Below are 72,089 nucleotides of genomic sequence, written 5' to 3'. Positions count from 1 at the left end.
CATTACTGCAGAGGCTTCCTGCTGGCAATCCACCCCTCAAACTGGGATCTGGTGGGGAATCAACCAGAAGCAGCTGTATCCTCATCCTGGAAGTAAACTCTATGTGGCAAATAATGGTCGCTACTGTCTGTGAAGGCAATTTTAAGGGCTTTGAAGAGGCATATCTCACTTGTTCATCAGAGTTTGTCTCTGTTCAGCCTTCTGGTAGGCCTTCCAGCAGAGAGGATGGAACTTTCGAACTCTGGCATATTTGAGTCCCATCAGTTCATGACACTTCATGACATATAAAGTTCAGCTGGATGTCCCTTCTTTACCTCAAGCCAAATTATCCTCCACTAGAAATAGAGCCATCTCTATCATCGGCCCAAAACTATGGAACGCACTACCTCAACACCTCAATTCGCAAGAAAACTTTAAATCTTTTAAAAAAGATCTTAAAGATTGGCTACTCTCACAATTGTACAATGGCTGCTCACCCAATGACAACTGAACATAATCTTTTTCACATCCACCTTCACATTCCTTTTTTATGCCAGTAATCCCCTCCTTCTGTCTTTCGTCCTGTCTTGCAGAAACCTCTCTTCTCTCTAACGGTTTCAACCGTCTACTTCAAGTGTTGCTTACACTCATAACTTTTGTTCTATGAATGGTTCAATGTATTTATTGACTTTAAGTTAATGTTCTGATTCATTCTCTGTCACACTGTTATGAAGTTAAATGTAACTGGTTTGTTATAATGTAAACCGGAGTGAAGGCTATGTCAGCTGTACCTCGGTATATAAACAAATGCTAAATAAATAAATAAAACTTCTGAGCTAGCCATCCAAACAAACTGACATTGGTTCCAATAATGAGGGGAATAATATCCCACTCTCTGAATTCAGGGCACACTAGAGCCATCACAGGAACAGTCTCATTAATCCCAGTTTCATCCTCTGGGAATTCCACATTCACAATAATGTAGCCTCAGTAAGGGTAGCTTGTGTCACCCAGATACCATATTGCGAACCCCTTCACAGATTGTAAAGGCAGATGTCATAGACAAGCTTCATATCAGTGGTAAAAAAAAAATGGTGATCTGGGGCTGTTACGATGTGGACCCTTGGACCATGGCGGGGCAGACTCTACCTACAGGGAGCGGAGCCTGATGTAGGTCCCCACTGTTGGCAGGTGGCCCGGGGTGATGCGGAGACCCTACCGGACCTTCACAACTACCAGCCTTTGTTCCCCGTGGGTTGAGCCCTTGGGTGCCGGGGCCAGCTGGATTTAGGCGCGGGTCTCCGTGTGAAGGTTCCAGGTGAACGCTGGATGAAAGCAGAGTCGGATAGGCCAGAGCCAGGGCAGGCAGTGAGCAGAGGAATCCAGGAGACTAGCCGAGGCTGAGGCTGGCAGAAAGCAGGGGAATCCAGGAGACAAGCCGAAGCTGGGTCAGGTAGCAGTCAGGAGGATCCAGGAGACAAGCCAAAGTCAGGTCAGGTGAGCAGTCTGAGGAGCAGAGGAGGAGCTGGAGCAGGAGATGAATCAAGAATTGAAGCAGGAGCAGAATCAGGAACTGAAGCGGGAGCAGGAATAGGAACCGAAGCGGAGATGAAGCGGAGCCGAACTGAAGCAGAGCCGGATCAGGAACTGAAGCAGGAGCAACACACTACCCAGGTGGAGCTGAGCCATTGCTGAGGCGATTCTGGGAGGGCTGAGCTGCTCTTATATAGGGCATTTCTCTGATGTCATCAGATGGGGCCACAGGTGAGTTTCCCGTCTCGGCCCCTTTAAAGGTTGGGGCGAGCGCACACGCGCGCACCTAAGGGATCCCATGGGGGAAGGCGCGTCAGCATCGGTGTCAGATTGCTATGGAGAAGGGCAGCAGCGGCGGCCTCGTTGTGTGAGTTTCCTCACTCTGAAGGACATCAAATCTTTACAAGAATGTACTGTTCTGTCCGTACATCTCACTCTGCATGTAAAAGTGGCCCCTAACCCCAACACTACTACCTAAACCTCACCTCGAGTTACTAGGTGGGCATCCTATAGTAGCATAAATAGTTAACTACAACACAGGCCCTATGGATAGTCTCTCTCTATCTCTTTCTCCTTCTCCCTCACCCTCACCCAAAACACAAATTGCAATGCAAAAAAAATCACAATTTGTGTTATGGGCACATCGTACAGCTTAACACCAATGAAAAAGGTGAAGTTGATGGATCAAGCTAAGTTGACAGAACATTGTACAAATCTCATCATTGTGTGAGTTTCCTCACTCTGAAGGACATCAAATCTTCACAACGGTGTACTGTTCTGTCCATACATCTCACTCTGCATGTAAAAGTGACCCCTATCCCTTACACTACTACCTAAACCTCTCCTCGAGTTACTAGGTGGGCCTCCTATAGTAGCATAAATAGCTAACTACTACAAGGGCCTTATGGATAGGTGCTTTCTCTCTCCTGTCCCCCCCCCCCCCCCCCCCCCCCCGAGGTCAGGTAGGAAATGCAATAATTGTTATATTACCACAAAGTGTGAAAAGTTAATGCACTTTGTGGTAATACCTATGTGAAGCACTAAGATAATACACATTGTGATAAATAGGCTATTACCATAAAACCTGCCCCTCTTCCTATTGTATGTGATAGTTTGATGAATCTAGCCCAAAGAAAGAAATGGGATCTCACAAGGCTTTCTGTCCCCACCATTCATCCCTCTGACCCCAAAAATTGCAAGGGCCCTAATTTACCCAATCCAGGGTGGATCCCATGGTTAGGTCTAGGACGAAGTGGAAGCCTCAGCCTGCAATAGGCCTAGGCTGCAGTAGGTCACAGCAACATCAGTCAAGGTCCAGGCTTGAAAGCTTGGTCTCGATACTGGGGCCCAGCCCTAGGTTGGAGACTGGTCTGAAGGCTGGGTCCTGATGCTAGGGCCTTGGCCTGGACACATGCCTGACGTTGGGTCACCAAATGAATACCGGGTCTGGAGTCAAGGGTTTGAAACTGGGGCCTCACCCTGTACCCAGACCCAACACTGGGGCTTAGTCCAGAGGCAGGTCCTTAGCCTGGACTCAGGTCTAAAAACAGGGCCCAGCCCAGAGCCTGGGTCCCAATGCCTAGACCTAGGCCAGGGCCCAGGCCCAGTCCCAATATCAGAGCCTGGTCTAGAGGCCAGGATCCAACGCTGGGGCCTCAGCCCGGAGGCTGTGTCACAATGGCAGGGCTTGATCTGGACCCATAACCTCATGCAGGAAAGCAAGGTCCTTGACTGTAATACTTTGTTAACCTGAAAACTTCTATGATCTATACTATCCCATGTGTAGGTGATATTTGCATTTTATTATAGTAGGGGCTTCTTGAAATTTCCTACATTATGGAGTCTAAGCAAAAAATCTTAGCATGCATGCAAAATTATGTGTAATTCTCTAAATCCTTAGCATGCATGCTAAATACAGTTGCAATGCATTAGCATGTGTATACTGAACGTAGCATGCACTTGCATGCAAATTGAAAAAATGTCATGCAAATTCATTGTTACTGATGCTCATTGTCACTCTAAGCACTAAGCCTTATGGAAATTAGCAGCTTCATACATGGGAAGTGCCCCCAAGTGATATCATTCAGTCGTGTGCTGTAGGGCTAGCAGGAAGGCTCTCACATTCCTCCTTCTAGTGATTTATTTTTATTTATTTATTTATTTATTTAACTCTTTTCTATACCGACATTCATGAACAATATCATATCATATCGGTTTACACGGAACGAGGGGGAATAACTTAAAAAAACCATTTAACTAAAGGCAAAGTTACAATAAACAAGGTGAGATGAACTTGGGGGCTAAGGCAGCCGGAGCGAAAGACAGAGGAGATAAATAAAGCATAACAATCTGTAGTTAGGCAGGGCGCTTGGCTGAGTAAAGCGAAGTCTGACTAGGTGGCATTTGCATGGTTTAGAAGTTAAGGGAAGGCTTGAATGAATAGCCAAGTCTTGAGGTTTTTTTTTCGATGATGGACACTGTCAGCATTGTGGAGTGTTGGGAGGGTGGCTGTAGAATTGTTAGGGGACCTGCTTTTGATTAGGCGTTGGGGGAGTTCTCTCAATGAAAGGGGGATGGGGAGGGATTGAAATCCCCTGGGCTAACTGACCCTTCCTCTTTGGGTTTGTTACTTATTATAGGGGATTTTGGGATGCGACCTTTTGGGTTAGCTTGTACATTATTTGCATTTGCATGCTATTGCATTTACATGCTGTAGAGACGTGGTGTGCAAACTTGATCCAGGGCTGCATCCCAGTGGGGTTTTCAGGATTTCCACAATGAATTTGCATGTGATATATTTGTACATATTGGCAGCAGTCAATGCAAATAGATCTCATGCATTTTCATTGTGGAAATCCTGAGAAGCTGATCGGGTGGCGGCCTTTGAGGACTGAATTGGTATACCCTTGCTATAGAGGTTACATATTAATGAGTGTACTGAAAAGTCTGTGCATCAACCATTAAAAGCCATTTTAGCACATGAACACTAAAAATCTTTAAGCACAGGTTTATAGTACCTAGGCCTCTATGCATTCAGCTATGTTCTTTTTTTATTTTTTTAATTCCAGTTAAAGCGACTGTTCTAGAATATTATCTTGTTAAAATAGAAGTGTCCAAAATATTTTATATTCTTAGTCATTGCATCAACTAAACTTTTATTGTCATACATTTAGTTGGCATAATACTGGATTTTCATCTCTCTGTTTTAATTGACCTTGTCCAATATTCAGATGATAGAGGACTGAGCACTAGGCACCAGAGGGAAGGTTAATAGATAGCTTGGAAGCTGATTTCCACAGAGTCTTTACTTAGTAAGGGACATAATTGTTCTGCCTCTGAAGTGCAAGTGATACACTTGGCTGGTTAAAAACTATTATAGACTTTGACAGTTACTATATTAACATGTGCATAGCCAGCAGGTTTCCCATGTGGGCAGGTTAAAATAAAACTCTGATCCATCTTTGTTATCGCCACAAAACCACCCTTCTTAGAAAGTTGATTTATCTATATTCACGCATAAGCAAAGTTATATATAGCAAAGTAAAGTTGAAACAGCATCTTCTTTAGGAACTGATTCCTTTCTAATTGTCTGTGGTTGATCCCTGAGAACTCATGATTACTTTTAAGGTAGCAAAAAAAAAAAAAAAGGGTGAATCAGTAAATGTTGTCAAAAGTTCAAAAAAATGTGTACATATACATTATCTCATATATCAGACACTATGATCATCCATTACTCGATGTGATCTTTGGCTTTTTTTTTCTTTGTGTATTTTAAAAGAATTATAGAGTATTGGTGAAACATTCTTTAATTTTTAATTTAGTAACTGCCAATCCAGGATAAATATGGTGGGACCCACAAGTTAGACACTGAGTACAAAGTCTGAAGTGTGTTCAGATTGCTTAATATTGCCTTTGAATGCATAAGATCTTTTAAACAGACATAATGCATCTGACAAAAATGTGATGGAAAACCATATAGCTGTATAAGAAAATTAGTTAATAGGAATAGGAATACATCTGAATAGACAACTTACCCAATGATGTTCCTGATTTCCAATAATGTGGAATCATTAGCTTATTCTTGTTACCATATTTAATCCGAGTTTTCAATTGGGAGATTAGCATCATAAAATCACCATATTTGTGTGCCTTTCAATTCCATCCTAAGAGACAGTGAACTCCCTCTCCATCCCACTCCCAAATTACTTTTGAACCTCTTATCTAATTCATCTTGCAAATTTCTGCAACAGATACCAGCGCACCCAGTGATCCATGGCTCATGCATTTCATTGCCTCTGACACCCCAAATACTTAGAATCCCTTTTTCTTAATAATTTAGTTTCCCATAGGGAATCAGGCCAGTTCTGATCAATTGAATTCTCAGGAAGGTCAGCGCATACTATGAAGAAGTTGCCCTCTTTTGGTTGACATTGAATATTTTTAATGTTTCCCTGTCATTAGTGCCTGGGCAGGACCAGTTTTGGGAGGCCCGGGGGAATGACCTAGCTGGACAATTGCCCAGGGCACAGCACCATAAGGGACCTCCTTGTTGAAGCTGAGTGATGCTGCTGAGACAAAGTTTCAAGTTTCAGGGTGCCTGGCACTGGCCAGGCCCATTCATTAGTTTTTGCCTAGGTTCCAGTGGGATACATTTTAAAAGAGAGCGCGCGTACGTACTTTTGTTCGCGCATCAGGCGCGAACAAAAGTACGCTGGATTTTATAAGATACGCGCGCAACGTGCAACTTGCACGCACCGAGCCCTGCGTGCGCTGCCTGTTCCCTCCGAGGCCGCTCCGAAATCGGAGCGGCCTCGGAGGGAACTTTCCTTCCACCCCCCCCCCCCCCCCCCCGCACCTTCCCCTCCCTTCCCCTCCCTAACCCACCCTCCCGGCCCTATCTAACCCTTCCCCCTACCTTTATCAGAAAAGTTACTACTGCCTCCGGGCAGTAGTAACTTATGCGCACCGGCGCGGCAGGGCCCGACACAGGCCGCTGTGTCGGGGCTCTCGGCCATGCCCCCGGACTGCCCACACACCCCGAACATGCCCCTGATCAAAAACCACGCCCCCTGGCCATGCCCCCGACCGCTCCTTTTTGCAAGCCCCGGGACTTACGCGCGTCCCGGGGCGCGCACCGCCGAGCCTATGCAAAATAGGCTCGGCGCGTGCAGGGGGGTTTTAAAAGGGTTACGCACGTACCTTATGCGCGTAACCCTTTTAAAATCCGGCCCAGTGTGTCTAACACCAACACTGTGCTTATCGCTCCATAATGAGACTGCACCTTGAGTACTGTGTGCATTTCTGGTCACTGCGTCTCATAAAAGATATAGTTGCACTAGATAAGGTACAGAGAAGGGCAACCAAAATGATAAAGGGGATGGAATGGCTCCCTTATGAGGAAGGACTAAAGAGGTTAGGGCTGTTCAGCTTGGAGAAGAGATGGCTGAGGGGATATGATAGAGGTATATAAAATCATGAGATGACTAAAAAGAGTAAATATGATTTGGTTATTTATTCTTTCAGATAATACAAAGACTATGGAGCAATCCATGAAGTTAGCAAGTAGCACATTTAAAACAATTCAGAGAAAATTATTTTTCACCCAGTGCACAAACAATTAAGCTCTGGAATTCATTGCCAAAGGATGTGGTAAAGGAAGTTAGCATAGATGAGTTTAAAAAAGGTTTGGACAAGTTCCTGGAAGAGAAGTCCATAGACTGCTATTAATCAAGTTGATTTAGGTAATACTGCTTATTACAGGTCTTAGTAGCATGGGATTTATTTAATGTTTGGGTACTTGTATCCTGGATTGGTCATTGTTGAAACAGGATGCTAGGCTTGATGGACCCTCGGTCTGACCCAGTATGGTAATTTCATATGTTCTTATGATCAACAGTTGTCTCTATTTTTAACCTAGTTTATTTAAGGTTTCTGTAAACAGTAATCAATGAACATGTCATAATAACTATGTGCAAATTTCTGTACCAAGGAAGGAAGGAAGGAAACTAAGAATCATAAAATGCTCACACATCTCCTTAAGTCATTCAATTACAAAATAAATTTGTTGCTGTACTTCATTTCTTTATAAATGTTCTTTTCACTAAGGTATTATGATAATATATAGTAATTGCTGTATTAAAAGGGTTCTTGAATATCATGCATTTCGGATTAATTTATCATAACATATTTTTTTTCTGGTTGGTATCTTTTAAATAAGAATGATTAAAATGCCAAACAGGTAGGTAATGCTTGTTTATATAGATTCACTACAATATGCAATCTCATCCACACCAAAAGCAGAAAATTGTTGAGCATCAGTCATGCCAGTAAAATGCTCTTATTATTTAACAGTTCTATAAGAAGGCCTTTCCAACTTTAAAGCAGTTTATTGAATTATTGAATTGACCTGAAAATGAATTTGCAATCCTAAATGTTATTTTGTAATTCTAAATGATCACAAACACACAAATGTATAACCATACAACAAAATAGTACCATCACAATGGAAGAATGCGCCATATAGTTACACCACTTCAAAGTCATCCTCCAGGCAGATGGCACCATTTTTAAAGTTCAGTACAAGGGTCAGGAGCGAGTGGGCTTTGCTCCTGCCCTAGGCATTTTAAAGGTCCCAGGAAGGGGGTAAGGGGGGCTGAGGTGAAAGATCCCCTGCCTTGGCAAATGTGCACATGGAGTGGGAGGGGGCCCGGGGAGGCCAAGCCAGTTAGGCCCGGGCCCAAGGCTGGTTTTAAATTGTGCTGGTAATGGGGATCAGAGAGGGCCAGGCCCCAGGTTAAATTGTGAAAGGCGGGAGAGTGGTTGAGGGCCACGAGATGTCTGATTGGTTTGGTTTTTGTTTGATTCATTTTTTAATTTATTTTTTTTTTAAGCTTTTTTTGGTTTGGGAAATGAATCAAATTGAAAAATAAACAAACCTAAACAAGGAATTCCTCCCCCCCCCCAAAAAAAAATGTCCTGAACCAAGCATTTTGGGGCTGCACATCCCTAGTTCTCTGAATTTGGAAAACAAATTGACTTGGTATTTGCCAAGTCATGATTTACAATCAAGTCAGGATGCCTTACTAAAATCACCATCTGTAAGGGAAATTGGCTTGCTCGATAATAGGGCTGAGGCCATTTCTTTGGTTGCGCCTGAACTTTCAGATGATCACTGATTATTTGATTTTCAAAAGAAGACAAAAGCATGCTTTATTTCTGGTGGCTCTAGTTTATTTCCTTATGGAGGTGGGGTGGGGGGGGGGGGAGAGGGGGTTCAGTTTTTTAGCATTTTAATGTTTTAGTTGTTTTTTTGCTTAGTTTGGATCCAGTAAATCTGGAGGCTTTATGTTACTATAGTTAAAATTCTGGTTGTTTAGTACTGTTGTTGTCATCTTTGTACTGATGCTTTGACTTAAGTGGGTGGGTGACAATGTGGTCTAATGAAATGTGTTTGATTAGGGTAATTTTAGCTTTTTATTTGGGTATTGTTCTATTCTGTTTTATGATTTTTTTTCCTTGTCAATAGTGTGCACCACTTTGAATGAATTTATCTAGGAAGTCAGTAGATACAACTGTTTCAAATAAATACATATTTAGGGAGGGACCTATGGGCTAAAAAGGTATACTTCCCTACCGAAACCACAGCTGACATCTCAGCAGCAGATCCTCCAGTGGCATCAACTCGGGAGAGGTCAGTGGGCCTCCTTTGGTCTGTTGCTTGGATTTAGCAATTTTTGCAATCTTTGCTTTCACCTGTATTGTATACCAGTAATGCCAAAGCAACTGGATGTAGGATGCACCGAGATCACCTTCAGGCAGCAAAATTTTATTCCTGCTCGTTCTCTCACTAGGCAGGAAAGGAATCGTAGAAGATGGAGCCAAGGATTCAGCTGATGGTCTGCAGGGCATGCAAAAACCGGAAGCCGGTCTGAACACTTTTCTGCCTGAAGGTGATCTCGGTGCATCCTACATCCAGTTGCTTTGGCATTACTGGTATACAATTATTGTTTACTGGATGAGACTACACCATCATATTTTAATCAATACTTTGGAGTGTCTGAGCCCCTGAAGCAGCAGCTGTTATGCTGCGAAACTCGGCCTGAGTCGGGCAGTTTTACGAATATGTCTCTGCTTCAACAAAAGGTTTGAAAAAGATCAAGGCATCTATTCCTTTGTGTCTACCTGACGGCTATCATAGATCGCCTACCTCTTTGTTTTCTAGAGACTGAGACTGGATACAGACTGACACATGACAAGGCAACAGCAAGGTAGTGAATAGATACTAGGAACTGGACTGGGCAGGGAAGGGCTAAACAAGATAGACCAGACCAGGATCGGAAAAAGACTAGACAAATTAACACAGAACAAATAACACTGAGGCCTGAAGGTAGCAATACAGAAGGCCCATAGGCAGCCAAGCATAAGGCCTGGAGGCCACAAGGCAAGGTAAGGCCTAGATAGGCTGCAAGACAAGGAACAAGATACAAGAAGGCCCGGATGCTGCAAGGCATGGAACAAGGAAAGAGAGGTCAGGTTAGAGAGCCAAGGGTGACTCAGTCAAGAGGCATCTAGGTTCTGGCAAGGCAGGGTTAAATGGGAGCTGAAGCTTGGGTATGGTGCAAGCAGCAAATCAGAGCTTGGCAAGGCTGGAGGTGAAGCTTGCTGAAGACGCCTGGTAGAAAGGATGATACACCACAGGCTTAGTGAGATGACCAATGAGGAGATGGCTCTAGTAACTAGGAACAGAGCTCATTGGAAGCCTCTGCTGGTGGGGAGGTATCATAGCGAATAGCATCAGGGCACAGTGAGGCTGCACAACAGGCAAAATCATGACACCCTGTAGGAAGCAATCCAGGTATAGACAGTAGAACTGAGTTTGCAAAAACCTGTTCACATACACACACACACACACACACACACACACACATACTGAACTGGTATTCATTACTACTACTATTATTTATCAATATAGGGATAAGGAACTGATCTCAGCAATATGATATGGTTGCAAGTTTAATTAATCCAGTGATAGCAGAATGTCCTATATACCATATTTTGTGAAAATGGTTGTGTTTATCCATGCATATTTATATTAATATGAAGATTGTTTTTCTTATCTGATTGCCTCAGTGAAAACTCATTTGTTGCAATTTCTTTGCTGTGTTGAACTTTTGTTCAACACAGCAAATTTCGGGAAAATTCATTTTTCAGGGTTAGTGTGCACGAACAGGGTTAGTGCACGCTAACTCCCATTAGTACTAACCCCGAAATTCGGGGCGGCCGAAAAAAATTGGCCTGAACCGCGGGAAAACGAAATTTCCTGCAGCGGGCTGATAACGAAGGCCGAACCAAACGGTTTGGCCGAATCACATCTCTTAGTAACTACCTCTTTTCCCTCTAGAGAGCATGAACAGAGAATCAAGAGAAGATTACACCAACAAGACTTAAATGCTTTTGTTTTCTGAGGAAAGCAAATAGCTCTAGCACAGTGTATCTTCTGACTTTCTGAGAAATAGCATTTTCAATTTTTTTTCCAGCTTGAATTGTTGTTTTGTCATGGATTGGTGTAACAGAGGTGGCATGTAAATTACACACCGCATCATGAGGATCTGGAAATAAATGCAAGCCACCACTATATCACCCTCATTGCACTAATTACTACAGAAATTATAGAACCTCTTTAGAAGCAAATGCATGTTGTTTAAGCATATAATTTATTGACTAATCCCACATAGGAAAAGAGGCTATGCAGCCCTAGGCTATCATTCCTAATAGCAAATGAAGATAATTATCAAGTTGCTATTTTTAAACTTTATGTGGCAGTAAGGCCTGTCTTTATTTCTCTATTGATTGTTGGATGTGCTGAGGTATTCTTTTTTTTTTTTTTTTCCTCTGTAGGATGGTGTCTCACTTAAAAATATGTCCTCAGTCGTGATTGATTATCTTTTGCACTTTTCTTTCCGGTCTCATGATGATCAGAGGTTGGGGGCTGGGTAGAGGCAGCCAAATACACAGTTTTAACCTTGCAGAAAACAACAGGGAAAAAAAAATGTGGAAAAGCAGAGCAGCAGACTAGATCTTTGTGATTGAGGGCAAGGGGCAATATACATCCATAGTCTTTAACAGGGCCAGCATCTAATGGTAATTCAGTTAATGCTGCTGAATTGATTGGAATAAAACAAAACAAGACTTAATGCTGTCCAGATTCAAATAGGATTTTTAATTTGGCAGTTTCTTGCCGCCTTATCATTTATTTTTCTATACTACTGTTCACTGTGATTGCATATTTATGATGTAAAGAACTCACTTTCAAAAGTAACTTTCTCACTAAAGCAGAGCTAAACCAACATGTAGCAGCCCTGTGATGATAAGGGATATTCTGATGGCCTCTAGAATTCTGGCACTGGAATGGAAATGATCTGTAATTTTGTGGGCATGGGGAGGGCAATTTTCAATGGCATGGGTCCGAGTAGACTGACCTGGCTGAAAGTTTCCCTCATTTGCCCAGCTAAAAGTAGTCACCGCTTCCACAGTAAATGTACTTTTAATTACAACGAGGGGAGGCATTCGCATAGGTGGGAAGAGGGCATACTAGGCAAGCAGCACATGCAAATTAGTTTTCAAAGTCATGCACAGAGCTTCACATGCCATTTTTGCCATGCAAAAAAAGCAGGTGCAAAGTCCACCAGTCTTTTAATTAATGTACTTATTAAAACCACCCATCCAATTAGAAGCTCAGAATGTGGATACCCATACTTTAACTTTGAAAATTAGCTACAAGATGCAGGGGTAAAAAATGCCCACAAGCTTTGCAGCTACATGAGCTATTCAGATGTGCCCCCAAAACTCTCATACAGAATGTTATTCACTTTGACGTACTGCAGCTGCATTAGCACAGTACTGTGTTCATGTTTATTCACATTCTTATCCTCTCAGAATCTGGTCTCTGTTCCATCTTCTACCTGGGTATCATCAAGCTAGGTTGAGAGAACATTGCACAAATCTCATCTTTGAGTGAGTTTCCTTACTCCAAGGGTCATCAAATCTTCACAACAGAGCACTGTTCTGTTCGTATGTCTCAATTTAAATGTCAAAGTGGCCCCTAACCCCTACACTAATACTTAATCCTCACCTCGAGTTACTAGGTGGGCCTCCCACAGAGATATAAATACCTATCTAGTATTGGGGGACATTACAGCTAGGCTCTCTCTCTGGTTCTCTCTCGCTCTCTCTTCCCTTCTCCCTTCCCCCCCATTTCTAATAGTAAACATGGTCCCCCCAGTGGTTGTATGTAAGAAATACCACACTTCACCTATTACCATAAAATATGCCCTTTTTTCTGTCGCATGCGGTTATTTAGTGGATTTTGATAAATCCAGACCATAGTTTCCTTTTTGTCTTTAAAATATTTTTATTTCAAAAGTTTGTATATATTTTGGTGGTAAAATAAAGGCTTATATCAAAAACTCAGCTGACTCATTTCATTAAGTCTAGAATGCATTGTGATGTTATAAAGGATTCAAAAGATTCTTGAATTGGATAGTGCCTATGAAGTTTTTACCATTTGCTAAATGAACATCCATCTATTTATTTATTTATTTATTTAAATTCTTTTCTATACCATCGCTAAGTTATATACCAGCGCAACGGTTTACATGTAGGCACATAAATTAATGTAGGTGGATGCGTACTATAGTACATTCTAACAGGTGCCACAAAAGGTTCAGTTACAATAAATCATTAGACAATTGTTTAGTGAAGTAGGTCCTGACCAAGTGTACCTGTAAGGCAGGGGTCGGGAACCCATGGCTCGCGAGCCAGATATGGCTCTTTTGAGGGCTGCATCTGGCTCGCAGACAAGTGTCGCCATACTTCGCGGTTCCCCGCTGACCCAGCTGCTCCCCGGTCCTCCGCCGCCCGGGCTTAAAATGCTGTCAGCCCGGGCAGAACGCGGCAGGACAGCTGGAGTCAGCGGCACCGGCGTGCTCTCTTCTCCCCCCCCCCCCCCGCGGCCCGGAAGAGGAAGTGGAGAGCATCGGGTGCCTGCGCGGGAAGAAGTGACCACACTAGCGTGGTCTCTTCTTCCGCGCAGGCACCCGATGCTCACCACTTCCTCTTCCGGGCCGCGGGGGGGAGGAGAAGAGAGCACGCCGACTGGAGTCATCCGGGTGCCTGCGCGGGAGTCATCGGGTGTCAGCCGGGTGCCAGCGCTGGAGTCATCGGGTGCCTGCGCGGGTCTTCCCGCGCAGGCACCCGATGCTCTCCACTTCCTCTTCCGGGTCGCGGGAAGAAGAGAGCATCGGGTGCCTGCGCGGGAAGACCCGCGCAGGCACGCTAGTGTCCGACGGGAAGAAGACTGCAGCGCGGCTCGGAGGAAAATGAAAATCTTCAACCGCGGCCGATGGGACTCCGCCTTCGCCTCCGCGAGGGCTGAAAATGAAGGAGGTTAGCGTTGGGAGGTGGCTGCTGCTGCCGCGAGTTCCCGGGGGGGGGGGGGGAAGGGGGAGAGAGAGAGTGAATGAATGAGCGAGCAAGCATGTGTGTTTGAGATCCTGTGTGTGTGAGTGAGAGATTGCATGTATGTGAATGATTGAGAGCCTGTATATGTGAAAGAGAGTATGTCTGTGATTGAGATCCTGCCTGTGAGAGAGAGAGCATGAATGTAAGTTTACCATTGGGAACCTGTATGTGTAAGTTTGTAATTGAAAACCTGTTTGTTTGAAAGAGTATGTGTGTATGATTGAGATCCTTTGTGTGTGAGAGAGATCATGTGTATGTATGATTAAGAGCCTGTGTGTATAAGTAAGAGAGAGATCATGTGTGTCTGTGTCTGATTGACAGCTGGTTTAGGTGATGGAGCATGTGAGTATGTGATTGAGAGCCTGTGTTTAAATGAGAGAGAGAGACCATGTCTGTATGTGTGTGATTGAGAGCTGATTTAGGTGAGGGAGCATGTGAGTATGTGATTGAGAGCCTGTGTGTAAATGAGAGAAAGAGAGGACATGTTTGTAAGCATGTGAATGAGAGTCTGTGTGTGAGAGAAAAAGACAGCATGTATTTATGTGATTGAAAGCCTGTGTGTGTGTAAGCGTGAAAAGATAGACAGCATGTGTGTAAATGTGTAATTAAGAGCCTATATAAGTGAGAGAGAAAAAACATTTGTATATGTGAGTGACTGAGAGCATGTGTGTATAGGTGTGTCATTGAGAGCCAGTGTGAGCGAGAGCGCTGGTATGTGACTGAGAGAGGAGAAAGTTCCAAGCAAACCACCCCACCTCCTGCTAATTCAGAACAATCTCAGGACACCTGGATATCAAACGTTCCCAGGTATGCAGAGCAAAACCATTTTTGTATCCTTATTATTTTTCATTACTGGATCTTTGTGTCTGCTATTTTGAAATATTTTGTTGGTATCTGGAAATGTTTTATATGAGTTTTTAATTATTGGATATTCCACTCATCAGCTGTTTCGAAATATGTTCTTTTTGTTAGTACAGTTTTACTGCTGATGATTTTATATTTCTTGATTTGTTTTATAAGGATGTGTGATGTTTCTTTTTTCCTTTGTTACACTGCATACAGAGACTCTGGCTTGTTGCAGTTTCCAATTCAGTTTTTGTCTGCATGCTTCTTGTTATGCGTTTTGGTCTCTTTATTCTATGTTAGGTGAGGGACAGCACGTGATTCAGGTGAGGTTTTCTGCTGGCGTGTAGTTTCTGTGTAGGACTCTATAGCAGCCTGACTTGGTCCGTTTTCCTAATAGGAGATGTATTGGTGTCTTAAGGCCTGGTGTAATATTTTCAGAGACTTATTGTACTTTAAAAGTGTGATCTTACATAAAATGCACACATTTACTTGTATTTAGTTTTAAACATATTGTATGGCTCTCATGGAATTACATTTTAAAATATGTGGCGTTTATGGCTCTCTCAGCCAAAAAGGTTCCTGACCCCTGCTGTAAGGTATGGTTCATGGGTAAAAATCATATTTATAGTGTTTACAATTATGTTTTTTGTGAGGTAGAGTTCATAGATTATTAAAATGCACATTCTTAGAATAGTGCTGTCACACAACCACTTCCATACTATAGTGTTATACAAATTGTTAACTTTAGGATTATGTGATCACTTCTATTCAGCATTCTATATTCCTTCAGGTTCTAAATGTGCATCAACCTTTAGATTTGAAAGACCATAGATAATTATCACAGGTCTAAACTATTTGAGAGTACATGTATTCTTATTGGCATGGTTCTTATCCAGTTATATTGATGTTTGAATACTTTGCTTTTCCAGGAAAAAAAAATGATCCTAGCATACATTTCAAGGGTAATTTTGAAAGGGACTTCTAGGGTAATAAAATGTTTTACATGCAGAAATGTCTTTTTACATAACTAACTGTTCAATACACGCATATGTCATGCTTGTGCATAAGTTTAACTGGATTGAGAGAAGACATTCCTGGGGCAGAGTGTTGAAGGTGTTTTGGACTTATGCTCATAATTTTGGATTATAGAAAGTATGAGCCCAACTTTCAAAATGGTGCTAAGTACAATATTTGCTCAAATAAATGGGTCTGCAAATATGTTATCAAATAAACCTGAGTGGTGAGAGCCATGCAGGTTTTAAAATGCATTATCTCTGCCCACAAAGTTTCTGCATACTTTGTGTTCACATGGAAGTATGCTTGTACTTTTGATGAAATATACACATATTTTGGCATGGATATTGTTTCAAGTTCTGCTATGGTGTACGTATTAGAAAAATGGCGTTCCCACCTCAGCAGCCTAACTTCATGGGTGGTAATATACAAAGACTCATCCTCCTTGTCATCCCTCCATATCCATATGGCTAGGAGAAACTTCCATACAATATGTGCTACCTGTAAGGCCCTGCAGAGGAACTACAATCGGCAAGCTGACTACCACCATGAGGTAAGTTCCTAGAGGGAAGTAGAAGCAGAAGTTAATCTTTAATAGGGTCATTCATCAAAATGCATTATGGTTTTAACAGCACTATCACACGGCATGAATGCAAATTTTGGGAAGAGGTAGGATTAGGGAGGAGTTTGGGCTGGATTTATGAAAATGAGGGGCAATAGCACACAGTTTTAACTACACTTTTTTCCTGGCATTAAGCTGTACAATATGACCAAAATGGCTGCAACGCAATTCATGATAAATTATTCATGATACATTTTTGATTTGCATTTTAGCCATATCTGGGTGAGAGAGAGCGAGAGAGAGAGAGAGACTCTGGGGAGGCCTTCACAGTATGCAACTATTTATATGCGTATAGGAGGAGCAGCTAATAGCTCGAAGTGAGGTGTTGGTGGTGGTTTAGGGTTGCAATGGAGAAGGTACAGAGAAGGGCAACCAAAATGATAAAGGGGATGGAACAGTTCCCCTATGAAGAAAGGCTGAAGAGGTTAGGGCTGTTCAGCTTGGAGAAGAGACGGCTGAGGGGGGATATGATAGAAGTCTTTAAGATCCTAAGAGGTCTTGAACGAGTAGATGTGACTCGGTTATTTACACTTTCGAATAATAGAAGGACTAGGGGGCATTCCATGAAGTTAGCAAGTAGCACATTTAAGACTAATCGGAGAAAATTCTTTTTCACTCAACACACAATAAAGCTCTGGAATTTGTTGCCAGAGAATGTGGTTAGTGCAGTTAGTGTAGCTGGGTTCAAAAAAGGTTTGGGTAAGTTCTTGGAGGAGAAGTCCATTAATGGCTATTAATCAATTATGCTTTGGAAATAGCCACTGCTATTAATTGTATCAGTAGCATGAGCTCTTCTTAGTGTTTGGGTAATTGCCAGGTTCTTGTGGCCTGGTTTTAGCCTCTGTTGGAAACAGGATGAGGGGCTTGATGGACCCTTGGTCTGACCCAGCATAGAAATTTCTTATGTTCTTATGTTCTAAAGGTTCTTCCATTCAACATGCTGTAGCTTATAGAAGAGAGGAAATAAAGTAATAAGGGATAAGGAGATTTCAGCCACATGGGTACATGCTGACAGGAAGTCACAGCAAGATGCAGAGCTGTGACAGCACAACAGCTTTGAATACTACATTGACTGAAACCTTTATTAACAATACAGGACTTCCATACTGTTCTGTAATCACTAATATTTTCCAACATAGATTACTGCAACTCTCTACTACTAGGCCTACCCTCTAGACTAATAAAACCTTTACAACTACTACAAAGTGCCTCTGCCAGACTGCTACTGAGGACAAGAAAATCTGACCACATCACCCCCTCACCGATAGCACTGCACTGGTTTCCCGTACAATACAGGATTCAGTCTAAAGTTCTGACTCTAATTTTTAGTATCATCAGCAACATTAACCTATGCAGGGGAGGGAAGGGGGAGACAAAGCTGTCAAGGGAAGGGGCCGGGGGGGGGAGGATAATAAGCATTGAGTGTGCACAACTTGTTTGATTTTTGACCCAATGGGTATTGCAGAGACACAGTGCCCATTGTGGAAGTTGTACATATTATACTTGAAACAATAAAAAACGTTTATACAAAAAAAAAAAAAAAAAGTTATCTAGGAGTGATCCTTCAACCCTACACACTGCAAAGAGCCTAAGATCGCAAGACAAAGGACTTCTAAAAATGCCTACAACACGAAGCACACACTTAACACAAATAAAACATCGCATGTGCGGGCCCCAAGTTAAGAAACTCTCTCCCAGAGTCACTAGGTCTGATAACAGAAAGAGTTTCAAATGGGAACTGCAAACATGGCTCTTTAGAAAAGCTTATAATCTAACATAAAAGCCAATATTCTGACAAAGTCACTATCAGATCTTTAAACAATATTAGTAAATGGAGTAAAACGAATTCAACAATATGAAATGTAAAAGTCTACAGCATGAGCATGGCACATAGTGTTGTGTCCGTCGGTCTCAACGGCTTCAACCTCTGTGCCTCACCTTTTTCTCTGCGCTCCCCGCTAGCCTTGGGAAGATGGCCACTGCCGCGTCTGCATGCCGCTCTCTCTGGTGTCCCTGGAACGGCAGTGACAAAGCCTCACGCCATGTTTCTCCTTAGGGCCTCCTAGGGTGTGCGCGCACATGCCACCCACATCTTTATCCACGTCATGGCGGGAACCTCGGGGGCATTCCCCTCGAGTGTCATCATACCAACCGGGTATTTAGCCTGCCCTTGTTTGCTAGTTAATCGAGTTAGCAAGGATCGTGAATGGATGGAAAGACTCCGGTCTGAGCTACTCTGCCGCTTCCTTGCTGCTGCTGGAAGCTCTCTCTGCCCTTCAGGGTATTTCTCTAATCTGGGTACCCGCTCCTCCGGGGTCCTTTGCTTTCTTTCAGGTGCCTATCTGGGATCAGGTACTCGCTCCTCGAGGGCCTGCTCTCCCTGGCTCGGTGCCTGTATTCAACTACTTCTGCCTGCTAGGATCTCCACCTATACAGCTACCAACTTACAGGCCGATACAGTACAGTGTGCTCCGGCGGAGCGCACTGTTAACCCGCGATTGGACGCGCATTTTTGATGCGCTAGCTTTACCCCTTATTCAGTAAGGGGTAATAGCACGTCGAGACCTTGGCTGAACTAATGAAGTTGGCAACAAGGATTGATCGCTGACTTCGTGACAAGATTCAAGAGACCAAGACCAACACTCCCAGAAGACCACTTCAGGGAGAAACTCGAGTTAAGTCTACACCCAGACCTATTCCCTCAGGTCCAGTGGCTGGTGAAGAAGAACCAATGCAATTAGGCCGCAATCACTCGACTTCAAAAGAGAGAAGAACGCAAAAGAGGTTGGGACTATGCATGTATTGTGGACAACCTGGTCATGCTGTACAAACATGTCCTATATGTCCTGGAAACTGGCAGACCTAAGTCCTGTGGGAAGACTCTTCTTAGGTCTAGCTGCACCCTCTCCTCCACTCTCTCTTCATGTATCCTTACTCTGCAGACATTTAGAATACCAGACTCTTGCCTTAGTGGACTCTGGGGCAGGAGGGAATTTCATTTTGAAGCATCTAGTGGAATACTTGTGGATCCCCACCACTACCATGACGTCTCCACTACTCCTATCTTCTATTCATGGGGAGCCCTTACCGGGCGAAGTAACCCTGCTCACCGAACCAGTGAACTTACGTACCGGTGCTCTTCATACAGAGACTATTTCCTTCTTGGTGCTAGAGAAGGCCATGTATCCTTTAGTACTGGGGCTACCATGGCTGCAGAAGCATATGCCTCAATTCAACTGGGCCACTCTGGAACTTTCACATTGGGGTCCAGATTGCCATGGTAAATGTCTGATGGAGGTCTCTCCAATATCCTACATGCCAACTACCCCATTGATGCCTGGGCTTCCGCCTCAATATGCATCTTTTCAAGATGTATTTTCCATAGAAGCCACAGACATACTACCTTCACACAGATCCTATGACTGTGCCATTAATTTGAAGCCTAACACAGAACCACCCACAGGAAGGGTTTACCCTCTCTCCGTAGTAGAAAATAAAGCTATGTCAGAGTACATACAGGAGAATCTTCAGAAAGGCTTCAGGTGTGATGAGTCAGACGAACTGAACGAAATCACTGTGAACCTGGAAGATGTAGTAGGCCAGATTGACAAACTAAAGAGTGGCAAATCACCTGGACCAGATAGTATGCATCCTAGGGTACTGAAGGAACTAAAAAATGAAATTTCTGATCTATTAGTTAAAATTTGTAACCTATCATTAAAATCATCCATTGTACCTGAAGACTGGAGGGTGGCCAATGTAACCCCAATATTTAAAAAAGGCACCAGGGGTGATCCGGGTAACTATAGAGCAGTGAGCCTGACTTCAGTGCCGGGAAAAATAGTGGAAACTATTCTCAAGATCAAAATTGTAGAGCATATAGAAAGACATGGTTTAATGGCAAACAGTCAACATGGATTTACCCAAGGAAAGTCTTGCGTAACAAATCTGCTTCATTTTTTTGAAGGGGCTAATAAACATGTGGATAAAGGTGAACCAGTAGATGTAGTGTTTTTGGATTTTCAGAAAGTGTTTGACAAAGTCCCTCATGAGAGGCTTCTACGAAAACTAAAAAGTCATGGGATAGGAGGCGATGTCCTTTCATGGATTACAAAACTGGTTAAAGACAGGAAACAGAGAGTAGGATTAAGTGGTTAATTTTCTCAGTGGAAAAGGGTAAACAGTGGAGTGCCTCAGGGATCTGTTCTTGGACCAGTGATTTTCAATATATATATATATATGATCTGGAAAGGAATACAACGAGTGAGGTTATCACATTTGCGGTTGATACAAAATTATTCAGAGTAGTTAAATCACAAGCGGATTGTGATACATTACAGGAGGACCTTGCAAGACTGGAAGATTGGGCATCCAAATGGCAGATGAAATTTGATGTGGATAAGTGCAAGGTGTTGCATATAGGGAAAAATAACCCTTGCTGTAGTTACATGATGTTCGGTTCCATATTAGGAGCTACCACCCAGGAAAAAGATCTAGGCATCATAGTGGATAATACTTTAAAATCGTCGGCTCAGATTACTGCAGCAGTCAAAAAAGCAAACAGAATGTTAGGAATTATTAGGAAGGGAATGTTAATAAAACGGAAAATGTCATAATGCCTCTATATCGTTCCATGGTGAGACCGCACCTTGAATACTGTGTACAATTCTGGTCACCGCATCTCAAAAAAGATATAGTTGCAATGGAGAAGGTACAGAGAAGGGCAACCAAAATGATAAAGGGGATGGAACAGCTCCCCTTTGAGGAAAGGCTGAAGAGGTTAGGGCTATTCAGCTTGGAGAAGAGATGGCTGAGGGGGGATATGATAGAAGTCTTTAAGATCATGAGAGGTCTTGAATGAGTAGATGTGAATCGGTTATTTACACTTTTGAATAATAGAAGGACTAGGGGGCATTCCATGAAGTTAGCAAGTAACACATTTAAGACTAATTGGAGAAAATTATTTTTCACCCAACGCATAATAAAGCTCTGGAATTTGTTGCCAGAGGATGTGGTTAGTACAGTTAGTGTAGCTGGGTTCAAAAAGCTTTTGGATAAGTTCTTGCAGGAGAAATCCATTAACGGCTATTAATCAAGTTTACTTAGGGAATAGTCACTGCTATTAATTGCATCAGTAGCATGGGATCTTCTTAGTGTTTGGGTAATTGCCAGGTTCTTGTGGCCTGGTTTGGCCTCTGTTGGAAACAGGATGCTGGGCTTGATGGACCCTTGGTCTGAACCGGCATGACAATTTCTTATGTTCTTATGTTCTTATAAGACCCTCCAAGTCTCCGGCCGGCGCAGGCTTCTTCTTCGTGGGGAAGAAGGACGGAACACTACGTCCATGCATTGACTACAGAGGTCTAAACAAGATCACTGTGAAAGACCGCTATCCCTTATCATTTATCTCGGAGCTATTCGATAGACTACAGGGAGCCAAGATATTCTCCAAGCTTGATCTCAAAGGAGCCTATAATCTAGTTCGCATCCGCTCTGGTGATGAATGGAAGACGGCTTTTAATACCCGGGATGTGCACTTTGAATACCTGGTGATGCCCTTTGGCCTGTGCAACACCCTGACTGTCTTCCAAAACATGATGAACGACATTCTGCATGATCTACTCTACAAATGTGTCATTGTGTACTTAGACAACATCTTGATATTTTCCCAGGACCTGAATACCCTTCTGGAAGATGTCAAAAGAGTGCTGCAAAGACTTTGTGAGAATCGCTTATACGCCAAGTTGTCTAAATACAAATTCCACAAGGAATCAGTGCCTTTCTTAGGGTACATTGTTTCAAACAAAGGCTTTCAGATGGACCCACAGAAGCTTGAGAGCATTCAAAAATGGACACAACCGACTGGTCTAAAGGCTCTTAGATGATTTTTGGGATTTATCAACTACTACAGAACATTCATCAAAAATTACTCCTCACTAACTGTTCCACTAACAGCAATGACTAAGAAAGGTGCCATCATCGCCAGTTGGTCTACGGAAGCTGTGACAGCATTTCTGAAACTGAAAGACGCCTTCTCGAGTAAGCCATGCCTCCGCCATCCTGATCCGACATTGCCCTTCATCGTAGAAGTTGATGCCTCGCTTGTAGGCATAGGGGCCGTGCTAAGACAGTCCAGTGACTCTAAGATCTTGCATCCATGTTCTTTTTTCTCCTGACGCTTCTCGCCAGTGGAGGGGAACTACAGCATTGGAGATAAAGAACTACTGGCAATAAAGATGGCATTCGAAGAGTGGCAACCCTGGCTTGAAGGTGCACAACATCAGATCATTGTTTTCACGGATCACAAAAATCTGGAGTACCTCTGTCATGCTCAGCGCCTAAACCATAGGCAGGTGAGATGGTCCCTATTCTTCAACAGATTTGACTTTGTTCTGAAATATCACCCTGGAGATAAGAACGTCATAGCAGATGCCCTATCTCGCTCATTTCTCTCTGAGAATATACCTGATGAACCCCAGCATATCATCGACCTGAAGAGAGTTATCCTGTCAGCTACACATCCGGTACCTGCAGGCAAGACCATTGTACCCGGTAACCTAAGGAAGAAACTGTTAGCATGGGCTCACGATTCAAACTGGCTGGACATCCTGGTCAACAAAGAACTCTGGCTAAACTACAGAAGTACTACTGGTGGCCCACCATGAAGGAAGACACGTTCTCCTATGTTGCTTCTTGTTCCAACTGTGCCAGACAGAAACCTCTGCCCGGACGTCCTTGGGGCCTGCTTCATCCCTTGCCAGTACCAGATGAGCCCTGGACTCACATTGCTACAGACTTTGTGGTAGACTTACCACTTTCTGGAGGTAACAATACCATCTGGGTTACAGTGGATCATTTCTCAAAGATGGCTCACTTCGTGGCTCCCCTTGGCTTGCCCTCAGCTATGGATCTTGCTAAACTTTTCATCACCCACATCTTTTGCTTACACGGCATGCCAAAGCACATCGTCTCTGACAGAGGAGCTCAATTTACAGCAAAGTTCTGGAAAGCTTTGTGTAAGAAGTTCGATATCACTTTCGACTTCACCTCTGCATACCATCCTCAGTTGAACGGGCAAACTGAGAGAATGATTAGGACACTCAAGCAGTTCATTCGAGCCTACGTTGATTCACGTCAAAATGACTGGGCTGAACTGTTGCCCTGGGCTGAATTTGCCATCAACACTCATCCAGCAACATAAACTGGATCCACACCATTTGAGGTGGTCTACGGACAACTACCATTACCACCTTTACCACTTCCACTTTCAGTGTCATCCTCGGCAGCTCAATCTACTGCCAAAGATAACCAACTACTATGGAGTAAGACTAAAGAGATGCTACAAAAAGCAGGACTAAGAGCAAAGAAAGGCTATGATGATCACCACAGTAAGGCTCCTGAATTCCAGCCTGGTGACAAAGTCTGCCTGTCAACAAAACATCTAAGACTCAAGCTACTATCAGCTCATTTTGCTCCACGCTTTGTCGGACCTTTTCCCATCCTCTGATGTCTGGGTACTCTAATGTACAGTCTGAAACTTCTATCTCTGGGCAGCCTGCTTGAGCAGCTGCTGGGTATTGTGCAACAATTGATGCAGATTCTGGGTGGTTGACTGTGCTGCTGGAGAGGATACGGACAGAGGGAGCGGCAGCGGTAGCAAGGGCTGAGGTCCATAGACCGCTTGGAAGGGAGATGAGCCTGTGGAAGCGGACTGATGAGAGTTTAGCGCAAATTCCGCCCATGGAAGGAGGTTGGCCCAATCATCCTGCCGCAGGCTCATGTAGGCCCACAAGAATTGCTTTAAGGTTCTATTGGTCCTCTCAGTTTGCCCATTGGCTTGGGGATGGTAAGCCAAGATGAAATCTAATGAGATGTTGAATTTTTTGCAGAGAGACCTCCAAAAGCATGCAGTGAATTGAACTCCACGGTCTGAAAGAATATGCTTGGGGAGACCGTGGAGCCGGAATACATGCCGGATGAACAGCTTAGCAAGCTGTAGTGCAGAAGGGAGACTGGGTAGAGCCACGAAGTGGGCCATTTTTTAAAAACGGTCGACGGTAACCCAGATGGTGTTGTTACCATTGGAAATAGGCAGATCCATCATAAAGTCCATCATAAAGTCCATCGCAATGTGAGTCCAAGGCTCGCTCGGAATGGGGAGCGGTTTCAAGAGTCCCCACAGTCTTCCTGCTGGAGGCTTATGATGGGTACAAGTGGGACAGGACTGTACGTAAGCTGGAGTGTCTTTTCTTATGGTAGACAATACTTAGCAAATCAGAGGTCTTGAGGCAAACTCTATGCCAAACTTTAAATATATTTTTAACAATCTCTTTTACAACAATCGTTTACAAAAATTATTTTATAGCATCCTGTGGACCAATCCCCTATCCTATTAATACCCATTCCCTTCCACTATTATCACACTCACTCTTGCTTTACCCTCCAATCACCACAATCATACCATACGTATATCTCACACACTCATGCATTCATCCATATATAAAACCATAATCATATTAAAACATTCATTGTACTAGAATAATGGTAAAGCTTACAATATACTTATAAACCTTCAAATATAAATATAATATATAGACCTTATAGACCTTCAAATATAAATATAATATATTTATAACTCACTATATATTGTTTCATTTCCAAAAGAATATTATTTTTACAATGAAAATTCTCTTTTATATCTCTCAAGCTACATAATGCTATCATCAGATGTTCTTTTTGTCAGGATCCTCTCTTTTCAAAAGAGTATTGTTTTTACAATGAAAATTCTCTTTTATATCTCTCATATAACACAATACTTTCAGCAGATATTCTTTTTGTGTCAGTCCAGTCCAATGAGAGCCTCGTTTCACTCTGCTGCCCAGGGCTTCTTCAGGGACATCACTTTTTAACCTTCCAACATGGTATTCTTTAGTTGCCTAAGTTGTCTTATTAAACCGATGTATGGTGGTCCACTATGTTGTGCTGTAATTGTGTCAAAATCTACAATGTAATGAACATAATCATAGCTATTTGTACATAATAATGCTCAATTTTATACCTTATAATGTATCTAAAATAATTATCATTAACAGATAGTACTGGAGTAAACATTACTAAATGTTTAATTCACATATTTTCATTCACCACTCTTCCATTCACAACATTTTCATACTAAACTGATTGCATCCCTCTGATGAATCCTGTGCTTAATATCTTCGCTTTCATCTGGTGCATTTCCAGATCTTGTTACTTGCTAATATTCCTTCATAATCCACTTTGTTTCCTTCCCAAACCTGCAAGTATGTTATGTCCCCATCATTATAGCAAATAACACAGACTTTATGTATCATACCATCTATTTCTTTTTACAACATCTATTTCTCAATGTCAGGAATTAAGCACTCTAAAGTATACACTTACTGTGTCAATATGTGAACTGCACACCGCTGCAATGCTTCAACTAACAAGCAATTCTCCAGCACTTATCCAGTCTTGTATCTTCTTATCGGGCCATAGCCCCACTATTGCGTATGTAAGCGTAACCCGCCTATTCCTATGCTTTTAAATTCACTTTAGCCAATTACTACCCTGTATTCCCTATGACATCAACCCTACATCCAGGGTCTTTCACTAAACTTTATCAGTGACTCCATTGCTATAATCATGGGCTTGTATATACTCATCCGGGAATCTTCAATAGACTTTATTGACAAACTAACAAACTAGTAACTTTCTATAATGAAACATCTTTACCCCCGATAACATGACCTATCCACTATTGTCTGCTGATACTAATAAAAACCTAATTCTTCAAGGCTTGAACAAAGAATTACATATAGACCCAAGTCTACAAAAAATTGCTGTGCCTCTCCACAGCCGATCCAGGGAATGTCACAACAAAATAATTTAAGGCAGACACAACAAAATGAGTTGAGGCAGTACTCTTATACCATTTCACATCTCTCCCTATATTTTTTACTCAGATGAATGCTCAGCATAAATTGATCTATTATTAAAGCATTCCACAAACTCTCAATACCTTAAATTATGTTACTATAAAAAATCTAACACAGGTAATTGAAAATCATCATATTTATGAAGTGTAGAATGCATCCCATTCCACTGCATCATTTAACCCTGTCAGGGCTACCATGTTTAAATTGTATATATAAAGTTTTGCTCGATTCCCTTTAATATTTTATTTTCACCCCCTTGTTGCTGAATATGACATTGTTGAATAACAAAAAATTTAAGATGTTCAATGTTATGTTGAGCTTCCTGCCAATGAGCTACAAGTGGTGCTCCTACATTGCCTGTTCTTAATCTGCTTTTGTGTTCAGTAATTCTTGTTTTTATTTGTCTCTTAGTGTGACCAATATAAATAAGGTCACAAGGGTAAACAATTGCATATATGACCATGCTGGAATTACATGTATATCTGCCTCTTACCTCATGAGGGTATTTCATGGAAGGGACATTAAACGATTTCACAATGAGCACGTTGTTACAAACAGCACACTCTACACAAGAATATTGTCCCCACGTATCATCATTTTCATGCATATTTTTATATGTAAACATGGATCTCAGATTTGCTCCTCTTTTCATAGATTCTGCCTATTCGCATATAAGCTCTCTTATAAGTTTGTCTTGTGAGTTTGCCTCAAGACCTCTGATTTGCTAGGTATTGTTCACTGAGGATATGCATGTAGTTGTTTTCTTATGGTAGGCCATCAATAATACCACTGGAGTGTGAAGAGAGTTCTAGACTGGCCCAGATGTCCTGAGGTCAAAGAGTCATGAGCCCATCAAAGAACCCTTCATCATAGTTGACGAGGGACCACCGTTTTCCCAGGTGGGACTGGAAAGGTGGCGGACAGGATGACCTTGGCAGGGTCTACGATGTGCCGTGGGGTATTGGGTATATCCTCTGCGATGAAGGATCTGGAGAGAGCATCAGCCCAGCCATTTTTGTTGGCTGGGTGGTAATGCAATAGGAAATTGAATCATGTAAAAAAGAGGGCCCAACAGGCCTGGCTATGGTTTAAATGCTGAGCATGATGTAAATATACAAGGTTTTTGTGATCCGTGTATACTGTGATCTGGTTTTGGGCTCCCTTGAGCCAGGGGTGCCATTCCTCAAAGGCCAACTTGATGGCCAGCAATTCTTTATCCCCGATGGCATAATTGTGTTCCACCAGAGAGAAGTGCTGGGAGAAAAATGAACAAGGGTGTAGAGTGAGGGTAGTTGAGTATTGGCTCAAAATGGCTCCTACTCTGATGTCAGAGTCGTCGACCTTGATGACAAACGACCGTATGGGGTCCAGATGGCGGAGACATGGTTCCTTGAGAAAAGCAGTCTTGAGATCCTGGAAAGCAGTCATGGCTTCGGGCGACCACTGAGAGGGGTTGGCCCCCTTGCGAGTCCAGGCCGTGAGTGGTGCGGTCAGGGTAAAATAATGGTGAATAAAAGACCGGTAGTAATTAGCGAAGCCAAGGAATCTCTGAAGGGCCTTGAGGCCCGTAGGTTGAGGCCAATCGTGGATGTTCTTCAATTTCTGAGGGTCCATTTTAAACCCTTGGCTGGACACCACATAGCCAAGGAAAGGAACGGTCTCCTGCACGAAGGAGCATTTCTCGAGTTTGGCAAAAAGTTGGTTGTCCCACAGATGCTGGAGAACATGAGAGACATCCCGGCGATGGCTTTGTAGGTTTTGCGAGAAGACTAGGATGTCATCGAGGTACACGACTATCCACTGGTAAAACATATCTCTGAAAACCTCGTTCATCAGGTTCTGAAACACTGCGGGTGCATTGCAAAGGCCGAATGGCATTACAAGGTATTCAGAGTGACTGTCACTTGTGTTAAAGGTGGTCTTCCACTCGTCGCCTTTGCGGATATGGACCAAATTGTAGGCTCCCCGGAGGTCCAATTTGGAGAAGATTTTTGCTCTTTGAAGCCTATCGAAAAGCTCTGAGATCAGAAGCAGTTGGTAGTGGTCCTTTAGAGTGATTTCATTTAGGCCTCAGTAATCGATGCAGGGATGGAGGGAGCCATCTTTTTTCTCAACAAAGAAAAATCCCGCTCCTGCAGGAGACTTAGAGGGCTGAATGAGGCCCTTGGCCAGGTTCTCGCGATGTACTCTGACATGGCTTGGGTCTCAGTTTGCAAAAGGGAATAGATACTACCCCGAGGAGGTTCTTTGTTGGGCAGCAAGTTGATTGCACAATCATAGGAGTGGTGCGGGGGTAGAGTATCTGCTGCCTTCTTCGAGAACACATTGGCAAATGAGGCGTATTGCAGTGGAAGGCCGGAAAAAGAGAGCAAGGTAATCAAACAAGGCAGAGTCGCGATGGACTCTAGGCAGTTCTCATGGAAAGAGGGGCCCCAACGAGAGAGCTAGAGGGTAGCCCAGTCGAACTGCGGAGTATGTTGCTGTAGCCACAGCAGTCCCAGGACCACAGGATGAATGGCTTTGTCCAGAATGTGGAAAGAAATAGTTTCTACGTGCAGGGTCCCTATGCGAAGCTGAATAGGGCCATGGTGTGGGTAACCTCACCAGGAAGAGGTTCTCCATGGATGGATGAGAGGAGTAGAGGCACATGGGAGTGGATGGTGGGGATCCGCAGGTGTTCTGTTAGTTGTTTTAATATAAAGTTCCCACCAGCCCCAGAGTCTACCAATGCCAAAGTGTGGAACTCCTGGTTATCCATTTTAATGGAGATGGGTACAGTTAATGGAGGAAATGGTGAAGTCAGGCCTAGGAGTAGTCCTCAAGCAGAACCTAGGCCTGGGAGTTTCCCGGACAGACGGGATACAAGGCTATGGCATGTCTGTGTTGACCGCAGTACAGGCAGAGACCGGATTGCTGGCGGCAGTGTCATTCCTTGGGAGAAAGTCTGCTCCGGCCCATCTGCATTGGTTCGTCCTCCACTTTATTCTGAGTAGTGTTCATTCTGAGTGAAGATGAACGTCAAGTTCAGGATGAGAGGGGTAGACTTCTGGGATGCTCTAGATTCTTGAGAGTGTTCTTGCAGATGGCGGTCGATACATCCCATAAGGTCTATCAAGGAGTCCAACGAAGCGGGCAATTTGAGGGCCGCCAACTCATATTTAATCTGAGGACTTAAACCTTCAAGGAAGATAGAATGTAAACAGTCTGGATTCCAGTGAAGTTTCGAAGAAAGGGTTCTGAACTCAATAACATAGTCCATTAATGAACGAGAGACTTGTTGGAGATGGAGGAGTGCTGACTGGATACAGCGATTCGGCCTGGATCATTGAAGATGGAACAGAATAAGGCCAAGAACTCCAGGAGATCTCGAAGGATCAGGTCAGCATGCTTCCAGAGAGGTGATGCCCAGGCCAAGGATTGGTTACAGACGTAGTATTCATTGGCAGGCATTATTATTTTATTTATTATTATTATTATTATTATTATTATATTTTTTATTTCTCTCAGCTATGATAACTTTTTATATTTATCTTCACTCATACTATATTTTATAGTAATTTTATGCTCTTAATCATACTTTTTATCTGACTATATTCTAATGTTTGTATCATTTGTTAAGAATTTTTACTTGGATTGAAAATTGTAAACCGTTATGATGGCGAAATTGAATGGCGGTATATAAAACTCAATAAATAAATAAATAAATAAATAAAATAAATATATGTAGTGCCTCAGGCAGAGTTCCAGAGATTTGGACCTATTATTGAAAACACTCGATCTCTTGTTTGTGTCAGATGTGTTCGCCATATAATGGGAACAGACAAAAGACCTTTATTTTGAGATCTTAGTGTTCGCTAAGGTTTGTACGGTTGTAGTGTCACTCCTAATAAGCTAGTGTTATTGGCGTGAATGATGTTGAACAATATCATTACTTCTTTATAGTAGATTCTGGATTGTATTGGTAACCAATGCAGTGACATCGGTGTAGGTCTAATGTGATCATATTTCCTTGAACCTAATAATAGTCTTGCTGTAGCATTTTGTAATAGTTGAAGTGGTTTTAAGTGACTTGCTGGAAGACCTATTAGTAAGGAATTACAGTAGTCAAGGTTTGAGAAGTTTAGAGTTTGCAATACAGTATGGTAGTCCGCAAAAGTTAATAATGATTTCAACTGATACAGTGTACTAGGGATGTGAATCGTTTTAGGACGATTAAAATTATCGTCCGATAATTTTAATATCGTCTTAAACCGTTATGGAACACAATACAATACAGATTCTAACGATTTATCGTTATAAATCGTTAGAATCGTGAGCCGGCACACTAAAACCCCCTAAAACCCACCCCCGACCCTTTAAATTAAATCCCCCACCCTCCCGAACCCCCCCCAAATAACTTAAATAACCTGCGGGTCCAGCGGCGGTCCGGAACGGCAGCGGTCCGGAACGGGCTCCTGCTCTGAATCTTGTCGTCTTCAGCCGGCGCCATTTTCCAAAATGGCGCCGAAAAATGGCGGTGGCCATAGACGAAAAAGATTGGACGGCAGGAGGTCCTTCCGGACCCCCGCTGGACTTTTGGCAAGTCTCGTGGGGGTCAGGAGGCCCCCCACAAGCTGGCCAAAAGTTCCTGGAGGTCCAGCGGGGTCAGGGAGCGATTTCCCGCCGCGAATCGTTTTCGTACGGAAAATGGCGCCGGCAGGAGATCGACTGCAGGAGGTCGTTCAGCGAGGGTTCCGGCGCCTCGCTGAACGACCTCCTGCAGTCGATCTCCTGCCGGCGCCATTTTCCGTACGAAAACGATTCGCGGCGGGAAATCGCTCCCTGACCCCCGCTGGACCTCCAGGAACTTTTGGCCAGCTTGTGGGGGGCCTCCTGACCCCCACGAGACTTGCCAAAAGTCCAGCGGGGGTCCGGAAGGACCTCCTGCCGTCCAATCTTTTTCGTCTATGGCCGCCGCCATTTTTCGGCGCCATTTTGGAAAATGGCGCCGGCTGAAGACGACAAGATTCAGAGCAGGAGCCCGTTCCGGACCGCTGCCGTTCCGGACCGCCGCTGGACCCGCAGGTTATTTAAGTTATTTGGGGGGGGGTTCGGGAGGGTGGGGGATTTAATTTAAAGGGTCGGGGGTGGGTTTTAGGGGGTTTTAATGTGCCGGTTTTTCGATTTTTCGATTTTTCGATTTTTTAACGATTTTTCACGATTTTTCACGATATTTTACCCCCCCAAACGGCAACAATACGATTCCCTCCCCCTCCCAGCCGAAATCGATCGTTAAGACGATCGAGGACACGATTCACATCCCTACAGTGTACACAGTTTGGCGTAATCTGTCTTAATTAATTAACTGATGTGCATTTTCATTGTGAGGTTCTCATCTAGCTGTACACCTAAATTCCATACTTGATTTGAGGGGTTAATTTGAAAATTACCCAGGTCTAGGGCATGTGGTTTAAATGATGTTGAGTTTCTATTCAGCCAAATGATTTCAGTATTTTGGGGGTTTAATGTCAGTTTAAGTTGTGATAGTTCTTTTTGTATTGTTTTCATATGTAGAGAGTCTTGAAACTGTGTTTTCAAATGATCTGGATAATGGGATGTAAAACTGTAAGACGTCATCGTACAAGAAGAAAGTTATTCCTAGATTAGTCAATAATTTACCCAGTGGGAGCATGTAAATATTGAATAGTGTTGATAAAAGGACTGAGCCTTGAGGTCACCTGGATCACACTGGAAAATTTCTGATAAATGGTTGTCCAGTTTGACTTGGAATGTCTGTTAGATAGAAATGAAGTGAACCATCTGAGAACTGTTGATCCTTTTGTTTCTCATCTGATGGCATAACAGGGTATGATCCACAGTATTAAAGGCTGCTGTTTAGTCAATTTGCACAAGGCAATAAGATTAATCTGTGTCAAGATCTTGTAAGACTGAGTCCATTAATGAGAGGAGTAATGTCTCAGTTGAATGAAGTTTCCTAAATCAAAATTGATTTGGGTATGAAATATTTTGATTTTCCAGGTGATTTGCAATTGGGATAACACTGCTTTCTCAAGCACTTTAGCTAGGAATGGCAATTTGGATATTGGATGATAATTGTCCCAATCATCAGTTCTACCAGACTTATTTTTTAGGATTGGCTTTATCACTGCTTGTGGTATAATTCCTTCTGAAAGTGAATGATTTATTAAAGTTGTGATTGTCGGAGTGATGTCATGGTGTACTTGTTTCAATGAATTGGCTGGTATTGGGTCACTTGGGTGAGTAGCAGGCATAATTTTATCAATGAGTCTACTGTTTTCCATTTTTTATACTCTATTGAATGTGGACCACTTACCTATGTCATTTGAGTTTTCAGGTGCATTTGTTGGAGGATTGTTAATTAATTGTTTTTTCAACATTGTTACGAAAAGAAAATGTGATACAGTATCAAAGGCAGCAGTGATATCCAGGAGAATGAGGATGTAATCTGTATTGTCATCAAATTCAAGAAGCAAAGTGTCAAACGATGATAAGAGAAGAGTTTTTGTACTGTAACCTTTTCTAAAATCATGCTGTTATGAAACTAAGGTATTGTTATCATCAAGAAATTCTGTAAGCTGATGAAGTACAACTGATTCAATGATTTTGGAAAGGACAGATTAGAGATTGGTCAAAAGTTTGATAAATTGAATTTGTTGTTTTTTTTTTTTTTTTTTAAAGGAGTTATTAATGCATGCTTTAAGAGATCTGGTACTTCACCTGAAGATTATATAACAATAACCCGGGCAGACAGCATCAGATCTGCATTATTAAAAAAAACAATAGGCTTAATTGTAGCTTAATAAAGTACACTCAGCCAAGTAAGGTTTCAGAAATAAAGCACTGCCTTTAACCTCTCCCTAAAATGTTCCCCATTTCCTAACAAATCTAAAGCCCTCTTCTCTGCACCTTTGTCTCATCCATGCAAGTCAAAACTGGAGCTCAGTCTGTCTCTGGGGTCTTGCACAAGAAATGGGAAGCATTTTAAAGAATATATCCCTAGAGATTCTGGATTTAAATTTCCTACCTAAAAACCTAAATTTAGAACTTCCCTCATGCACTTTCCTTTGTCATTTGTACCTATATGTGTGCTGCTCCTCTCCTGCACTCTCCAAGTTCTTATCTAAGCGGTGTTTGAGATCCTCTACCTTTGCACCAGACAAGCAAATTACCAAGGAATCTTCATGCCCAGCAGCCACCCAGCTATCTACATTCATAATTGTAACCAGACTCCCATTTTGGTGCTTTATCCTTCACTAGTGGTGGTATGGGTCCGAGCTTGAGTCCAGAAGGAAGGGAAGGCGCAATCGACCACAGCAGTTTCACACTCTAACTTCAAAATCGCTTGAAGGTGCCATAAAGGGAAAATCAAAAGCAGGGGAACCAAAATCAATACCACAAGAAAAAACTTTAAGTCACATCAAGATCCATTCATCCCATGCACATCCAGAAAGGGAAAAAAAAAGAAATCCAAAGGAGTCCAAGTTTGATGTTCAAATAAAAATAGACTTTACTCTAACCTAAAAAAAGATGATCCATGCCAAAACTAAAAAAACAGCATCAGAAACATGATGACAATGAATATTATAATAAGTTTGTCCATCTTAGGTATTATTTCCCTTCTCACTTCCCTTGCACCATTATCCTGATGGAAAAAAATATCTTCACCAGTGAGGGTGAGATAACTAGAGTACAGCTCCAACATGTATCAAAATCCAGTGGAAAAATATATCCTCTAGTCCAAAAAAAGGTTCAACTGGGTTACCAAAACTTCCATAAACCTTCAACAGGTCCTAGATCATGATGCTGGAATCCCCAAGCAGCTAAGTGTTTTCTATTTTGGGGGTCTCGTTCAAGGCTCTGGTGTTACACCTGGATCTTGGCCAAGACCATGGTGTCACAATTGGGCCTATGCCACGGTTCATGTGTCGGGCCACAGTCTATGCTTTGGTGAAGCCCCAGCCTTGGGCTTAGGCCTAGGCCCAGACCCTGGTGTCATGCACTGGACTAGGCCAAGGCCCTTGCTTTGGGTATTGGTCTTTTCCAAAGACAATGCCCTGGCTTGGGCCTGACCATAGGCCCGATGGATCTATTTTGTTTTCAAAAGAAAACATGAAAATGAATGAAATTTCATCGACTTTTCAATCATTTCACTTTGATAATGAAATGAAACAAAATAGGAAATGTTATCTAATTTCCTATTTTGTTTCTTCTGAATGCCAATCTCTATCACCTAGGTGACAATTTCTAGCTACAGGATCACTTCCTGCCACCCCAAGGTGACAGTTTCCGTCCACATGTTCCTGTTCATCAAAAGCAGCACAAGGATTAGAGTTGAGTGCACTCTAATATGTCCATGAAGGTCTCTCCTACATATCTTTCTGTCTTTTTCAGCTCCTCCAAGTCTTCCACTCTGGCCTTCTGTGAGATCCAGGATCTTTTAAGGAATTATAAGGGTATCCTGGTTCCTGTGGGTTACAGCCAGCTTTCCTCTTCCTTCTCTCTCTTTCTCTCCTTTCTTGGGAATGACAGTGCTACTGAAGATTACCACTTATTTACCTTTATGTACAATCTGAGAAGCCCAGGAAAGGACAACTGTTTATCTTAGAATAGCCATTTTTATTCTAGGACATTTCAGGTTGATTACTTAGAATAAAACAAAATCTTATACTAGGTAACAAACTTACTACACAGCATACACTTATAATGATTAAAGCTTAGCATATAGGTGAACTCAGAGCAATACACATCAGAATAACTTTGACTTGCTTAGGAGATTATTAATAAGATGGGCTAACTGTCCCCATAACTTTAGAAGAATACCATCCGTCTCCCCACTGGAGATGTTTGTATGCTGAGATGTGAGGGAAACTGAAGTTCACGGATGTTGACTCTATGATGGAAACACATGCCAGTGGCTCTATTGCTGGCTCAGTTATGAGGACTTATCTGATCCCTGGAGAAGAAAAAGACAGGTTTGACTTGAGCTGCTAGGCAGGAGACTCTCTTACATGCTGTCACCTCCAATATGCTGAAGAAGAGGCAGAGAGCGATGGCTTGTCTGGTGGTGTTCATGAATCATCTTTCACCACCCTCCTGAGCCTTTTGTCCAGGTATTTTTTAAAAGCTAAGCTATGAATATGCAAGAACTCATCATAGTCAAATAGGAGCATGGATTCTTCTGCATTTCAAACTGTTGGACTCTCTCCCAGCTGAGACAACCTTTCTTGACTGGGTTATCCATCTAGCACGTGAGAGCTCCTGACCAGGCCATATGACAGAGTTGATCAGCTCTGCTGACCTAGCTGATAAAGTGTCCTTTATGGATTGGATGATCCAGTATCTAAGCAGAACTGAGCTCTATTGGAAGTTTTAGATCGGCTTAACACACATCTGGCCTGTATTGTCTTAGGTTAGTTTTGTTAACAGAGAGAAGTTGTTATTTCCTCAGAGGAGCCTTGTTAAACAGCTGTGCTGGCAGATCAGATAAATCAGTCACATATTGCTATCCTGGCCAAAGTTCATTGTCATTATAGCTCTACTGAATATAGGAAAAGTGTCCATTTTGTGAAGTCAGAATTCATATTTTGCTGCATATAGTAGTGAAATATCAGATACTCTCCTTCAAGCTCCTCATACCAGGTGCACACATACAACCTCTCACATCAGGTATATAATTTTACATATGGTACTCACTTAAAAAATACTGGATAAACCCAATTTTGCTGCTGGACTTCTGTCTGCATCTGAATTTGAGTGTTTATAGTTTTTAAAGCTGTTTAAGAAGTGGTTATGATTAAATCTAAGGATTTTTAAATGTGATATTAAGTACCTTTTTAAATCTAAGTTTTATAGGTTGATTAAGGTTTTAAAATGTATTTATCAAGTGTCTTCAGAGACATGATTTTTCTTTACATGCTTATTACTATATTACCTCTTCCTCTACCCTCTTTCAAGGCCCATTCCTGTGCACAGACTTACTAGAGAATTTCTGCTTCATCATGCAAGGCACTTTTTGAACTTTCTTCCTTTTTTCCATTGGGAAAAGGTGGAAGGTGAAGGCCTCCATTGCTGTATCTTTTCTACAGATGCAAATTCCACTGCATGAGAATCACTGAGTAGGAGTAATGGATGGCCGGCGCCATCATTAAAATAGCAAGGGCCATCCAGTGCTCCTACCATGTGACAGGAGCCAGCCAATGGCACGGATACTTTGTCACACGATAAGGGCAAAGGGCCATTGGCACCATTTTTATTAGTGGCAGCTGACGGCCCAAGAGTGGGAGATCGCTCCCGGGACCACTACTGGACCACCAGGTGATTTAAAACATTTTTTTTTTGGGGGGGGGGGGGGGGGGTCAGGAGGATGGGGGAAGCTAAAGGAGCTGTTTTGAAGTGTCAGGGTGGGTTTTTTGTTTATCGGCTCGGGCGCAGCCGATAGAAAAAAACCGATCGGGCCGCACGAAAAAAAATTCACGATGTGAATCGGAACCGGAATCAGAACCGATTCCAGTTCTAATTCACATCTCTATACATTACTATGTCACCTTTAATTTCATATAATGTGATGCTGTAAATAAATGTATTCTCAATTTAAAATGTCTTTCTATCAACGAATTCCTTAGATAGATAGACTCATTATTGTAATCCTTTGATTTTTCCCATTTCTTCTGGTCCCTTCCCTACCCACGTCCACTTCTGGGTCTATGGGCTGTGGTCTTTCATCCTCAGCAAAAGGCAGGGTATGAGTTTTTATCAGGTTATGGAGCATGCAGCAGGCTAGAAACAATTCACAGGCCTTGGTGAGGCTGTAAAGGAGATATCCTCCACTTTGTGAAAGGTTTTGAGTAGGCCAAAATTCCTTTCTATGACTGTTCTGATCTGTCTGGGGGCTCATTTGTAGCATACATCTGCTGCACTCATGTAGAGTGCTAGGGGGATTATGAGCCAGGTTTTGAAGAGATAATGTCTATCACCTGTGGGGGAAATGGCAGAGAAGAATATTAGACAGGCCAAGGTGGAGTGCTGCATAGCTTTGCCTCCTTGTGAAGAGCTGAAAGACCTTCTAGAAACAGAAGGAGAGAAAAGAGGAATGGTTTGTTGTCAGGTAGTGGTTCTATGCATTTCTTACAAAGCTGGCAACCATTCCCCAGTGGTGTGGACAGCCTGAAAGTGGGTATGAATTCTTGACTGGGACAGAATGTAGGCATCCTGGCAAGAAAAGCACAGCTCTGCTTCCCATTGTTTTCTAATATTAAGGCTGAAAGGGTTTATTTATTTAAAAGTTTTTAGGTTCCGTTTATATTGGACAACCCATGCTAAGCAGAGTGCATCATTTACATAGACACTATTTAAAACAATAAAACAAGACAAAAACAGGACAAAAAATTAATACATGAATGAACACACAAATATCAGAGTACCTAGGCAAAATTATGAGAATGCAAGCTGAAATAATTGAGCTTTTAACTTTTTGCGAAAAAATATATAATCTGTAATATTGTGAAGCTCCTGAGGAAGGTCATTCCATAACATCAGGCCAATTAATGAAAAGGCTTGATTCCTAGTTGACTATAAGTGCCGTTCCATAAACAACGGAAAGCATAATTATAATCGCTCGGCAGAGCACAGATTACAAAAAGGAACATAGTAAGTTATCAGCCAGGAAGGAAGGAGCCTTACCCCAAAGGGCTTTATAAACCAATGACAGCAATTTGAAATGTATGCATTGAGCCACTTGAAGTCAGTGCAGCTGTTATAGAGTCAGCATGATATGCTCCCTGGCTGAGTGTCAAATAATCAACCGAGTTGCGGTATTCTGCAAGAGCTGCAGAGCTTTTAAAGAGTATTTAGGAAGGCCCACATATAGGGAGTTGCAGTAATCAATAGTGGTTAAAATGAAAGCCTGAATAACTATATGAAAATCTTCTTTGGATAAGATGCATTTAAAAGGTTGAATAATTCTTAACTTGAAAAAGTCTGCTCTATAATAATGGAAGAAAGTTACTGCTTCAGAGACAATTGTGAGTTATTATAAATGAAGCCCAAATTCCTAATAATATCAACAAATGGGAGAGCCATACCATCAAATATTAGATTTGCCAATTTTCCAGGGATTAAGGTATGACTGTCCCACATTGTAAGCATCATAGAAACATTTAGATAAAGATTATTATAAGATAATCACTTTTGCACTACCTGCAAACAGCCTATCAAAAGAACCAGTGGTGAATTTCAGAGAGGCATCCACATGGAAGAAAAGCCGGATATCATCTGCACAGATTTTAAAATTAATATTAAAGGAAGTAATTAAATATTAAATAAAAATGAATAAAGCACAGAGCCCTGCTAATACTCAGTTTTGAGGAAAGGGGAAAAGTGTCACCACTCCACCTGCACTAAAAGGAAGGCACTACTCCTAACACAGGTCACAGTGCATGGAATGCCCCCAATACCATTAAAAGAAAAGATCTGATGGTGCTGCTGAAAAGAAGGCCTCAGTCTCAGTGGCAGAAAAGCTTTTGGTGCCAGCACAGACCGTGCATTTTCATGGCACATCAGCTGCTCTTTATAAGACAGTTGGCTCAACCACTGAACAAAGACTCAGGGCAGGTTCCCCGCCAAATAGAAGATTATCAGTACATTCTACTGGCAATACCAAAGTCATCTTTATTCTTCCCTAGATACAGATTTTAGAACAAAGTGGCCAAATTGAAATTTGTTATGGAAGTCCCTGCCCTCATTAGTGAACAGTGAGAATAAACCATGCATCTGTCACTTGTCTGTCTATAATAAGGTCAGAATGAGCATTCTATTCATTTTACTGACATTGAACTTCCTAAAGACTATAGCAGTCTATAAATGGGAACTGCGGGCATTAATAGCACTTAATCAGTTACACAATACATTTTCCTATATACTAAAAGATCTTTGATCTAAAGATAGGTAAATCTCCTACAAACCAGTCTGAGTCAAGCCATGGCTCTTAGGGTTTTAGTTTAAATATACTAGCTTTAATAAGGCTTGAAACTGATTTTCTCAAGGAATGTGGATTTATTCAAAATAAGTTGAATATTTTGAAATATTCAAAAATAGTGTGATTGTCTGGAATAATAAAATTATAACAAATCTACAAATATTTGCATTTAGGTCAAAACAAAAAAATCTAAATCAAGATCTAAGCAGAGATAGGTATCATATATATTTTAAAGATTTATTTATCTGAGTAGAATTATGTTCTGTGGCTCAAAATTTATCCACTCTGGTTTACCCATTTTCTATTTTAAATAACTATATAGGTCCTGATTTAATTAGCTTTTTTCCCCATAGACAGAAAATGGGGAAAAGCCTTAGTAAATATTGTCATTAGTGGAGAGATCTTGCAAATATCTTGGCACTGGAAAAAGTAGATACTATGCATATTGTAATACTTTATATTAGCAAAAATACAGGTGGAGAGGATGAGCGGAACACTCAGTGGAAAATGTCCAAAAACAGAAGGTGTAGCGCTAAGCACATTAGGATCCACAAAATGACAAAAGGATTCAGTCAGTTAAACAGGATTGTGAGGCAATTCCACTTTTATTAATAATCATATTGGAAGGAGTTGATTTCAGTCCCTTGACATGGACCATTTTTTGCCACTCTGGCTGTGTCGGGAGAGAGAGAAGTCCAAACTATGACTAAGCAAAGAGAGAGAATAAAAATAAAACAGGGATGCATAAACATTAGTAAGCTACAAAATATTGTAGTAACAATGTATACAATCATACCCAATGAGTAACAGTGTTTTGAAAAACAGTATATCCAAAAACAGATTCTGAAAGCAAGGAAATATAACATATCTATAAGCAACTCCACAGGGAAGGTTAGGCAACAAAATAGTTGGAACATTATGATTAGTAAAAGGAGCAATACATACCACAATAGACTATAACAGTAGAATACCCAATACCCCTAGAGAATTTGTACAACATAAATATGCAGGACCCCATCAGGGAATTTTCAAGGAATCTGCAAATAGGGGACTAGATGTGACAGGAAAGCTATAACAAAAGAAAAGAAAAGGAAGATGAAGACAAATAAGTCCAGGCATAATGGCAGAACAAACAATAGAGAAAAGGAAACAGCAGTGTAGGGGTACCATAGCAGAGTTAGAGTAACAGGAAGAGAGGGAACAAAAATATATTAAAAAGCATATTAAAAAAATAAAAACAAAATGCTATGTGGAGAAAATAAATAAAAATAAAATCATATGTAAATGAAATGAGACAGCAGAGGTGAACAGTATACAGCAAAGGTAGAAACAAAGGTGAAAAAGGAGAGATACAGTAAGCAGTATGACTCAACAGTAAAGGAATCTATGAAAACACGTCAAAGGACTTCTAAAGTAAATTCTAGTTATAACAAGAATTCCATCGAGGTATCCTGAACAGGCAAAAAGAATATTTAGAGAAAGCAAAAGGAAGAATGTCACTTAGCAAAGGATCTGCAGCAATACTTTACTTAACATAAGGTGTCAGCCTCCGTAACAGGGAGAACAGGGAGAGAGCAACCGCAGAATGAGCCAGGAAGCAGTTAAGAATATAAAGAAGGGGGCGGGACTAATGTGAAACTGTATGAAAAATCGAAAGGAGGACCAAACACTAGGAAACTGAAATAGCAGAAGACAGAGCTGCTGTGGTTAAGCTGAGTGAAAAAATGTGCTAAAAAACCATTGGAGGGGAGAAGGGGTGTGGGGAAGGGGAGGGTAGATTAGCCAGAACAGGAAGCAGCAGGACCGGAAAGGAGTTGCAACAACTAAAAAAAACAACACAAGCAGGGGACGGGAAACAAATAGGTGGGAGCTAAACGGGAAAATTAAATAAAACTAAATAAAATCAAATAAACAGTTTAAGGTGAAAATATTAGCAATATAAAGAGAAGTGAGGGGTAATTAAAAAAAATTTGTAAATGTAAACAATAAAATAAAAAGTAAAAAAAATTAATTAAAAATTAAAAAATTGAAAATAACATTGAAAATAAGAAAGGAAGAAAAATAGAGATGAAAATGAGAATGAAGAAACGGTAAAATAAAGTTAGAAATGGGGGGAGAAGGAGGAAAGGAGAGAATAGACTGGAGAAAAATAGTGATTAATCAGAGGGAACAACCTTAGCTGTGGAGAAAAATCAGAAAAACACAGACCACTCAGTTTCATGATTTAAACCAAAAGGTTGTAATGTTTTTAGAGAAAAAATCCAACACTACAAATAATCCATTTTCCAACATTGCCACCACGGATACGGGGAGTGGGGATCTCTATCACGAAGAAGCGAAGTTCATCAGTGTGGTGTTTTCACTCGTGCCGATGTTTGACCCGAGGAGCTTCCTCCCTGGAATTGTGTATACAACTCACATGTTCAAAAATGTGTGATTTAAGGGGCTGGATAGTTTTGCCTACTTAAAGCAATGGACATGGGCAGGAACAATGAACACCACACCACTAGTCTGACAGGAGGAATAATGATATAAAGGGAAAATGTGGCTGGTAATAGGGTGAGTGTAGACATGTAGACATTCACATAAGGGACAGGCTGCACAGGATCCACAGAGAGCATGCCCTGAAAAACAGGGGTTGCTTCCCGGTACTGCATGCAAGACAGAGGATACTAAGATCTCTCTTAGATTATGGCCTCGAGTAAAAGCAAACTGAGGGGGATGGCAAAAAACTGGATGGGGTTAAAAAACGCTCCAGAACTGTCAAATGACTGAATAAATTCGACCCACTTTGGTGGAAAATGGAAGAACACAAGTAAGATCAGATGAGGATTGCCTATTGCAGGGTGACAATAGAAGATCATGATTGGTGTAATATGTACACTTCATAACTCATTCCAAGATTTTATAAGGATAGCCCCAGAACTGAAATCATGCAACCATAGAACATGTCTGGTACAGGAAATCTTCATATGATGAGCAAAGTCTCCTAAGCCTAAAATATTGGCTGACAGGTATGTTATCACGAAGAACTCGAGGGTGTACAACTGTACAAAACTGTACAAAAAAGTTGAAAAAAGTTCCATAACATAATGCAACTGTACAAAACTGTACAAAAAAGTTGAAAAAAGTTCCATAACATAATGCAATTGAAATGTCTAAGAAGGATACCGTGGACAGATGTATATAAGCCTGGAAATGAAGATTATGGTCAAATATATTGAAAGCATCCCTGTCCATACTACAAGAATGTTGTCTATGTACTGGAGCCATGCAGCAATCATTACCCAAAAGGGGAAAGTATAGACATATAGGGGTAGATTTTAAGAGGCGCGCGAACAGCCTACTTTTGCTTGCGCATCAGACTCAAGCAAAAGTACGCTGGATTTTAGTAGATACGCGCGGAGCCGCGCGTATCCACTAAAATCCTGGATCGGCGCGCGCAAGGCTATCGATTTTGTATAGCCTGCGCGCGCCGAGCCGCGCTGCCTCCCCCCGTTCCCTCCAAGGCCGCTCCGAAATCGGAGCGGCCTCGGAGGGAACTTTCCTTTGCCCTCCCCTCACCTTACCCTCCCTTCCCCTACCTAACCCACCCACCCGGCCCTGTCTACACCCCCCCCTTACCGTTGTCGGGGGATTTACGCCTCCCGGAGGGAGACGTAAATCCCCGCGCGCCAGCGGGCCTGCTGCGCGCCGGGCCGCGACCTGGGGGCGGGTACGGAGGGCGCGGCCACGCCCCCGGGCCGTAGCCACGCCCCGTACCCGCCCCCAAAACGCGGCCGACACGCCCCCGAAACGCCGCGTCGACCGGGCCCGCCCCCGACACGCCCCCGACACGCCCCCCTCCGAAAACCCCGGGACGTACGTGAGTCCCGGGGTCTGCGCGCGCCGGTAGGCCTATGTAAAATAGGCTTACCGGCGCGCAGGGCCCTGCTCGCCTAAATCCGCCCGGTTTTGGGCGGATTTAGGCGAGCAGGGCGCTGAAAATCTACCCCATAGCTTCCAAAATTGGCTACATAAAGTCATGAGATGTCAGGGGCCATAGCGGCCCCCTGTTGCATCCGTCGGTGCTAGATGGCTTTGCCCCATTTGCCTCACCTTATTCACGGCTCCTCCCGCTTACCTAGGAAAGATGGCTACCGCCGCGTCTACAAGCCGACCTCTCCGGCATCCCCGGAATGGCTATGGTGCAGCCTCCCATCATGCTCCTCCCAGGAACCTACTAGGGTGTGCACGCATGCGTCACCCACGTCTTTATTCCAACCTTGGTGCAAACCTCGGGGGTGTTCCCCCTTGCTGACATCACGCCATCCGGGTATATAATCTATTCTAATTTGCTAGCTCATTGAATTAGCAAAGACTTTAATCGGGACTCATATCCGTTCCTGTCTATGCTATTCTGCCACTTCCATGTTGCCGCTGGAAGCTCTCTCTCTCTCTGCCCTATGGGGTAACTGCTAACCAGGGTACCTGCTCCTCGGGGGCCCTCTGCTTTATTTCAGGTGCCTTACAGGGAACAGGTACTCACTCCTCAAGGGCCTGCTCTCCCTGCCTTGGTGCCTGTACTTTCTTCAACAATCTGGTGGAATCGCATACTTACAGAAAACGCCTAGTGAGTACTCTAACTCTCAGTCTATCTCATCCACAGTACTTCCCTGCTGGGAAACTTGCTTCGGAACTTTCCAATACCAATGGGGTGAGAAGGACTCCCTCTGCCGAGGTCCCTGAGACTGCAACTACCAGACTGCTTCACTACTGCCACCTCTGGTGGTACTCTTCAAGCTGTATAATAAAGAACTAACTGTGTTTGTGCGTTCTGAGTCTAGCCTAGTACTGTGACTCCTCACGGGGCTCCTCCCCATGGGTATGGCCATCTGCCACAGTACCCAAGGATCCACCCAAAAACCGCTCAACCATAACAGATTGCTAACTCCATGGATCCGGCTCAGCTCACCGCATTGCAGGCCATTCCAGGCCTAGCCCAGCGAATCTCCAAACAGCAGAATGCGCTGGAGGGGTTGACCGCTGCATTCAACTTACTGTACAAGTAGATGAACTCACCTACCACCTCAGGTAAAAAAGCTGCACCGTCTGACATGATGGTCAAGACTATTGTACCTCTATCTGTTCCTACATGCTTCTCGGGGAAAGTTTGGAGATGCAGGGGTTTCATTAACCAGGGCTGCATGCACTTTTCCATGCAACCCAGCCATTTTCACACAATTTATGCCAAGACCACCTATATCTTGTTATATTTAGATGGATGAGCATTGTCTTGGGACTCTTCGCTGAGGGAGCACGAGGATCCGATCCTTCATGACCTTGAAGGATTCCTCAAACTGTTTAAATCAGGTTTCGATGACCCTGCCCGGTATACCACTGCAGTATCTTCTTTGGTTCACCTGAAGCAAGGTAATAAACCATTAGCTGACTTCGCTATCGAATTCAAGACACTGGCGTCTGAATAATTCTGGGACCCGAAATGCCTGAAGACCCTCTTCTTTGAAGGACTGAACTCTCGTCTGAAAGACAAGCTCACCTCTCATGAGATGCCTGAGACCTTGGCTGAACTAGTGAAGTTGGCAACAAGGATTGATCGCCGACTTCGTGACAAGGTTCAAGAGACCAAGACGCCAAGAAAACCCTTTCAGGGTGAAGCACGAGTTAAGTCCATACTCGTAGCCCTTGCAGTTAAGCCCTTACTGTCATCTGCTATGTTTGCCTGCTCTTCTGCCACAACTAACACCTGAGGAAACAGCTCCAGGATCTGCATTTCATCTGCTCCGCTCGGTTCCAGGCTAAACACCGCGCTTGTTTGCGCCCCGGTACGTAGCTCCGCCCATGAGGCATTTCCACCTAGAGCGCGGGGTGGCCATAAAGTACAGACCTAGGAACCTGGCGTCGTAGCCCTCGCAGTTAAGCCCGTACTGTCATCTGCTGTGTTTGTCTTCTCTTCTGCCTCAACTAACACCTGAGGAAACAGCTCCGGGATCTGCATTTCATCTGCTCCGCTCGGTTCCAGGCTAAACGCCGCGATTGTTCCCTCCCCGGTATGTAGCTCCGCCCATGAGGCATTTCCACCTAAAGCGTGGGGAGACCATAAAGTGCAGGCCTAGGAACCCGGCGTCGGGCAACGAAGGAGTGTGACAAAGGGGCACGCCCCTTTGCAAGCCCTTTCGCAGAGCCGCTTCAAGGAGCCAATTTAAGGAGCTGTGACCATTCTATTTTCCTGTAATGACAGAGAGGAGCAATCGGGAGGAGGTGTGGCACTTTATGTCTGGGATGGAATAGAGTCCAACAGGATAAACATCCTGCATGAGACTAAATACAAAATTGAATCTTTATGGGTAGAAATCCCTTGTGTGTCGAGGAAGACTATAGTGATAGGGATATACTACCGTCCACCTGGTCAAGATGGTGAGACGGACAGTGAAATGCTAAGAGAAATTAGGGAAGCTAACCAAATTGGTAGTGCAGTAATAATGGGAGACTTCAATTACCCCAATATAGACTGGGTAAATGTATCGTCAGGTCACGCTAGAGAGATAACATTCCTGGATGGAATAAATTATAGCTTTATGGAGCAATTGGTTCAGGAACCGATGAGAGAGGGAACAATTTTAGATCTAATTCTCAGTGGAGCACAGGACTTGGTGAGAGAGGTAACGGTGGTGGGGCCGCTTGGCAATAGTGATCATAATATGATCAAATTTGATTTAATGACTGGAAAAGGAACAGTGTGCAAATCCAAGGCTCTCGTGCTAAACTTTCAAAAGGGAAACTTTGATAAAATGAGAAAAATTGTTAGAAAAAAAATGAAAGGAGCAGCTACAAAAGGAAAAAATGATCAAGAGGCGTGGTCATTGTTAAAAAATACCATTCTAGAAGCACAGTCCAGATGTATTCCACACATTAAGAAAGGTGGAAAGAAGGCAAAACGATTACCGGCATGGTTAAAAGGGGAGGTGAAAGAAGCTATTTTAGCCAAAAGATCTTCATTCAAAAATTGGAAGAAGGATCCAACAGAAGAAAATAGGATAAAGCAAAAACATTGGCAAGTTAAATGTAAGACATTGATAAGACAGGCTAAGAGAGAATTTGAAAAGAAGTTGGCTGTAGAGGCAAAAACTCACAGTAAAAACTTTTTTAAATATATCTGAAGCAGAAAGCCTGTGAGGGAGTCAGTTGGACCGTTAGATGATCGAGGGGTTAAAGGGGCACTTAGAGAAGATAAGGCCATCGCGGAAAGATTAAATGATTTCTTTGCTTTGGTGTTTACTGAAGAGGATGTTGGGGAGGTACCCGTAATGGAGAAGGTTTTCATGGGTAATGATTCAGATGGACTGAATCAAATCACGGTGAACCTAGAAGATGTGGTAGGCCTGATTGACAAACTGAAGAGTAGTAAATCACCTGGACCGGATGGTATACACCCCAGAGTTCTGAAGGAACTAAAAAATGAAATTTCAGACCTATTAGTAAAAATTTGTAACTTATCATTAAAATCATCCATTGTACCTGAAGACTGGAGGATAGCAAATGTAACCCCAATATTTAAGAAGGGCTCCAGGGGCGATCCGGGAAACTACAGACAGGTTAGCCTGACTTCAGTGCCAGGAAAAATAGTGGAAAGTGTTCTAAACATCGAAATCACAGAACATATAGAAAGACATGGTTTAATGGAACAAAGTCAGCATGGCTTTACCCAGGGCAAGTCTTGCCTCACAAATCTGCTTCACTTTTTTGAAGGAGTTAATAAACATGTGGATAAAGGTGAATCGGTAGATATAGTATACTTGGATTTTCAGAAGGCGTTTGACAAAGTTCATCATGAGAGGCTTCTAGGAAAAGTAAAAAGTCATGGGATAGGTGGCGATGTCCTTTTGTGGATTGGAAACTGGCTAAAAGACAGGAAACAGAAAGGATTAAATGGGCAATTTTCTCAGTGGAAGGGAGTGGACAGTGGAGTGCCTCAGGGATCTGTATTGGGACCCTTATTTTTCAATATATTTATAAATGATCTGGAAAGAAATACGACGAGTGAGATAATCAAATTTGCAGATGACACAAAATTGTTGAGTAGTTAAATCACAAGCAGATTGTGATAAATTGCAGGAAGACCTTGTGAGATTGGAAAATTGGCATCCAAATGGCAGATGAAATTTAATGTGGATAAGTGCAAGGTGATGCATATAGGGAAAAATAACCCATGCTATAATTACACAATGTTGGGTTCCATATTAGGTGCTACAACCCAAGAAAGAGATCTAGGTGTCATAGTAGATAACACATTGAAATCGTCGGTACAGTGTGCTGTGGCAGTCAAAAAAGCAAACAGAATGTTGGGAATTATTAGAAAGGGAATGGTGAATAAAACGGAAAATGTCATAATGCCTCTGTATCACTCCATGGTGAGACCGCACCTTGAATACTGTGTACAATTCTGGTCGCCGCATCTCAAAAAAGATATAATTGCGATGGAGAAGGTACAGAGAAGGGCTACCATAATGATAAGTGGAATGGAACAACTCCGCTATGAAGAAAGACTAAAGAGGTTAGGACTTTTCAGCTTGGAGAAGAGACGGCTGAGGGGGGATATGATAGAGATGTTTAAAATCAAGAGAGGTCTAGAACGGGTAGATATGAATCGGTTATTTACTGTATCATTTCCAATTTATCCCTTTTCAATTGTTGGTCTAATCTTAAGATATCTGCGTTCAAAATTTTATTCCTGTGGCTTAAAAAGGAAATAATTTCTCCTCGAATGACCACTTTGCCCATTTGCCAAAACAACTCAGGGTCCCCTGTGTGTTGGTGATTAAACTCTTGAAATTGTTCCCATTTTGTCTTAAGATAAGCTTGGAATTTCTGGTTATCCCTCATATAAGAGGGAAACTTCCACCAATTAGTGTTTGGTTGTCTATCTTCCCAGTTTAGATCCACCCAAATTAGAGCGTGATCAGAGACTCCCGGGGAACCAATACCTACTGTTGCAATGAATGGGAAGAGGGCGGTAGAGCCTAAGATGTAATCAATACTTGAGAGCATTCCATGTGCCTTGGAGATGTGAGTATAGTCCCGCTTATTTGTGTGAAGTACCCTCCAATAATCTGAAAAGTTTAATGTATGGCAAAGCTGTTGAATACTAGTTAGAGAGTATGAGGATGATATGTGCTTGCTACTAGAACGGTCTAATAAAAGATCATGGACAGAGTTAAAGTCCCCTGCTAATATCATCCTGCCCGTACCATGGATAGTCAAGAAATTTGTAATGTTTGTGAAAAAGGGTGTGGAGGGAGAATTTGGGCCATATAGGTTCAACAAGGTGATATCTTTCCCATTTAATTTCCCTAAAATTAAAATGTACTTTCCTTCCGGATCTGCTATTTGCTTTGTTAATTGAAAGGAGAGATTTTTAAGAATTAAAATTGCAACTCCATGATACAGGTCTTTAAGATCATGAGAGGTCTTGAACGAGTAGATGTGAATCGGTTATTTACACTTTCAAATAATAGAAGGACTAGGGGGCATTCCATGAAGTTAGCAAGTAGCACATTTAAGACTAATCGGAGAAAATTATTTTTCACTCAACGCACAGTAAAGGTCTGGAATTTGTTGCCAGAGGATGTGGTTAGTGCAGTTAGTGTAGCTGGGTTCAAAAAAAGTTTGGATAAGTTCTTGGAGGAGAAGTCCATTAATGGCTATTAATCAAGTTTACTTAGGGAATAGCCACTACTATTAACTGCATCAGTAGCATGGGATCTTCTTAGTGTTTGGGTAATTGCCAGGTTCTTGTGGCCTGGTTTGGCCTATGTTGGAAACAGGATGCTGGGCTTGATGGACCCTTGGTCTGATCCAGCATGGCAATTTCTTATGTTCTTATGTTCTTATATTGAGCATAATAAAATTGATATCTGCTGTTCTATGTATAATTGAATTTCTTTATCTCTATGCACTAACATAACTTTTCATCAAAATAATCTGTTTCCATATGACACAAAATACATGAATAATATTCAGGTAAAAAATCCTAGTTTAATTACAGATTTGAGTACATATTTCTTTAAAAATGAAGCACCTTTGTTGATGCACTACTTGATCCAACCATTTTTGGGTGATGCATCTATAATTCTTTTACATATAATTGGGTTTTGTTTTGAAACATTTTATTTCTTGTGGATAGGAACAGATAACCTATTGAGTTATGCATCTCTGGTTTTAAAATAAACTTCCAATGTATAACACCATGTCAGAACATTTGTACTATCTCAGCAAGAAAAAAATACAACTTTTTTTTTAAATTTAAGCACATTTATATTGACCCATTATGTTAGATTAGAATGATTGTTTCTGCATGCAATAGTATTATAAGCCAAAGTCTTTCTATCAGTTATAGACTGTAAAGGAAAATATTTAAGTTTAGAAAGAGTTTAGAAACTTTTCAGTAAATAAATAAATAAATATATAAATTACAGTTCTGTGACCATTTATCTGACCTTCAACACAGTAAGTTCCATTCATACAAAGTTGTCTATCAAGTTTTGTAGTCATTTATTATGCTTGATTACTAATCAGTAACTGAAGCATTAGGGAAAGCCAAAGAATTATGGTTCACCATTTCAAAAGACTTTGATATACTACTTTGAAAATATTAAAATACCACAATTGATTTTCATACCAGCCTGTTAAAATGCCTGTGAAGGGTTTCTAAGTGTAGAGTATTATTCCTGCTAATGGCTGCTTGGAACAATTTGCATTGATTATTGTGACTTGGATTTGAATTGACTAAGGCAGATTACCACAGTTGTTAGACTGAATATTTTCCTCTATTTCTTGCTGCAGAGCGCTTCATTAAATGAAATAGACTTTTTAGTATTATGGGAGCTACTATCTTCTTTTTCTATTGCTGTCATTTACAGTTCTCTCTGCTGACTGAGGTTATATTGACCTCATGATGAAGAATCATAATGTTCCAGTAGATCTAACATGAAATTAAACTACAATAGGTCACAAATTTGGGAATTTCAGTGCCAAGAAATATATCAGTTGGGAAATACTGAAAGGCCAAATTAATTGTCAAAATCATTTGTGATATGGGACACAGGTAATGTCACTCAGCAAAAGTTTTCATGGAAGCCTAGGAAATTAACAAACTGGAAATAAATAATTCCATTTCAAAATGTAATCATTTAGGGAGGGTAATGTTATAACAGCCTGCCTAGGGCTGAAGCCTGAATGCACAAAATACCTGTGGACTTAAGCCCTAATTTTCAATTTTATGAGCATAAGTCTGCTTTGAAAATTAGTGGAACTATGGGTACTTTAGCACAACATAGGTGTGCAATTTTATTCCTGCTAGAGGGCAGGTGTAAATGTCCATGTGAACAATTTATATGCATACTTTTGAAGATCGAAAGTATGTTCATAATTAATTACCTCACTCCAATTCCACCCCCAGGATTCTATGCATACTTTTATATAGAGAAACTTTCAAAAAGTTCATTTATGCACTGTGCTCGCTTGGGAGTGGCTAGAAGTTGGGAAACATCCAGAAGTACAAAAAGGAGGTCAAATTCTGGTTGGTCCCACACAAACCAACTTTATTTAAAAGCAAAACCAAAGAACAGTGTAGAGGTTGCTTACCTCAGTGGTCTTACAACAATGAAATATATGCAGTCCTTGCTTAAGCTGCCTTTCTGCCTTCTCTGGGGCCTCCATAGCCTTCTGGGCCCTGTCTTCTTATCAAGACTGTAGGGATCCTCCATTGTCCAGAAACCCTTAGTGGATTGTCTCTTAAGGAGGACTTGTCTAAATAGCTGTGTCTGGTCCTTTAAGTTGTTCTGAGGGAGTTTCTTATATACTCCCACAAATATCCTCCCCCTCAGTTCAGCCTTGTTGGGTCAAGCGTCCAACCATGCCCATGCAAATTCCAGGCTCCTCCTCAAATATGTCCCACCTCTGGGTAGAATGCCCTAGCTACCAGTGAGCTAGCCCCCGCAGGGTTGCAAACTGGGGATAATCATGTCCCAAAACAACAGAGTACAGGAACTTGGCAAGAACTCTTGCATCCATAATGGCTTGTCCTGCCGGGGTTGTCAGCAGGACCTGACTGATTAGATACTTCTGTTTAGGGATGTGCATCGTTTTTATGATGAAAGGAAATATTGTACAATATTTCCTATTTTGTTATGTATTGGGGATCCCCGAAAATGATAGGAAAAACCCCACAAAATTTTGTGTGGTTTTATTATTGTTTGGTTTTTTTTTTTTTTGGGGGGGGGGGGGGGGGGGGAGAAAGGGCACACAAAAACAAAAAAGGAAAAATTGCTTCTAACATGTGATAGGGACCGGCCAATGGCACCGATAGCCCCTGTCACATGGTAAGGGCAAAGGGCCACCGGCGCCATTTTGTTTACTGGCAGCCGATGGCCCGAGAGAGGGAGATCACTCTCGGGACCCCTGCTGGACCACCAGGGACTTTAGGCAAGTTTTGGGGGTTCGGGAGGGTCAGGGATTGTAAATAATTAAATGTGAAGAGTCGGGGTGCACGCTATATGAAAAAAAAAATGCCGATCCGAGAGAATACAAACTTTTCCCACGGCTACATGAAACCGAAAGTGGAAACAATCAGGCACCTGATGCCCATCTCTACTTCTGTTTGTCCTTGAATATATAGGCTAGTGTCTCTTTCCTCTTATGGTTGTTGTGCTCTTTTTGGAGTAAGTCCTCATGAATGAGAATTTTGCTTGACCCTGAATCCTCCAAAATGCGGGTGGGAACTCTATCCAGCTCCACATGGATCACAAATTCCTTAAGACCCCAATGTGGAATATCCAGCAAATTACAGTTTTGACATTTGGTGATAGTGTTCACCCATTTGTTTTTCCACTTTCCATTCTCAATCTGGGCTCTGCCTCCACCCCCTGCTCCTTCGTGTGCTATTCTGCCAGCTTGCATTTCCACTCCATGTCTTTAAGCAATAGGCACTCTTTGTCCATATGGTCCTCTGTCTTACAAAAAAAGCAAGCCATCAGGGCAGGTTCCCCTTTTGATTTTACCCATTCCTTTCAAAGGCTCTTTGTTTTCTGCCTTTCCATATGGCCAGTGGTCTTCTTCATGTCTATTGCCTGCGCAAAGGGCACAGAAGGAAAAAGAATCCATAGCCTTGTTCCTGGGTTGTGCCAGAATCTCCAAGGTTCCTTTTTTCTTCGATTTGAAGATTGTCCTTCTTTGGAGATTTGCCTTTACCTAAGTGGGTTTTACCCTCTAGGGTTGGCTACATCATTAAGCTGAAGTCCATAATGTCACTTCCCTCATAACAGCAGTCCATTACCAAATTACCTCTCCTTCTACAGTTAAAGCATGTGGAAGAGACTGTGGCTGGTGGCCTGGATACAGAAGATGAGCTGTCTGCTTCTGATTATTATTGCTGGAGTCCTCTATACAGGGAGGCTATGCAAGCTGTTTTTCTAGCCTCCTTACCATATTGGACATTAATTGCCACCTCTAGTGCTTTTTGCAACATGAGTCCTGTGGGTCAGCAGATCCAATTCTGCATGGGCTGGTCAAGCCCATAGAGAAACTGTTCTAGAAGCACCTGTTTAACTACCTCGAGGCTAGTTTTTAACTCTATCTGTAGCCACTTCCAGCTGGCATCTTTCAGGTGATGGAACAGGTTTTGAGGCCTTTTCCTGAGCTGTAGCATACCCTTCCAGAACTTCTGCTGAGTTATACCCAGCTCATTCTAGGATGGCAGTCTTGACATTCATATAGATGGTAGAGATGTGCATTCGTTTATCACGAATTAGGCAATTTCAACAAAATTGCCTAATTCGTCGTGGTTCAGGGGACGCGAACCATGAAACGGATTTTCCCCGAACTTCAGGGAAAATTCATTTTTTGGGTTAGTGCGGGGGGGAGGGGCACATTTATTAAAGAAAAAACCACCCCAACCCTTCATATTTACTGTATTACAACCCCCCAACCATCCTGATCCCTCCCCAAGACTTACTAAAAGCCCTGGTGGTCCAGCGGGGTCCCGTGAGCGATCTCTCCCTCTGGGCCATCGGGCTTGCTATGAATCAAAATAGCAGTCCCTCCCAAGACTTGCCAAAAGTCCCTGGTGGTCCAGCAGGGATCCTGGAGCGATCTCTGCAATTGGGCTGTCGGCTGTCAGTATTCAAAATGGCGCCGATAGCCTTTTCCCTTACTATGTCACAGGTGCTACCGGTGTCATTGGCTGGCCCCTGTCACATGGTAGGAGCACAAGATGGTGACGGCCGTTCATTGCTCCTACCATGTGACAGGGGCCGACCAATGGCACTGGTAGCCCCTGTGACATCGTAAGGGCAAAGGGCCATCGGCACCATTTTGATTCTTAGCAGGCCCAATGGCCCGGAGGGAGAGATTGCTCGCGGGACCCCGCTGGACCACCAGAGCTTTTAGTAAGTCTTGGGGAGGGATCGGGATGGTGGGGGGTTGTAATACAGTAAATGTGAAGGGTTGGGGTGGTTTTTTTCTGATTTAGATTTTTTTTTTTTAATTAGTTTTTCTGGTTTCGGATTTGAGTTCCAGCTTCATTTTTGCTGAAAAACGATCCGTGTGAAAACAAGTTTTCCCACGAAGCGCCCAAACTGAAACCTGACCCGAGCCAGATAAACAAAGCTCATCTCTAATAGATGGCCCTTCTATCTGAGCTGGTTGCTTGAAAGGCTGCTTGGCTTTTGACTGTGAGCAAATTTACCAGGAACATGTTACAGTTGACTTTGGCCAACCTGACAGGTGGGTGATCTTTTCAAAGTTTTTCAGGAAAATTTCCAGGTCCTCTCCTACCTACATCCTAAACAGGATATGAGGTAATGGATTCACCTGAGCTTTAGCTGCTTGCATGACTTGAGCAATTTGTGCCAGCATCCTTTGTTGCTGGGTGAACTATTCATGTAAATTTTGCACAACTTTCAGTAGCTGTTGCTGGCCATCTGCCAAGCATGCATCAACTGCTCCATGTTTTTTTGTTTCTCTACTTATGCAAGCCTCAAGCTTGGTGAGTCTTCAGGAAGGAGAGTTACAGAAAAACAAAAAATAACCCTTTCTGCCTAGCCCTTACTAGCTGATTATTGACCTAGCTACTTCAGGAAGGACTAACCCCCTTGGCCTAATATAACCAAGTCGCATGCTATCTGTGGTCAGTTCCCAGAATTTTATTTTTTCTTCTCTGTTTCTGTGGGCTTGTGTCTGTGCTTCCTGCTTAGAACAGGGGACCCACTTCTGCCACCATATGTGGTTGCTTAGAAGGAGCCATGAATTGGGAAACAGCCAGGAGTACAAAAATAAGGCCAAACTTTTTATTTTCAGGCAAAAACCAAACTAAAGCATAGAGACCACTTACCTCAGCAGTCTTACAGCAATCAGATATATGCAATTCTTGCTTAAGCTGCCTTTCTGCCTTCTCTCTGGGGCCTCCCCAGACTTCTGGGCCTGCCTTATTATCCAAGGCTGCAGGGATCCTCCTTGGACCAGAATCCCTTGCTGAGTTGTCTCTTAAGGAGGACCTGCCCAGGATGGTTCAGATAGCTGTGGCCGGTCCTTTAAGGTATTCTCAGGGAGTTTCTTATTACTCCCTCTCATACACATAAAACCAGATTTCATGCACGTAAATACTTTTGAAAATTATTCCTTAAAGTATATTAAATCAGGAAAGGGGATCCAGTGAATTGGCCTAGTAGCAGTGCTGCTATGGGGAAGAACTTATTTGATTCCTGGACCCAATTTCTTATTAAGTCCATAAGCTCTGAAGATGATGCTGCAGCAGAAACATTTGACAGCCCGAAAGGGGAGGGAATCTAAGCCATTGTACTATTGAGACTTTATGTGAGATTCACAGTACATACATATTGGATGATTGCTGCAATGGCTGTGTGCTTAGGATTGTTGCTACAATGACTGGGCAGGATGTAGAGTCTAAATAGGGAAATAAAACCCAGGCAGTTACAAATAGATGCTAATGAGATTTAAAGCCCCATATCGTAATTTGCAGTAATCAGGGTTGGAAAGATGTTTAAATGGGATGAAACCACAGGGGTGGAGAAAAAAGGACTGAAAGAGGATGGCTTATCTGCATACATATATCAATATAGTGAAAGATCAAATTAATAAAGGCTCTATTCCTTGCATAATTAACTGTATTGGACTGTGCACATGGAAGTGCAGGCTAGCACATACGTATTCAGACGCACACACACACACATACACATGATACAAGACATTCACAGAGCCAATTCCACCAGTCTACATACACATAATCTGGATATGTGTAGAGGCAAAAAAAATGTTTCAGTTTGTTTATTCATTTTTTAGGTCACAGTCATTTATTTGATTTGTTTCAAATGAAAAGAAAATATTTATTCATTTTATTCATTTGTTTCCCATTATAGTCAATGGGGGGGGGGGGGGGAGAGAGCAATGCAGCCTATTTTGAGCTCCAAAATTGAAATGTTCTAATAATTTCTAATGAAAATGGTGAGATGATATCATCAGAAGGGTGGAAGCTTGCCAACACATCAAGATTATGTAAACATGGCATGAAAAGTAGCAAGACAAGCCCAAGGACCTGCATTGTGGAAAATGCCACCAGCAGTGGCAAGAGTTTTTCAAGGCACCGTCTGAGGAGCAAAGCAGCAGCAATAGTGACCAGAACATTCTAAGATTGAAAAATTGAGGCAAATGGCACCAATAACAGTGGCATGAACCCCTTCTCCCCTCCCCAGAAAGCTGCATAAGAGGCATCAAGTGTGATATGAAAGGCTTAAGGCACCATGAAGGGGATGGAACAGCTCACCTATGAGGAAAGGCTAAAGAGGTTAGGACCAGCTTGGAGCAGAGGCGGCTGAGGGGGATATGATAGACTTTAAAATGATGAGTGGTCTAGAACGGATAGATGTAAATCTGTTATTTATACTTTCAGATAATAGAAGGACTAGGGGACACTCCATGAAGTTAGCAAATAGCACATTTAAAACTAATCAGAGAAAACTCTTTTTCACTCGGCACACAATTAAGCTCTGGAATTTGTTGCCAGAGGATGTGGTTAGTGCAGTTAGTGTAGCTGGGTTTAAAAAAGGTTTGGATAAGTTCTCGGAAGAGAAGTCCATTAACTACTATTAATCAAGTTGATTTAGGGATTGGCCTCTGCTACTACTGGCATCAGTAGTATGGGATCTTCTTGGTGTTTGGGTACTTCCCAGGTTCTTGTAGCCTGCTTTGGCCTCTGTTGGAAACAGGATGCTGGGCTTGATGGACCCTTGGTCTGACCCTGCTTGGCAATTTCTTATGTTCTTATGTTCTTAAGGGAAAACAAAGCATCAAAAGAGGAAGAAATCCCCCCCCCAAGTCAGTATTAGAGGGTCAAAGCAACAGAAAGAATGGCAAGAAGACCCCAAAGCATCATGAGAAGTGCAAAGTAGCCACCCAGAGTGGAAAGAACACACCAAGGTTCCAAATGAGGAGCAAAGGGCATCAACCAAATTGGAACAAAGCCCTAGACATGCAGAAAGCAGAGGAAACTCTGAGAAGAAGCCTGATGTTGTTTCAGTATGGCATCATTAGGTGAAGGAGTTGGCTGTTCAGGCTAGAGGTTCGAGGTTCGTCTTTCCATATCCTGTATATAATCTGATTCTCAACCCTGTCAATATGTTCTACCTTCTCCCTGGAAGCTAAGTTGCTACTGACTAGAGGCAGCAAATGCTCCTCAACCACTAGCTGTTTAATATCCTGTGATTCAGGGAATCTAGGATGCAATTCTTCTTCTTTTTTAAATACTGCCTCCATTATCTGAGAAGCAGTAAAAATGGAAGAGCACAGTCCTGGTTTTGAGTGCCTCACTTCTCATGTCTCTGCTGTGGCTAAATACCAAATGAAATCAATAGTCAAAAGCACCATAAAGGAAGGGAGTTTGAAGACAAAGTCTAAGAGGGCATAAAGGCATTAAAGATAAGGCTTTTGTAAAGCATTGGATCGCCAGAGCAAGCAAGAGTTGCAAATACCATATTGGAAGGGGATTTAGAAAGACAGCCGGAGAAGAAAAGGAAGCATCCTATGGTATCAAGAGTAGATTGGAGTGGCAGAAGCTGAAGTGGAGCTAGCAATTAAAATCAGAAACAGTAAAAGCAAAGGAAAGCAGCAAGAAGTGTGGTAGAAAGACCCAGAGATATTCCGTGAGGCCTGTGGTTAGAGGAAGAATGGCATCAAAATCCCAAGGAACCAAGAGGAGAAAAATGATGCCTAGAGTGGAATAAAGGGCCCGAGGTTCCTCAAGTAGTACAGTGAATTTGCAAAGCATCAGATTGACAGAGAAAGCCCAAGAGTTGGCAAGTGCTGTAGGGGAAAAGGATTTGGAAAGAACCTCAAAGACAACTGGAGCAGAGGAGGATGCACCCTAAGGTACCAAGAATGGGTTAGATTGGCAGCGACAGCAGCAGTGGTGCTGGCGATTAAAATCAGAAATGTTAAGTACAGAACAATGCATCAAGAAGTGGTGAAAGCAAGGGTCGAAAATATACCACAAGGGCTATGGCAAGAGGAAGAATGACATCAAAAGCTCAAGGAACCAAGAAGGGCAAAGTGGTAAGAGGAGTGGCTTGAAGACCCGAGGTTCCATGAACGGTGCAGCTAGTGTGCCAATCATCAGATTTCCAGGGAAAAACCAAGAATCAGCAAGTAACATGGGGGAAATGGATTTGGAAATAACTCAAAGATAGTTGAAGCAGAGGAGGAAGCATTCTAAGGTACCAAGAGTGGGTTGGAGTGGCATCAGCAGCAATTGTGCTAGCTGTTAAAATCATAAATGGAAGGAGCAGAGAAATACAGCAAGAAGAGTGGCAGCAAAGCAACAAAATATACTGTGAGGGCTGAGACAGGAGGAAGAATGACATCATAACCTCCAAGACATAGAGTGTGGGGAATCACAAACAGCACAAAGACGTCAAACATCAAGGGATAAAGTATAGTGATTCACAAGCAGCACAAAGGTATCAAAATCCCCAAGGCATGCATTGCAAGAAATTGCAAATAGCACAAAAGCATCAAAATATGCAAGGAAATATGAGAGGGGTAAAGGGAACCAACAACAGCTCTATGAACAGGCTAAGGCAGCAGCAAAAATGGCATGAATATCCCTAAAGTAACCTCAAAGCTACAAATGGTACCCACAGTGGCAGGTTTTATCCAAGGAGCCATGAGAGAGCTAGGAGCGGAAGAAGTAATAGTGGCAGGCATAGCAAGACATAAAATCAGAAAAGAGGTTGGAGTGGGAGAAGAAACTTTTATTTCTTTTTTCACATTTTTATTTTGGGAAAAAGATACCCTAGTATAACCAAGAAAGAAGTAGTGGGATAACTAATCTGGGATTGTATAGTTGTACAACAAACAAGTAAGGTATAAAACCCAAAAGAGGTGGGAAGGGAGAAGAAACTTGTATTTTTTTTTCTTTTTTCAAATTTTTATTTTGGGGACAAAATATCCAATATAACCAAGAAACAAGGACAGTGGGATAATTAGACTAAGGTTGTATACAGGTACAACAAAACAGTAAGGTAGAGAACTAGAAAAAAGATGGGGAGGAAGAAGAAATTTGTATTTTTTTCTTTGTTCACATTTTTATTTTGGGGAAAACACTCCAGTATATAAAAAGAAAAAAGTAGGGTAGGAGAACTAGGCATGGATAAAAAAACAACAACCCCAAATTAGCAGCATTGTAATATAATGGTGCATTTCAGGCATGGAAGTTAGGCAGAGTGGCAGCAAGACCCCCAAGGTGATATATCTAGGGCATCGCAGTTAGGCAGAGTGGCAGCAAGATTCCCAAGGTGGTGCATCTGGAACATGGCAGCTAGCTAGAGTAGCAGCAAGAACACCAAGATAGTACATCTGAGGCATGGCAGCTCGGCAGAATGTCACTAAGGCCTCCAAAGTGGTACATCTGGGGCATAGCAGCTAAGCAGAGAGGCAGCAAGACTCCCAAGGGGCTAGATATGGGACATGACAGCTAGACAGAGTGTCAGCAAGGCCAACAATGTGGTACATCTGGGTTATGGCAGCAAGGCAGAATGGCAGTAAGACCACCAAGGGGCTTTCAATCATCTTGCCACTTGTATGGAAATTCTGGAAAGCCCAGCAAAGGCAGAATTATTTTTCAAAAAGACCAACTTTTCCATCAACTCTGGTACCAGCTTTGAATGATGAGGGCTCACAATGTCCTATGCCATTGAGAAGACTCATTCACTGGGCACACTGGTTGGTGGGTAGAAAAGATAGTCCCTAGTCACATTGGCTAGGTCTGGACTAACTGCAGACATGTGTGTCCAATATTCGTGGACATTTGTGTCCATGTCCTTGATGAGATCTGTGAGATAGCATGTTGCAGAAATTTATGCTGCAGTCTCCTTTGCTAGGGTGGGCCAAGAGTCTCTTGCAACTGCTTTAGCGATGGCCTATTTCAGAAGAGATAGTTCTTTTTAGGTACATTGAGGTGGGGAGGAAGTGGTAGCTGACAGGGTGCTGCTCATGCTTGCACTACTCTCTGGGGTGGCCACTCTTTCCTGTGCTACATCTCCACTGTGTCTCTGCCTCTGATGTGCCTGCATATTTGCTAACAGCATTTCCTTCATGAATGTGAGACACTGGGACTGGTGGATGAAACTCCCTTTCACCCATGGATCACAGAATGTGGCAAGCATATATATATTGTTTTCTATCAGAAGTTTTGGTCTCACTTGCACCTGCTGATAGAAAGAGTTCACAAACCAATGCCTCTGCTTCCATTCACTCTTGCTCACAGGAACCCTCTAATTTTAACTCTAGAATATTTACTATAATGGAGACCCCACTCAGGGTGGAATTTCTGGAACTTAGATCATCCATTGCATCCTTGAAGGGCTTCATGATTTTTATCAGCTGCCTCATCACTACCTAGTCATGATGCCCCATATGGTCGCCCCACAACTATCTCTGTTTCTGGAGACAGATAATGAAGGGATGCCTGATGCTACACTAAACTCTGCATTTGGAATTCCAGTGGGTGCCAACATGTTGAATCAGATGCTTATGAGGCATCCCAAATTCTTCCTTCTTCTCACAGAGTAGCTGCATCCTATTCACACTGCAATGGAAATGCTCCACTATTTTCCTGCAACTCTTTATCATGTCCTTCAGGAATAGATTCCTATGGTCCTTGAGCTCCAGCCCCAGGGCATCCCTAATTATCAAGTACAGCAAGTATACAAAGCAACAGATCCCCTAAAAGCCCTTAGATGTGTACCACTGTCTGTCACAAAAAACCTGCATGAAGACTCTTGCCACTCTGGACTAGTTGCCAACCTTCCAGTATTTTTCTTTTGGCTGATAGAAGATGAGGTATGAGGGGAGGAGGAATAGCCTAGTGGTTAGAGCAGTGGACTATGAACCAGGAGACCAGGGTTCGAGTCCTCCTTGTGACCTTGGGCAAGTCACTTTACCCTCCATTGCCTCAGGTACAAAAACTTAAGATTGTAAGCCCTCTGGGGATAGGGAAATACCAACAGTAATTGAATGTAAACTGGTGTGATATCTCAATTGAGATCAAATGTCGGTATATAATAAATAAGTAAATAATGAGGGCTAGTCCAAGAAAACAAAGAGGTAGGCGATCTATGATAGCTTATCCATCACTTGGGTGTGCAGCACAGCACACCTGCACCCTGATGCTCATTCCCCACTAGAGCTTCTGCCTGCCCCTACCTTAGTCAGCTCCAACCAGTGTGCTCTTAGAGAGTTAAGCATGGGTGTCATGTTCATGCTAGTGCAGTACATGTTTAAAGCCCAGGTTCTCCAATATCTGCAAAGGCTGGTCTTCTAGGTGAATAATTTCCCCCTCATTACCACTTTCCATATTTCCAGCATTGTGCCCCAGGACAGTGATATAGAAAACCTACCCATTTCTTCTATATTAGATGTTATAAAATCCGGGGTCGGCACGCGCAAGGGGGTGCACACATGCGCTCGCCGAGCCTGAGGGGAGCCCCGATGGCTTTCCCCGTTCCCTCCAAGGCTGCTCCAAAATCAGAGCGGCCTTGGAGGGAACTTTTTCTCCGGCACCCTCCACCTTCCCCTATCTAACCCACCCCCCAGCCCTAACTAAATCCCCCCCACCTTTGTTGAAAAAGTTACGCTTGCCCAAGGCAGGCGTAACTTGCGCGCACCGGCCAGCTGCCGGCGCGCCATGCCCCGGCACAGGCCACTGTGCCAGAGCACTCGATCCCACCCCCGGACTGCCCCGGACCGCCTTGCCCCCAGCCATTCCCCCGTCCACCCCTGATCTACCGCCATACCCCCGGCCACGCCCCCAGACTGCCTCTTTTTGCAAGCCCCGGGACATAAGCGCATCCCGGGGCTCGCTCACAATGCCGAGCCTATGCAAAATAGACTCGACGCGCGCAGGGGCAGATTTTCTTGGGTTACACGCGTATGTTACGCGCGTAGCCTTTGAAAATCTGCCCCAAAGTGTATAAAAAATGTCTCTAGCACATGCACACACACACACGCACAGATACTTTTATAATATATGTGTGTGTTCAGACTAACTCCTTTGGCACATGCAAGAAAAACTTATTAGAAACACTTCACTTCAGTCTGTCTACAAATAAACTGTGTGTACTGTGTCAGACAGAAAGACACAAAAATCAGTAATCACTGGCACTGCTTCAGTTTCCACTCCACTCCTACCCTGCCCCATGTGAATACAGAAATCAGAGCTACTGTCACTGTCTTTCTATCACAGTGAGAGACCACTGACTGCATCAGAGAAGATCAGAAAAAGCCTTTTGTCAATGCCATTGCCTACTTTTTCTTAAGCCTTTCTTTAATTCAAAGAACTTCTGAAAACAGATCCTTCAACAGAGCAAATGGAGTGTCTTTGCACATGCTTAAACCTTTCAGTGAGAGGATGCCAGCGTCACTTGATCCAGAAGACTAGTTAAAAAGATGCTTCATTGTGATTTGTCCTCCATCAGGCAGGTCTCCTTGCCAACTTGTCATGCCTTGACTTTGATGAGGCAAGAGTTGGTTACTAGTTAACAGTTAGCCCTGCCTGTACCTGCTGGATGCTCAGTACAGCCATAGACTTGAATAGGAAACATAAACAAATGAGACACAAATTATCGTTTAACTTCATGGGCACCCTCCATACATTTCAGGGGTCCATGAATGAAACAAAACTTGTCTCATTTGTTGCATTTTACCCATTTGTTTCAAATGAATTCCTTTACACACATAGATAAAGGAAGCAAATACTGGAAAAGACAAAATCATAACGTTTCTCAAACCGTGTCTGTGAGTAGTTACAGACAGTGTTGAATCTCAGGGGAAATCATATCTAGATGCTATTTTATTAAAGCTATTTTATAACAGTGAAGTAATTACCCTCATTTCTATTGTACATAAACAGATCAACAATCTTCACTCATTGATATTTTCTGCAATTTGTGAAGGCAATGCGTACTTGTCAATGGAAAGGTGGACATTTGAAATTAGGTACTGATTATCTTCTTACCATAATGTCTCTCACTACACTGCATCTCTACTGCTAAGCACAGTCACTGTTTAACATTTTATAAATCTTGGAATTCAAGCTGAGGCTACCAAAAACTATGAATCTCTCTCTGAATCTTCTCCCTAATCAAGTCTCTAGTGTCAAATCTAACCTGCCTTTATATGTAACAGTGCATATACACAGGTTATGCAAGCAAAGATATAAACATGAATACAAATAAAAATTATTAGAATGGATGGGAAAAGCATTCCAATCTTGAAAACTTCCAGGTTGATTGATTGCTAGAATACAGAAAAGTTTGACCAGACATAGGTATACTTTACTGATGATACACTGATGATTTTTAAGAAGGAGTACATTACAAAATATGCCACATAATATATAGAGGCTAATGTACTAAATATCATGCTTTTTTGTTTTGTTATTTTACTTATCATGTTTGGTAGACTGGCGATGCTATAGAAATCCTTTTTTGAAGTCCTGCAATTTTTGCCTCTGAATGATATATTGAATAAAAATCCCAAACTCATCTATGCATGGCTTGCAGTACTGGTACAAACATCTGGAGAAAGTGCTTTGCTCCATTCTACTGGCTGCTACCACTATGATTTGAAAAGACTCAAAGATAAGCTAATATAATGAGCTCGTTAATTTTATATGCTCAGGTAATATATGAGATATGGCCACCCCACTTCTAGTGACCTTGCACTGGCTGCTAATCATACTAAAAGTCAGATTTAAAATACTCACCCTGACTTTTCAAGCTCTTAAGTGTATGGGCCAAGAATATCTAGCAGACAAAAATTCTTGGTACCAGCCTGCTCAAAATTTGCAAAGCCAGCCAAGAAAGGTGACTGATTCATCATTCAAAGCATTGTGACTGTCTAGAACAAAGACAAAAGTCATTTCAGGGGTGGTGCTCTGCTTTTGGAACCATTTGCTCTTAGAACTCAGAGAAATAGTTAATAAACTTTCATTTCTTTACTATTTGAAAACTTGGATCTTTCACCTAACAGACATATACTATGTTTCTCTTTTTTTATTAAGTACTATTGTGCATTGACAGCAGGACATTTTTTTTATTGATGCGTGCTGGTACCCAGTACCAGCAACTTTTTTCCCCTGCATGGGTCCCTGGCAAATGACAGGAGGAGAGGGAGTGGATTAGAACAGAGTAACATTTCTCTGCTCTGATCTTTCCCCTCTTGTCTCACTCCTTCTCTTTTTATTCAGTGCATGCTGCTGCCTGAGAGGGGAGGACCTGGAGCAGGAGACAGAGAACACTTGCTAATAGAGTTGGCCTAGGAGCCCTGTGTTCCTGTGCCACAGCATAGGCACATAGGGCTACTGCACCAAATCTATTGGCCACTATCTCACTCAACATAGAACAGCCCTCTGGTCCCTAATCCAGACATTTCTCTCTTATCATTGCTTTCTCCCTCCCCCTTCCCCACTCATAACCACATACGCATGTGTTGCCTTTTGCCTGGGGACAGGAGGGAAGGGGGTGGAGTCGGCACAGCAGCAGGCCCACAGCTCACTGTATTCCTGTGACTCTAGAATCAGATGCCAGCAGAGGGGATGAGGAAGAGGAGATGAAGGCTAAGGGGGGGGGGGGGAGGAAAATGAGAAGAGGATGAATGCATGGGCAGTATGAGAGTGAGCGAATAAGGGATGATAGAGAGAGAGAGAGAAAAAAATATCAATGGTGCCTTTCTCTTTCAGTTTCTGCCCCTCCCCCACATTGTCTTACTGGTGTTTTCACCCTCTCTCGCGTTCTTTCCACATTAGTGATTTTTCCATGCCTATGACAGTGGCAGAGAGGCACCAGCAGGTAAAAGCACTGCTCTATTATGCCTTCTGCTGGCAGGAGGGAAAACAGGAAGAAGAAAGGATTACATCAAAGTTCTCTCAAATTTTTGAAAGACCGCATGCATAAAAATGTTCTTTGAGTGTGACTTTTTATAAGCCAAGTTCAAATGTGTGCACTATGAGACAGTATAGTGCAAATAATACCTGGATTTTTTTGTGTGTGCTATATTTAGCTGTTAGTGCGGGGTTCACAACCTGTGTGCACTCACACATGCATAGGTTAAGAGGGAACAGTGACCACAACTGTTCTCTGCAGTCCCTTGCAGGGACAGGTGGTCTAGGGCCCCTCAGAGTGCAGGACCCTGGGCAGTCACTATGATTACTCCTCCTGCTCACCAGGACTGTCCTGCATCTGATTACTGGCACCTTTCCTTCTAAGTGGGAATGTGCTGGTGCATGAGGGAATAAGGGATATATTTTTGCATTATATTGGTTAACCTCAGTCAATTGTCATAATTATTTCTGTTGAGATTTTATTATATCACTATTTTGGAAATTCTTTTGGAGGTTTTCTTAGTTATATATTTTATTTAACGATGCATTATTTTATGAGACACTGTGATCTGCTTTAGATTTGCCAATTTCTCAAAAAATGTAGAATATACATTTTTAAATTAAATTAAACTGGGCTGTCTGAACATTGATGTTGCTTTTTAACTCCTTATATAGGTCCCTAATGTCCCTTGAGCTCAGATGGTTTACTTCTTCTTCTGACAGACACAGTAAGATGGGCCTAGATCTTAATGTTCATGGCCATGGCTGCCTCCTTTTGCTCACTTCTGCTTTTGCAGTCCTTCTCCTGCACAAAGTTCTCTCTGAACTCATCCTCTGCCTCTTGTGGTGTCTCTCATTCCTCTTCTCCATTTCCTCCTCTCTCTCTCTCTCTCTCGCTGTCCTCTCTACTGCCTCTTCTCTTTTCTCAATATCTGTCTACTGTCCCATCTCCTCTTCTCTCGTTCTCACTCTACACATCTCTTCTTGTTCTCTTTTCCACTCTTCCAATCACTTTTCCTTCTCCAGCACTCACATCTTCTCCCTCTTCAAGCCCACAATGCATGCTTATATAATGTGTAAGCTACAAAATTAACAATCGTTTTGAGGCAAGAGTTAAATTATACGTTAGCAAGTGCACACTAAATAACACATGGAGGAGAGCAGACTAGACTAAAGCATGCCCAATAATGCCTAATTTGCCTCTGACATGTTTCATATATGCATTTATGCACTATCATCTCAGAGCAGTTTAGCGTGTATGCTAAGACTTTAGTGCATAGCATGCTATTGCACAATACATCCTAAATAGCATGCATGCTAAATTTTAGTCTCTAACCCCCACAATCATCACCATTTGCTAACCAAAGTCTAGGTCAAGTAGCATTTTAATGTCAAGCACTATTTTTTTAAATGTCTGAATAAGTTATCTATCATTCAAAATGATTTTCTTTCAATTTGCTTTTTCAGGAATTTTCTGAGGGAAGATAAAAAATGCTAAAACTTGCTGATAGTAGTCATTTTTGACGGATTTACAATCACATAGGAGAACATTAATTTTCTCTGCATATCTCAAGGCATTCTTTTTCATTAAATAATAGACAATTTACTCATATGCATTGAAATATTTTTTAGACATGAATGAGGCATGCATAAAGAATTTGCCCTAAAGATCATCTTAGACAGTGAATATGTGATAAATTAATTTTTCATGCAGAACACATTGTTAGATATACTGCATATACATCCTTTATGAGTACTGGTGTTCTCTTTAGGGCTTACTATTGCCAAGCACAATTTTATTATTCAAATAATTTTTACCTGAGCTGAGCATTATGGCTAGAATCTAATGCTAAATCCCATAGCTCTAATGAAATACAGTATAATGAGTTGTACTTGTCTTAACTTGTCAATGGCCTTTAACACTTGATCATTTGATGCTGCTTCACAGACTGATTGAGATTGGGATTGGTGTTACTGCTATTAAATGGTTTTCTTCTTTTTTTCTGAAAGATCATTTCAATTTAAACTGGGAAATCATTTTTCTGATGTGTTTCAAGTGAGACAGGTGTGCTGCAAGTTTCAGCCCTTTTGACCACCTTTTCCATATCTATCCGCTTCCTTTAAGTAAATTGTTGGTAGATCTTGGGCTTTCCTTTTACCTTTATGCTGATGATGTGCAATTTTACATTCCTTTTACTAGTTCTTTTGAACATACTACTAATTTGCTGAACATTTATATGACAGCTGTTTAGCAAGTGTTGTCACATCTTAAACTGATGATAAATTCTACCAAGACTGAAATAATTTGGCTAAATAGAAATCTTTCCTTGGATAAGCCTGTACATCACGATCTGGGTACTTGTAAAATTGTGTTATCTGAGCAAGTCTGTGATTTAGGGGTTCGATTAGATGAGAATTTCTCTATAAAGTTAATTAAATTGTGTTTTGTGAAATTGCGTCTCTTACATCATTTGAAACCTTTATTAACTTCTGACAAGTTTCATACAGTGTTACAGACTTTTATCTTTTCAAAGTTTGATTATTGTAACTCTTCATTGTTTGGCCTTCCTGCTTGTACATTGAGAAATTTGCAAATGGTACAGAATGCTTCGGCTAGATTATTAATAGGATGCACAAAATTTGATTACATTACGCCCATTTTGATTTCTTTGCATTGGTTGCCACTTGCCAATAAAATTTAGGATTCATTAAAAAATTCTCACTTTAATCTTTAAGATTATTCATTGAAAGGATGCTTGTGGGATTGGAGTTGCATTGTATTTTTATTCTACACAACAAGCTATTAGATCTCAAAATAAAGGTATTTTAGTTATCCCTTCAATTCAGAGTGTGCATTTAAGCAAAGTTAGAGACTGCATCTTTTCCATAACAGGCCCCACACTGAGGAACTCCATGTCAGAGACATTAGGTACATTAACTGATGAGAAGAAATTCAAATGTGATTTGAAAACATGGTTATTTAAAAATGCGTATTATGTGAGAGAGTCATAGAGAGATGATAATATAACCAAATCAGGAATATTATCTCTATATATGAGAGAGTTTTTTAAAGATAAGTAACACTTGATTATTTAATTTTATGTTTTTTATTATTTTAGTATATATTGGTTTATGGTTTATTTTATTATTTTGATTCATTTTATATATGTTAAATTGTAAACTGTTGTGATTTTCATTTGGAAAGATGGCATATAAAATGTATAAATAAATAAGTAAGTAAGTAAGTAGAATAAATAAAATGTAAGCTATTGAATATAAGCCAGTTCAATTATGTGTTCTTCATTTATCACATAATAATATTTGCGGAGATAGGTCTCCCAAGTGGTGAGAGTGTTCCGTGAGGTAACTCTGAGGACCAGGAAGCCAGAGGGTAGGATTCCTGGGAGGCTCAGGGCTGTCAAGTAACTTCCATTCCCCCTAATCTAAGCTTCCCACACCTTCCGCTACCTTCCCCCCCCCCCCCTACCCAGCCCTACTGTTACCGACCCCCCCCCCCCCCCCCAAGTCTTATCGTACCTTTTGTGCCTGCCTGGAGGCAGGCACAGGTTGCGTACACCGGCAGCCTGCCGGCATGCAATCCTCTGTCACAGCAGCAATGGCCACTGTGTCGGAAGCCTCTGGCATGCATCCCCCCCCCCCCCACCATGCACATAAATCCTCTGGATTTATGCATGTAGGGCTTTTAAAATCTGGCCCTTAGTGTTATATATATAAATGGCCCTTAGTGTTTTATATATATATATATATAAAAGTGTATACCCACATATAAATGTGTATACCCACATATAAATGGCTTTTGAAAATTGCCAACTCTCACTGCAATCCGCATACTTTTACCCTCAGGGCAAAGGGGCAGGGTTAGGACAGAGGAGAAAAAGTATATGTGGCAAATTCAGTTTTAAATTCCTGCACATTCTTTCCAGCTTGAAATGTACACTTACTGCAAAGCAGGGGAAAGTCTGTGAGTATTTTTGTGCCTGGGGTGCGTGAACCAGCAAACTTTCAAAGAAATACTCCATGTGAAACTTCTCTTTCAAAATAAGCTTTCAAGCAGTCCAGGAAGCTAGAAAATTGCCTCCATATATAATTCTGGTGTTGCCTCCATATATGATTCTGGTGTTCTGATTGACTTGTTTTCTTTCTTCCAAAATATGATTATTAGGGATGTGAATCGTGTGATCGATCGTCTTAACGATCAATTTTGGCTGGGGGGGAGGGAAATCTGATCGTCATGTTTTGTTTTTTTAAAAAATCGTAAAAAATCATAAATCGGGGGAGGGCGGGAAAACCGGCACACCAAAACAACCCTAAAACCCACCCCGACCCTTTAAAACAAATCCCCCACCCTCCCGAACCCCCCCAAAATGTTTTAAATTACCTGGGGTCCAGTGGGGGGGTCCTGGCGCGATCTCCCACGATCTCCCGTGATCTCCCGCTCTCGGGCCACGGCTGCGTTAATAGAAATGGCGCCGGTGGCCCTTTGCCCTTACCATATGACAGGGCAAAGGTAGCGCCAGCGCCATTTTGGTTCCTGTCACCCGACGTCTCAAGTGCAGGAGATCGCTCCCGGACCCCCGCTGGACCCGCAGGGACTTTTGGCCAGCTTGGGGGGGCCTCCTGACCCCCACAAGACTTGCCAAAAGTCCAGCGGGGGTCCGGGAGCGACCTCCTGCACTCCCGCCGTATTGCCAATATTCAAAATGGCGCCGGCGCTACTTTTGCCCTCTCTATGTCATACTACTTTTGCCCTCACTATGTCATACGGGTCGTATGACATAGTGAGGGCAAAGGTAGCGCCGGCGCCATTTTGAATATTGGCAATACGGCGCGAGTGCAGGAGGTCACTCCCGGACCCGTGCTGGACTTTTGGCAAGTCTTGTGGGGGTCAGGAGGCCCCCCCCAAGCTGGCCAAAAGTCCCTGGGGGTCCAGCGGGGGTCCGGGAGCGATCTCCTGCACTCGTGACGTCGGGTGACAGGAACCAAGATGGCGCCGGTGCTACCTTTGCCCTGTCATATGGTAAGGGCAAAGGGCCACCGGCGCCATTTCTATTAACGCAGCCGTGGCCCGAGAGCGGGAGATCGCAGGAGATCATGCCGGGATCCCCTCCACTAGACCCCAGGTAATTTAAAACATTTGGGGGGGTGGTTCGGGAGGGTGGGGGATTTGTTTTAAAGGGTCAGGGTGGGTTTTAGTGTTGTTTTGGTGTGCCGGTTTTCCCGCCCTCCCTCGATTTACGATTTTTTGACGATAAATCGGGGGAATTGTTATTGTATCGCGGCTCTAACGATTTTTGATGATTTAAAATATATCTGACGATTGTTTTACATCGTCAAAAAATGATTCACATCCCTAATGATTATGTGACTATCTCCACAAGGACGTTTATGCATGAATCTGGAGATTTAATATATAAAATAATAGCTTTTCACAGCATTTTGAACACTATGGGGTAGATTTTCAAAGAGTTATATGTGTAACCCCCGAAAACCTACCCCAAACCCCCCTTTTCGCACCGAGACTATCTTGCATAGGCTGCCGGCGCATGCAAAGCCTCGGGACGCGCGTAATTCCCGTGGCTTTCCTGGGGGGGGGGGGGGGGGCGTGTCAGGGGGGCGTATCGCAGGAAACAGTCCAACTGTGGATGAACCTTAGATGTGCTCTATAAATTTACAGTCAACGTGTTCCAGCCTTTGGATCCAAAGAAGTTTGACAAATGGAAACAGCACACTAAACCCACACAAAACATGAGGGCGAGACTATACTGAATATCGGCTTCATATCTGCCTGTCATAAATTGCAATGAATAAAGCTGATGCATGTTCTTATTGGGAAACACAAAGATATTGAAGGCAATTATACCAAAGTTAAAGATCTACCTACAGAAATTGCTATAAACAAAATGCCTTTAACGCATGCAATAAGAGAAGGAGTTAGGGGTGGGCTTACCAGTTTGTGATGTCCTATTGCATGGACTTAATGCTGATTTTAGCTACAACTTTTTCAGTAGTGTTAAGGAGAGAGAGAGAGAGAGAGAGAGAGAGAGAGAGAGAGAGAGAGAGAGAGAGAGAGAGAGAGAGAGAGAGAGCGTAGTAGATATTATATACTCATAGACGCGCGAGGATTAGCGAGCAGAATATAGAGAGAGAGAGGAGAGAGAGAGAGAGAGAGCTAGGCTATCTCTCTAGCTCAGCCTTCTATCTAGCTCTCGAGCATCTCGCTCTCTCTCTCTATATCCTCTCTCTGCGACTCTCTCGCTGCTATGACGCGATAGAGCGAGATAGAGCGATAGAGAGAAGAGCTCGAGACTGACTAATTGGATGCCCTCGACCAGGTATTTGTAATCCCTATGGATGGCTCCCCTAGTAACTCGATGTGGGGATTAGGTATGAGCTTAGGGTTTTGGGGGCCACTTTCACATTCAACAATGAGACCTATACGTAAAGAACAGTGGTCCTCTAGTGAAGATTTGCCTGTTGCTGGCCGTCGGAGTGAGGACACTCACTCCAAGAAGAGATTTGGGCAAACGTTCTCTCAACCTGCTTTGGGGGGTGAAGAGAACGTTGCCCAAATCTTTTCTTGGAGTGAGTGTCCTCACTCCCGACGGCCACAAATCTCATAAGACCACTGTTCTTTCCGTAGGTCTTCATGTTGAATGTGAAGTGCCCCCAACCCCCTACGCTCATACCTAATCCCCACCTCGAGTTACTAGGTGGCCCTCCCATAGGGATACAAATACCTGTCTAGGGCATAGGCACTATAGGAAGTCTCTCTCTCTCTCTCTCTCTCTCTCTCTCTCTCTCTCTCTCTCTCTCTCTCTCTCCCCCTCTCCCTCTCCCTCTCTCTCCAAAGATTCATTGGTTGTTTTATCGCAGTGCACGATGTTTTCGCGATTTGCGACTCCAGTTCCGCAAATGGCGAAAACATCACGTGCCGCGATGTTTCCCCACTGCACGAAAACTGCCTTATTTGCATAGGACACGCCCCCTCCTGCGTTACCACTGCGATATTGGAAAATGAGGCCCTTAATGCTCAAATTTAAGGATAATGGTAAAGCTAAATGTTTACATTGTAAATAAATTTGTGAATGGTCTGCAAAATCCATGATTGTAGTCATTGAACACATCAATGGAATAAACTGAGAAAAACAGTAAAATTGC

The sequence above is a fragment of the Rhinatrema bivittatum genome, chromosome 9 (genome assembly GCF_901001135.1).
Source record: "Rhinatrema bivittatum chromosome 9, aRhiBiv1.1, whole genome shotgun sequence".
Lineage (NCBI taxonomy): Eukaryota > Metazoa > Chordata > Amphibia > Gymnophiona > Rhinatrematidae > Rhinatrema > Rhinatrema bivittatum.
The sequence above is the reverse complement of the archived record's forward strand: the minus strand, read 5'-3'. Positions refer to the sequence as shown.